The sequence below is a fragment of the Cicer arietinum genome, chromosome 5, assembly GCF_000331145.2.
Source record: "Cicer arietinum cultivar CDC Frontier isolate Library 1 chromosome 5, Cicar.CDCFrontier_v2.0, whole genome shotgun sequence".
NCBI lineage: Eukaryota > Viridiplantae > Streptophyta > Magnoliopsida > Fabales > Fabaceae > Cicer > Cicer arietinum.
Genome location: NC_021164.2, coordinates 50,850,584 through 50,922,672, shown reverse-complemented (window position 1 = coordinate 50,922,672; position 72,089 = coordinate 50,850,584). Strand labels below are relative to the sequence as shown.

The following is a 72,089-nucleotide window of genomic DNA, read 5'->3' as shown; positions in this document are numbered from 1 at the left end:
CTCAAATTTCGCAAAGAAGAAGCAGTTCTAAAGTCTCATATCATGTTGCTTGATTATTACTGAATTCTTTGTAAAGAATCAAATCTCAAACAAGAGTTGAGATATTTCAAATTCTGTCAAAAAACAATCTTATTGTAAAAACTCAAACTATAAGAGTTTCTTTATAGTTTGTTTAGATTGTATTGAATCCTATCAAAGTTAGATAGGTGTTGTTGTTACTTTCTGGGTGGAAAGTAATAGAGATTGAAGCAGATCAAAGGTGATCTAGACTAGGTGCTGTAAAATCAAGAAGGTTCTTTGTTTTAAACACTTAGTGGAAAATCTCACAGTGTGAGGACTGGACGTAACCCAAGTTGGGTGAACCTGGATATATCTTTGTGTGGTATTCTCTATTCTATCTCTTTATATGTTAAACTTAATTTATTAACTAAGATAAAACACAAACTGATTTTCTGTTTTAAACTAATCAAGGAACGTTCTATGTTTTTTATAAAAACCAAGAACGTTCTCCGTTTTTTTGTTTTTCATAACCAAGATCAATCTTGAGTTATTTTCTTAAGTTTTTAACAGGAATTTTTAAAAGGTACATTTATAATTCAAACCCCCCTTCCTTGTAAATCTACATTGTTACTTCAACAGGTTGTGGGGAAGTTGAAATAGTCGATCATATGTTCTTTGTGTGTCATCTTTTTAGATTTGTGTGGTATGGTATTTTGAATTGGTTATGACTATTTGGTGTATTTCATAAGGATGCAATCAACCACGCTAACCAATTTGATGGCTTTTTTTCATGTGGCAGTGTAACGCGTCAAATAATTAATTTAGTTTGGTTTGCGGTGACGTAGGCAATTTGAAAATCAAGAAATGAGGAGACTTTTCTTTCGCATGTTTTGAATGCAAATCTTATAATAGAGCAGACCAAACTTTTAGCATAGAGGTAGATCAAACTGCATGTAAAAGAATTTTGTTATAGGTATAACCAACGGTGCTGTCAACCCTTAGAGTGCATTGATATCGCTTGTGGTTAATTGTTTTACTTTTTGTTTGAGTAGTTTAGTTAGTACTTCTGCTTTGTTTTGGTCATACAGTAAAAACATTGTAAAATTTATTTTGTTCTTGCTCTAAGCACTTCCTGTGCTTAGAACGTTTCTTGAATATATTTATTTTTGGCTTGTTAAAAAAAAAGTTGTTATTTTTCTTATTAAATTATTATTATTATTATTATTATTATTATTATTATTATTATTATTATTATTATAATTGGCGTATTAGTTATTAAATGAGGGATTTACAACAAGAAAATAACAAAGAAAAAGAGAGAGAGATAAAGATAACTATGAAATTTGGACTATGGAAGATACTAATAAATTGTTGCACCTTTTGGTGGATGCTATAAATGACGGATTACGTGATGTCAATGGGTCACTTAGCAAACAAAATGTAGCGGATTAAACTTCCTTCTCTCAATGTCAATATCAAAGTTTCTAAAACTTATAATAGTTACTCAAGCCGAATGAAGTAGTTTAGGAATCAATATAACAAGAAGTCAACACTCATGAGAAATAGCACTGGTTTGGATGAAACTCTACTTTTAAGACTTTCACAAAGTATGGAATGATTATTTGAAGGAGAGTTGGTCATAATTTTTTAAATATAGTAATAGTTACACTTTTAATACATCATCATAATTGCAATATATTAACAATGAATAATTTATTATTTGTTAGTCTCACTCAAATCACATCAAACTTCAAGAAAAAAGTATGGTTAATTATGAGAAATTGAAGATTGTTATTGGAGGTAGAATATCTGGTGGAAATACTTCTATTGCATTAGACTATGATGATGCAAATGCAAGAAAATAGAGTATTTGGGATATAAGACTTTTCATATGATCCTAATATTGATGCATTCATAGCACCAACCCAATACAAACCAATCTACCAGCCCCCATCACCAAACCATCCTAGTCCGATATCACATTCCCCTTTAGTTTCAGAGGTTCCTACAAAAAAACATAATCGTCATAAACAAAGTAGATCTGAGTATGGAAGGAGTTCTAGTGCATGTGCTACAAGCAATCAAGGATTTTTTTTGGAAAATGAACAAATTGATTACGAAAGAAATAGGGGAAGAACAAATGGATGAAGATAAAATGAAGAAGAAATTTATGAAGTGATGTATGTAAATGTGATAGAAATTTAGGCTTTAATGCGAGTGGTAAATAAGTTTTTGAATATGATGAGTGGTGAATATATTGAACGTCAATAACGTCCATTGACTCGACGTCGAATTACTAGCATGGGATATAACTATATACATAAACATTGAATGATGATCCAACAATCTTTCGATAAGTTTATAGAATGTACCCTGATGTATTCCGCAAGTTATGCATAATCATTAGAGAAAAAAACACATTTGGTGGTTACAACATTCATTTGTGTTTGAAGAAATGCTTGCATCATTCCTACAAATTGTTGGCCAAAATGCTCGATATTGTGTGATTCGTAATACATTTGACCGATCACCATTTGTTGCAAGTGAAATGGACTTAAAGTGGCCCAAAGTAATTAAGTAATTTTTAAATAATAATTGTTGTTTTTAAATTTTATATGATTTTTTTAAAATTATATTCTAATTTTATATGTATATTATTTGTAAATAGGTAACTAATTTTTGGTGGATTCTGGACTTCCTAATAAGCTTAAAATTTTAATTTTAGTTTGAGGTGTGAGATATAGTCTACAAAAGTTTGCAGGTCATGGTAATGATCCACAAAATGAAAAAGAATTACTCAATCTACGACGTGGATCTTTTTATTATTATTATTATTATTATTATTATAATTGGCGTATTAGTTATTAAATGAGGGATTTACAACAAGAAAATAACAAAGAAAAAGAGAGAGAGATAAAGATAACTATGAAATTTGGACTATGGAAGATACTAATAAATTGTTGCACCTTTTGGTGGATGCTATAAATGACGGATTACGTGATGTCAATGGGTCACTTAGCAAACAAAATGTAGCGGATTAAACTTCCTTCTCTCAATGTCAATATCAAAGTTTCTAAAACTTATAATAGTTACTCAAGCCGAATGAAGTAGTTTAGGAATCAATATAACAAGAAGTCAACACTCATGAGAAATAGCACTGGTTTGGATGAAACTCTACTTTTAAGACTTTCACAAAGTATGGAATGATTATTTGAAGGAGAGTTGGTCATAATTTTTTAAATATAGTAATAGTTACACTTTTAATACATCATCATAATTGCAATATATTAACAATGAATAATTTATTATTTGTTAGTCTCACTCAAATCACATCAAACTTCAAGAAAAAAGTATGGTTAATTATGAGAAATTGAAGATTGTTATTGGAGGTAGAATATCTGGTGGAAATACTTCTATTGCATTAGACTATGATGATGCAAATGCAAGAAAATAGAGTATTTGGGATATAAGACTTTTCATATGATCCTAATATTGATGCATTCATAGCACCAACCCAATACAAACCAATCTACCAGCCCCCATCACCAAACCATCCTAGTCCGATATCACATTCCCCTTTAGTTTCAGAGGTTCCTACAAAAAAACATAATCGTCATAAACAAAGTAGATCTGAGTATGGAAGGAGTTCTAGTGCATGTGCTACAAGCAATCAAGGATTTTTTTTGGAAAATGAACAAATTGATTACGAAAGAAATAGGGGAAGAACAAATGGATGAAGATAAAATGAAGAAGAAATTTATGAAGTGATGTATGTAAATGTGATAGAAATTTAGGCTTTAATGCGAGTGGTAAATAAGTTTTTGAATATGATGAGTGGTGAATATATTGAACGTCAATAACGTCCATTGACTCGACGTCGAATTACTAGCATGGGATATAACTATATACATAAACATTGAATGATGATCCAACAATCTTTCGATAAGTTTATAGAATGTACCCTGATGTATTCCGCAAGTTATGCATAATCATTAGAGAAAAAAACACATTTGGTGGTTACAACATTCATTTGTGTTTGAAGAAATGCTTGCATCATTCCTACAAATTGTTGGCCAAAATGCTCGATATTGTGTGATTCGTAATACATTTGACCGATCACCATTTGTTGCAAGTGAAATGGACTTAAAGTGGCCCAAAGTAATTAAGTAATTTTTAAATAATAATTGTTGTTTTTAAATTTTATATGATTTTTTTAAAATTATATTCTAATTTTATATGTATATTATTTGTAAATAGGTAACTAATTTTTGGTGGATTCTGGACTTCCTAATAAGCTTAAAATTTTAATTTTAGTTTGAGGTGTGAGATATAGTCTACAAAAGTTTGCAGGTCATGGTAATGATCCACAAAATGAAAAAGAATTACTCAATCTACGACGTGGATCTTTAAGAAATATTATCGAGAGAATATTTAGTATATTTAAATTGTTGTTCACAATCTTTTAAGTCAACGCCTCCATTTTTATTTAAGACACATACATAATTTATATTGGCATGTGCAACACTTCATAACTTTATTTACAAAGAATGTCGTTCAAATGAATTTTCAATTGAGTTTGTAGATGTAATTTCATCTCTTACAAAAATCATAATTATGAATTTAATGTTCAACTCCAAAAGCAAGAATACAAATATGCTAACTTATGTAGGAATACTATAGCTCCAGATAATGTAGCTAAATGCTACTTATGAAGATATTAAACTAAACTATTTCGTTGGTCAAAGATTTTAAAAACTTTATCACTTTGATTTTTATTTATTCAAACTTTATAATATATTTATTATACTTTTTCATTTAATATTATAAATTTATAAAATATTTAAAAATCATGTGTTACAAATCTAGTAAAGAGTCTTTTAAAATTTTGATCGTAAATAATTTTTAAAATCTTATAATGAATCTTTTAAAATCTATGTATTCCTACAAAATATTTTAAAAATGTTAAGATTTTTTTCTCTCAAAATAGTATTTTAAAATCTCAGTCCAATACACCTTTAACAAGGTGACGTGAGTTATTGCGGGTGATTTTAGGGGTTTCTCCTTCTAAATTTAATTTCTTTGTAATTTCTCATTTTTTTGGGTTTCCCCATATTTTCTACCCAAAAAAGGTTTTGTCTATATGATTAACTTTAGTAGAAAAATGCTAATTTTTACAGTGATAAATATTTGTAGCATAATGAAATGTAGATGAAGTATTTCATTTTAAACTGCATTCATTAATTAATAAATCAAGGTTTTCCAATTTTACACAAAGTCATGAAATAATTATTATTCAAAAAGCTTACTTCAAGTACATCTTTTATTTATTTCTTGATTCCAATAATACAATAGAGTTCATGATACATAACAACAACATAGAATCATGTTAATTACTTTAAAACAAGCTCCACTTTGAGTATATCCTTTTGCTGCACAATCTGCTAGACAATTTGAAGTGCAATCTGATACACAACAATATGGTGGAGGTCCTGGACCACCAATGAAACATGTTTTTTTGTCAGTCTCTAATGTTGGAGTCTCCAAACTATTATTGATTCCTGAGCCAATACAAAATTAAAATTTTTATGAACATGTAAATATTCAATTTATGTAAGTATATTGTTTATAAAAAATTAATGAAACTCATGATATAATTAATTTTTCCACCTACCTGAAACCAAGACCAAAGAAATGCATAAAACACTCAAAATTAGAAAAGAATGACAAATCTGAAAAGTCATTTTGTTGGAAATCACCTAATATTTTCTTTCTTGTAAGAAGTAAGGCTAACATCAAATTTTCATTATATTTATAGACTTTGAAAAGTGTGATGTGATTAAATGTCAATATTTGTATTCTATAAAATATTATTAACATTCATTTTCATTAATAAAATTAATATAAATGTGGACTATATATTAATTGTTTGGAGCGGATTTTTTTAAAGGTTTAATTAAGAAATATTGATATCAGATCAAATTATTAAGTAACAATGTCTTTAAATTTTAAGAATTGCTGTAATAGATATTTATATTATAATTTTATCATTGATATAAAGGATGTAATTTTATCATTGGTGTAAAGGATGTGTTTGTAAAGTTATTTTATTTTAATATTTCTTATATTTATCGTGAAGTCAATCAAATAATAAATATTTTTATTAAATTTAATCTCTTTCAATACAGAACTGTATTTTCTATATTATCCTTGATTTTTTTTCTCTCACAGTGTTGACCTATAGGAGTTTAATATCATTTCTATTAGGTGCTTTTAGCTTTGTTTTTTTTTTTTGTTTTTTTTTTTTATGATTTGATCTTGAGCTCGACTCTTCTATTTTTTTATAAAAAAATCGATACAAGTCAAGCAACAGTTAGACTGATTATAATATTATATTATCAATATTGAAAGCATTTGTGGTAACAAAATGAATTTGAAAGCATCCTGGTAGGAATGCATCTCATAATAATTTAACATTTAATGCCAATGAGAATTGAGTCAAAGTTAATTTAAAATATAAACTATATTAATTTCTGTTAAATATAAACTTTATATCGAGTGTTAAAACTTATAAAAACATTAAAATTTAAAAGTATAGTTTAATACATAAAACAAATATAGATATATTTTATTTTAATTTTTATATAAGTATATTGAATGCAAATGTCTGAAACTTTATATTTACATATAAATATAGTTTAAAAATGTTCATCAATAAATGGAAGTATAATTAAATTAATAAATTTATAAATTTACAACAAATAAATATACTTAAAAAAATTTATATGGTTGTAGTTCAAATGTGTGATTAGTAAATATATGGGTGTGTCTAATTCAATCTCTAAAAAAAATAATATAAAGATAAGAGTTTGATATCCTAATTTTAAGTGATAAAGTTTAAATTCCATAAAAGACGGTGATAAATGGCCATTATAGTCAAATATATTTATTAGTCTAACAGTTGTGAATTGTGATTGATTAACATTGTAAAAATTTTTTATATATATAAATTAAATTTCCAGTTAATAATAATTTCTTCTTCTTCAATATTTTTTTTAAATTACACTTGTTGATCAATGGATCTTATGTTTCTTTTAGTGGTCAGTGGATATTAAGTTACAATATCAAAATAAATATTTTTTATTTATGGATTTAATTTAATCAATTTTAATTATTGAAAAATTTCTGTTATACATTCTATTAAATATAAAACTTCACTAATGATTGTATCATTGACTACAATTTGAGTAAAATACTAATATAATTATCGATTGCCCTATATATTAATAAAAATGCATTTTTTTTTTTGTAACAAAATACCTAACAAATTTAAAATATAATGTAAAATTAGTTAGTCAATATTAACACTACTATTATAAAAATTATCATAAAAATAATTAAATTATAATGTATTATACATTATGAAATTGTACTACAATGAATTTTAAATAATAAGCTCTACCATCTCATATATGGAAATTTCTGACAAACAAATTTCGTCTGAAATTATATTAAACTTTCGTACAAACTAGGGATAGATTAAAACTTTTATAATGATTATATTAATTATTTACTACAATTTGAGAAAAATATTAAGAATATAATTCAATTGCCCTAAATATTAATCAAAATTCATATAAAATTTAAAATATAACGATATTTATTAAAGTTAGCTAGTCAATACTAACTGCTATTTACATTTTAAAAATTATCATAAAAATAATTAAATGATAATGTATTATATATTTTGAAAGTACTACAAATGAATTTTATAGAATAAGCACTACCAGAAAATTGACAATCCCAAATGAAAATTTACGATAGAACAAATTTCATCTAAAATTATATTAAACTTTTGTACAAGTTAAGGATAGAGTGCCGATAAAATTAAAATATTATGTCCAAATTAATCTCTATTAATTTGAGAGTGGTTTCAAACAAAACATATAATGTTATTCAATGAACTATTTTACCAATCAACTTACTTCATATAATAAGGGTAGTCTTTTAGACGGATAATTTTTTACCTCATGGTTGATTTTTTTTTTTTTTTGCCTAATTAACTTGAGTTCAAACATAGTGTTTCATTCTTAAATTCTCTAATGATGATAGAATTGAGAACCTTAAGTTAGACCTATACCTTTGATCACAAATTTCTAATTCAAAATGATTTTCAAGTTGCATGCAGCTAGTGTTTAGGCTATTTATATTTTTGTTTATCAGAAACAATGACACACTTAAAATTCATTTATCAACTTTAAAACAATGAATAATAATAATCTAAACAAAACCGAATAATATTGAAAAGACTTCTTTTTTTTTTCAAAGATGACGTATTCACATTGAAATTTGAAAAGCATGTGACGTTTGTTGTTTGATAGTATCTATTTTGGTATTAAAAATATTCTTTTTTTATCAAGAATAAGACAATATTATGTTATTTTCCTATACTTGTAATGTTTTTAAGAACAAGAATTGGGATATTAACAAGTATAGATATGTCTAAATAAGGAGTTTTCTATTTGTCATCTTCATTTATACCTCTCATTTCCCAACACAATTAAAAATAGTATTTTACTTTTTTTATTTTATATAAAAATCTGAAAGAAAAAAGAAATTCTCTCACTTTTTATTCATACTTTCGAAACTTTGGTAAAATCTCAGCATTTTCAAAATTTTCAAAATATCTGAAATAAACAAGTTTTTTTTTAACTTCTTTTTTAATTTGAATTCCAATTTTTCAAAAAAATTGAAAACTTTTGAACAATATGAAACTTTCGAAATAATTTTTTTCCATACATTTCGAAAGTTTCGATCAAATTGAAACTTCTGAAATAGAAATTTCAGACTTTTAAAAAGTTTCAATCAATTCAAAGTTTCAAAACTCACTATTTAATATTTCTTTCAAATTAAATGAAACTTTTGAAAACCTAATTTTTAAACCTTTGAAATTTTTTAAACTTACATTTTTAAAACAATAAAAAAATTTAAAAATTTCTAATTTTTTAATTATTAATACGATAATTAATATGTCAATTTAATTTACGGTGCCTAGAACTAGATTCGCGAACGGATAAATTTTTGTACTATGGTCGGCAACATAGGTTATAGATGCGATAGAGTACGTTCCACCCACTATATCATATAGACAAATGAATGAGGCTAATTGTAACATTATAAGTTAATTGTCTAAAAAATAATTTGAGCATTAGCATAATTCGACAAAATAGATGGTTAATACAAATTCCGACACAAAGTCATGAAAATGTATTAATATACATACTAATCCTTCAAAAGAAAATGCAAAAAGAAAGGATGGATGGACTCACGCGCATACACACGCACACGCATGCACACACATATCTACACACATGCACGCCCACACGCACGCACACGCACACACAAACACACACACCATCTATCAATTACAACATCATCTATTAATAAATATCAAAGACTACCACACATTCAACCTTACATAATCTTGTGATAACATACATTATTAAGTCAATTATATCATTATCATACTAATCATATAATATAAAATGAAAATCAAGGAAACATGATTAAAATAGATTTTTTCTAAAACAACTCAAAATTTATGTTACAACAACACAAAATTGAGTTTAACTACAAAGTCAACTGACAGAAACTTATAAGTATCGTAATTGAGTAAACGAGCACTTTTTGGAAAGCTTATGATGTCTAGTTTATAGATAAAATTTTATTTTTTCCAAATTAAGCCTCCAATTTTTGCAATGTATCAAAACAATACACAATGTCATAAAAATAGGACAGTAACTTTCATCTAACTTGTAACTAATTTTTAAACATTAATATTCAATAAATTATCATTAAGTTTGTACTCAAATTCAAGGTAATTGAGTGTAGTTTCTAGAAAACTAATAATCATTCAAACTAAGGTCTATAGAAAAGTTTATGACAAAAACATCACACATATGTCCTTCGAATTTTAAAGGAGTAATGGAATTTGGTTTAGTAACGAGAACTAGGTCTATAGATAGTCATATCTTTTTCTCTAGAGGTATGGATAATACATCTTCTGGGAAGACATCTAAAAATTCATTCACAACTGAAATTGTAGCGACATCAGGTTTAGGTTCTGAATCTGAAGATGATATTAGTTGAAAACCTTGACCCCCACTACATAGACATTGCAAGAGGTGAGACACACTGGGAAGTAGAATGAAATCAATTTCATTTTTACTCAAAATAGCAGGAAGAAAATACAAAAAAATTTCTTCACAATCTACAAGTACACGATTAGCTGAAAGTCAATCCATTCCTAAGATGGCGTCCATTCCTTTAAAAGGTAGAGAAAACAAATCAACTGGGTAGACTCCATCAGATACAACAAGATAACAACTTTTACAAACATAAGAGGTTTCAAAACTACTCTCAATCGTCGTGGAGACAACCTTGGGAGGTGTAAGCTCAATTAATTTGAGACCTAAGCATAAAAAATAAAAATAAAAAACTAAGTTGAAATAAAGGAATGAGAAACACATGTGTAAAACAATACTTTTAAAGGTTCATTATTTAGAAAACACCCAATAGCAACCAAGTCATCATTTTCCCTTAGCCTTCTTAGCATCAAGACAATAGACTCTTCTAGTGGGTGGACCGTTTGAGTTGGCTACCTGTTTCATTTTCCTTTGTGAACAATCTTGACCCACGTGCTATGATATCTTACACCAAAAGCAAATGTTCTTACCATATAAACATTCTCTTGGGTGTGATCTTCCACACTTAAGACATTCTCTTAAACCCATCGCTCGAGGTACGACCGAGTTTTGGGGTTACTTCCCTTTATTGGGGGGCATCTTAACCTTTAACTATTTATTACTCCTTGGCGCATCCCTCATTTCTTGCCACTTAAGTTGTTTGTTCTCCTTCAAACCTTGTAAACTTTCTTCTACAATGTAGCTTTTATGAATCAATGTGACATAAAAAGTTATCTCTAATTGGGCCAAATTGCTCTTAATTTCTGGATTCAAACCCCACTCCAATTGGTTTATCTTTCATCGATCATTTGGAGCGTACTCTATTTGGGCACAAAACCTTGCCAGTTCCTCGAACTTTGCCAGATAATCAGCAACCGATATGTCTTCTTGTTGAAGGGGTGTAAATTCAAACTCCTTTTGTTTTCTTATACTCATGGGAACATATTTATCCAGAAATACAGTACAAAAATTGTCTCAATTCATCGGTGTACTCGCACTTATCATATATGCCTTTGCACCCTTCCACCAGTTCTCAACTTCTCCTTGTAGCATATGAGTAGCAAAATCTACTTTATCTTCTTCAGTACATCGCACCACAAGAAAAAATTTAGGGGTTTCAACTTGTGAAAGTCATAAAATAATTTGTTTGCGGCCACTGGTGGAGGTGGTGGTTAAGTAGGTCCGACGACTTGCATAAGATGATTCGTCATGTTGGTTGTAACAGTTTGTTGTTGTTGCATCATTTGTTCCCAATGTTCATCATTAGTTCGCCCTCTATGAGGCCTACTAGATGGTCTTGGATTTGGTTCCATATAGTTTTGCATATCAAACACAAAATATTAAGTTGGTCAGACTTTATATTCAATAAATTGATAATTGGAAAATATGTAGTCTCAAAAAAAAAAAAAAAAAACTAATCCTAACTACCCACAGTATGGTTGGTTCGACTTAGCTCTAATACAAAAAATATAACATTATAAGTTAATTGTCTAGAATATAACTTAAGCGTTAGCATAATTCGACAAAAGAGATGATTAATACAAATCCCGACACAAAATCATGAAAAGGTATTAATATACATATTAATCCTTCAAAAGCAAAAGCAAAAAAGAAAGAATGGCATACATAACACATCCATGGTTCAAAATAATTTCCTATAAATTTTAACCAACTATAGCATAAACTGTTATGCTTCGTTCCTCCAGCTCTTGATCTAAGTCTTTTTCCTTATAAAACATTTAAATAACGTGGAATGAGATTATATCTCAGTAGGTTCCAAGAGATGAAACCAAATCAATTAACATTATAATTCAACGATATATTTATCATATGAGTTTCTCTTCTTTTATAGTTACTCTCGAGTTACCTCTTTTATGTATAACTTTGACTCTTTCTAAATACTTAAGCCATTAGACGTGAGTAATCTAATGAATTAAACTCTACCTAACAAGCATGTCATAAATACTACATTAGTTTTATCAATGTCATCTTCTTGTTAGTAACTTCATTTTGGTAAGATTAGTGACATAATTACGTTCGTAAACGGTGCCCCACTTACCCTCGCTTCAATCGTATATAAGCAGATAATTCATCTAGCTAGAATGAATCATATACTTCTCACCTTATTCAAATATCTAGTAAATATATATGAAATTTTATTTTTTTTATCAAATTATGCCTCCAATTCTTGAAATTTATCAAAATAATACACAATATCATAAAAACAGGACAATAACTCTAGTCTAACTTGTAACTCATTTTTAAGCATCAATATTCAATCAAATATCAAAAAGTTTGTAATCAAATTAAAGGTAATTGAGTCTAGTTTCCCGAAAACCAACAATCGTTCAACACTAAGATCTAGTGAAAACGTTATAACTAAAACATCACACATATGTCCTGCGAATTTTAAGTTAACAATACTCATTCAATCACACTAATTTTCTAATAAATTTTTGCAAACACTAATGGTACAGATTATGAATAAGTCAAGCAATCAATACATCAAAACAACATCAAAATGTCAATTCATTCAACCTAATTTGTCACAATAGTAAAATTTAAGGTGTTTAATTTCAAACACATCCAAAGAGCATATTTTCATGTCATGAAGGAAACTCAATTCTGCAATAATTTATTCTCAATTTCAGTCATAGAAATTCACATTTTCGCCCTTACCTGCCATCTACTTATACATTTTTTTCTTTTTTCCTGGATTAATATTGAACTTAATAAAATGAGAAAAAAAAATTTTCAACTTCTTCTGAATTGAGAGTACATATTTCTTACTTACCCCTAAAATATATTTCGAATATTTATATGTGTCTGTTATTGTTTGTACTTTTCTTCTATAAATTAAATTGATAAAATTGAATATATATTATCGATATAACTACTATATCAATAATCATTTGACAATTGAGACATAAAACTTCATATTGATTTTTAAAAAATTCACTTAAATTAAATAAATTTGCGTAGCGCGCGGATTAGCATCTAGTTATTTAATGTTTAAGAGGGATGTTACGCTAACCGTCAGCATCGTCGTAGACGTGGTTTTAGGTCTCATGACCTTGGCGAGGAAGTTCAAGAGTTTGAACAGATGGATTATGAGGATGTTGAGGAACAGAACGTGGAAGAGTATGTTCAACAGTTCGGATTCACTGGATTATAATATGTATTATATATAGTACATTTTTGTAATAAAATTTAGTACATTATTTCATTGTTATGTTTTTTAATTACCCATAGGATTATGATCCATCGAATGTGATCACACATGGCTTGAAATCGAAGAAGTTTGCTAAAAAGTACGTGTATCAGATATTGTAGAACATTGGACTTAAGAATCTGGATTGGTACATCTATCTTTAGCTTATTTGACGATGGTCGACGATGGTCTCATATATGCCTTTGTAGAAATGTGGCATAGAGAGACCAGCTTGTTTCATATGTCATTTGGAGAGATGACAATCACACTGGACGATGTCACGACTCTTCTTCACATTCTTCCTCATAGTAAGTTCTTCAATGCACCAATTAAAATGAACACTAATAATGATGTGATTGTTACACATGAGCAACCTTGGTGGAAGCAATTGTTGAGATAAATTTTAACAAATATGCATAATATAGACTGCAGTGGTTGCGTGATTTATATAAACGTCTCATTCAAACTAACACGTTTGAGTATGCTGGAAGAACACACCTCTTGCACTTAGTTGGCAACACTATTTTCGCTGAGTCGCACTCGTGTGTAGACGAAATATACTAATTTGTTCAGTGATTTACAACGTTGTCGGGATTGTGCATAAGGTACCACTGCAATGATTGTGCTATATGACAACTAGAGAGATAGAGTTGTTCATGACACTAGGCAGTTGGGATGAAATATGGTCATATTATAGGTATATAACTCACTTGATATCTGTAGTGTAACTTTGGGTTTTGAAACTTTTGAAATAACTTATTTTGAAAATTTGAAAGTTCTGAAAATAAGCATTTTGAATTTTTTGTTAAAATGAAATTTTTCGAAAATTTCAAATTAAATTTCAAAAATAAACTCACTTTGTATTTTGAAAGTTTGATAATCAACTAACGTTTTAAAAAATTTAAAAATAATTGTTTTAAACTTTTAAATTTGTGAGATGTGGAAGTAAAAAGTGACAAGAAAAAAAAATCAACTTTTGATATATAATAAAAAAAGATAAAATAGTGTGTTGGAGGATAGGAAGTATTGGTGGAGGTAGCAAATAGAAAAATCCTAAATAAGTACAACGGTACAAAATACACACTACACTTAAAAATAATGGATAGTTGAAAAATAAATGATGGGTTGATTCAGTAACTTCAGAGTTACCATCACAAAATATGAAGAGTTGATACTTACCCCTCTTGCTAAAAGATTATCCTTTGTTGGCAACCTCTTACGAAAGAGCCGCCACGCCAGGACAAAAATCTTTAGAGGTAGTAGTTTGTTGCAAATTTGTTTGGAGATACATGTAAGATTTTTTATAAATAAAAGAGAGTACATAAATATGGATATTTTACATTAAAGTGCAAAGAAAGATGTTGTATTTCAATAATTTCACATAAATTTTGATAATATTTTATAACAAACTTTAAACATTTTAATTCTGTAATATCTTAACATGGTAATCAATTTTGCTAATTTCTTTTATCCATTAATTTCTGTTATTACCTTGCTCTATAACAATTCTGTACTTGTTTGTATTTCAAGTAAAGCTGAGGAAAAGTTGGGGTACTTCATAATATTAAGAGTTAAGGACTATACCTATAAAAAAAGTTTTACATAGTCATCTTTGCATATCTCACCATATAAATATTTGTTTAATTTAATTGAATGACCGCCTAAAACATTTTTGTACTATGTGTTATGTGTTAGTGTATAGTCCTTAAACTCATACAAAAATTTCTATTCACTAATTAATATTTGGAAAAAGAATAAATAAATTTACAGTTATCTGGCCAAGCTTTGTTTAAATTATTGTCCAATCATTTTCCAGAGATTGATGTGTCTCAGCGGGTAATATGTTTCCTGCTTTGGGAGGCTTCTTTGAGAATAAAGATGACTTGCCATCGAAGAAACTTGAAAAAGATTGTCGAATCGCCTTTTCTTCATCGTTGGTCTGATCTTTCCCCCCAGACCTTGGCAACAGTTTATCTTTGTCACCAAAGATATGGCTAATTCGCTTGAACCGGCTCTTTGTTTCATTGGTGGTTACAGTTGATTCTTTTGTGTGCTTCATCATCCTCAGTGCCTCGTCTGGATTCAGCAACATTGTCTCCACGGTTTCATATACCTACATTAAAACATAACCATCAATTTTTTTTCTAGGATAGAAATTACTAATGCAGATAAAAAGGAATAACTAGCAATGAATCCAAGCACTAGATTGAGAAATTAAAAAGTCTTGGCTTGAATTGTTTAAAATAAAAAGTGACAAGTTTCACAATATTGATTAGTCCTTAGAGTTTCCCTTTATATAGTTAATAACTCTTCAAATAGATGGATGAAGTAGCATTGGAGTTTACTTCACTGATTACATTTTGACAATTTTCTTAAGGTGAGAAACCAAGAATCAATACTAGAGATGCCACAAGAGTATTTCGGTCCTGTTTGGATAAACTTAATTAAGCGTGCCATTTATGCTATAAGCACTTAATATATAAGTGTGTATAAACTACTTCTACAACAAAAGATAAAATATAGTCAAACTGTTTTCATATAAATATAAGCTATAAGTTGTTTTCATAAATTATCTGAGAGCTTATGGAGATAACCTGAAAACAACTTATGGACATATTATAAATTTTTCCATAAATTTTTCCAAAGAGCCGCAGTGTTTATACCAGTAAATAAGGTCAAATAAGTCACTTTTAATATGGCCTTATCGAGCAACTATATAACTACATGATATAAATTAGTCACTATAGTTTACTAGTACCAAGTAGACCAACCTGAACAAGTTCATCAACTTTCTCAATGAATTTGATGCCTTCACAAGTTGTAACTACATACTCCTTGAAGTCATTGAACAACTTTGCGAAGTCATCGTTACCAGACAGCAAAGGTTCGGCAATTATAAATCCTAAACCAAGCTGTACAATTCAGACAAAAATTATGATTAGAAATGCATGAAAATAGCACAATATAGATCAATAGTTTATAAAATTCACTACCAGCTAGTAGCTACCATTGAAATCAAGTCAAATAATTCAAGAAAGCACAAAGCGGAACTTATATCAAGAAACTAAAAACAATTGCAAGATCATAATCATGATTCATCATTTAATCATTTGACTAATATACTATATTATATATTTTCTTGAAGTGTAAATATTTACAAGTTAAGAAAAATTATGATTATAACAAAAATTAATAAAACAAAAGCACTAATGGTTTGATCTTCATAGTACTTGAATGAGCAAAACCATCTAACTACATGTGGCAAAAGAAGAAATTCTTATTTTAATCAACAACTATGTTCTATTAAATGTTTGTCCAAATTTCTTGGACAGGAAAAAAGGGTAACAATATCAGCAACATTTAACATTGTATTAATCAATGACCAGAGTAAATTTCAAAATAAATAATATGCTTCCTGTGTCGAAATATACTCTAAATGTTCGATTAGCGAGATGTGGAGATGATATGACAGATGAAAATTGCTTGTCATTTAAGCATAACAAAACCAACTTATATGAGATACAAAGAAAACTTACAAGTGAAACAAACAGCTGTCCAAAAAGCTCCACTGGCTGGATATCCTCAAATGCATCAAGGATGCCCTCCCTAAGATAAATGTAAAATGCAAAGTGAGAATTTTTTAAGGGAAAATCAAAATCCATAACAAAAATGGTTATATAGACTTACACTGCTAAATCCTCATCAAAGAGAGGTGCCTGTTTCACAGCAGGTACTGGCTTAGATGTTTCCCACAATTCACGCCACAAATTACCTACCATCAACATGCAACGATATTAAGAGAAGTTATGTTATGATATTAGAAAAACGTGGTTGAAATAAAAATCATTCATGTGCTTTCTTTTAGGTATGGCTCATAGTGATAAGTGTACAGTTCGCTCAAGCTGGACAATAGTATTCAAACAGAAATTGTACACTGTAAACCCTAAGTTTAAAGTTATAATAGAAAGCTATGCAGCTGATACGTAGTCGGAGACACCAGCACAATTGGTTAGTCTCCGTGATCAAACATCATGTGGTTTCTCTGTTTGCAATTTCGCATCTATTTTCTTTTTAACCGGGGTTGTTGTTCTAACATTTTCGGTCAATAACCTAAGCTTTTAAGATAGTTCATGACTTAACATCAAAGACTCTACGACAATGTAGTTTAAAGTTCAATCCTTGTTGTCCCATCTTTCAAATAAAAGTAAAATTCCAGCACAAGGTAGGGTGGTCCAATGTGCATTGTCCATGTTTTAATCCAAAAGGATTCTTCTATGATAGGGTGTGTTAGAAGTACAAACCATTTATATGCTGTCAATTCACAGTTTAAATTTTTGGGATAGTTGGTTAACGACAGAAAATAATGCCAAAATAAATCCTAATATTACCGTATGCAGACAGTCAATCAACATCGACATTGACCACTGAATGTGTTGGAGAAAGTAACAAATAATCACAAGTAAGACAGTTGGTGTACCTTCTTTTCGCATCCTTTGACTTAGATGACCTCTGGTAGAAAATGACTCGCAACTACCATCAGAAGAACAACTATCGTCAGTACTTGACTCACTTTCGGTCCAATCTGGAGGAGAGTACCATCTCACGAAGTCTTCCAAAATACAACCAGGATTTGCAGCCTAAAACATGATCATAAACAAAATTAACTCAGATAGAAACATTACTACATTAGACACATTCCAAAAGCATTACAATATCAGTAAAAAAGTTCTCGTGAACTGAGAGTCTGACCTTGAAAGCCTGCATATCAGACAGGAGTTGAGAGCAACCAGCACCAACACTGATCATAAAGGTAAAGGAAATTGTCAATAAATAGTAACTATAACCTATTGGATCATAGATGCAAACATGCAGCGAAACAAAGCGAACATTGGCATATTGGATACATGAGATACAGATAGATTATGATCAAAATATCCCAAACGAAAATTAGTAAACAGATTCTGTTGATCAGTTAGTCCATCAGCTTGAAATCTATAAATTATAGGGTAAAAGAGGAAAATATCAAAGTATACATCTACATATTGAAACTTAAGGATTGTTCATTTTTACAACATGAAAAATGAAGCCAGCATTAAAGAAAGATGACCATATGGTATGATCATCTCACTTTATGTCTACTATTGATCACAGCAATCTTCTTTAATAAAAGAAACATCTTCAAAAGGAGAAAGTGTATTAGTACAACTTAGCCAATTAGGAACCATTCAATTACTTCGAAGACAAGAGGAAGAAAACACAAGTATACGTCAGCATGACAAGCTTTTCAATCTTTCTTAAGGTTAAATAAGATCTTGTTTGAACAACAATTTTGGTTTAAAAGAAAGCATATCCGAAAAACACGAACAAAGAACACACGAGATTTGATTACAGAGTTCGGTCAATTGTGCATGTGTCTGCGTCTCTAACTGCATAGCAGTTGCAATACCTTTCTATTATTCAAGTTTAGGATTACAGATTACCACTTATATTTAACTACTAAGAGTGACCTTCTAGCTTATCAATAGACTATGAGCCATAACCAATAGATCTGTATAGGAAGGGGCAAACCCTGATATATAAACAACCATATAATACCAAAAAAGTACTCCATCACAAAAGTTGAAAAAAATTTAGTTTTCTCAACATTAACCAGTTTCTAAAACAAATGAATTGCCTAGTCCTTCTTTCCAAACTAGTGAAAGTTATTGCTGGATATATTTTTAGTGGTTTCCTAACATATCTTTTGCTACATGTACCGCAACATAATAATCATTCATACCAACATATGATTATCATCACTTTTCAATTAAAGGGAAGTACAAACTCATAATTCATTTCAAACTACACATAATTTTGGTATTCACATTAAAGAAAAGCATGACAAAAACACAAGAATGTCATTTAAACAAGAGCCTACTAAACAGGTCTATTAGGTTTACAATAGTCTATGTAATCGAATTACATATTAACAAGTTTGAAATAATCAGAAAATTTTCCTAATTCTGCATGGATCAATAAAAGAGAAAATGATAAAACTCAGTTTAATCGAAAGACACACAAAACACATCATATCTGAGTTAAGTTTACAGACCTCCCTGTCCGCAGTACAAACTCCTCTGTCTCTTTGATCAGATCTTCTGTAAGCAACGGTCCTTCCTATATGAAATGGACATTAATATTAAGTATTGGAACAAGTTTACGCTGTGATTGTATAGTTACTATATATATATATCATATATGTCAAACCTGTGTGATAGGAGAGTATGCAGGCTCCCCGGTTTCCAACATCATATTTCCAGATGGGCAATGAGCACCAAGTCGAAGAACAAGCTCTCCTGTAATTAATCGAGCATATAATAAAGCACTTGCAGAAGTTCCGTCACTACAGTTTGTTGATTCAAATAATGTATTTGAATTTGCTTCCATCATCATCATAGAGTCCAGAGATTCAGTGGCAATGATATGGCGCCTTTTCCGAGAGATGCAACAATTAATTACTTGAAAATGTTGATAGAGAAGACATGACTTAAGATCTGGAATGTCATCTGAGGGAACTCCAGGTAAATATTTTTCTTCAGACCAAAGTTTTCTCAGCTGTTTAATCAAGTCGAATAACATATATATTATAGAAACTTGAAAACAAACGAGAGTAAATCAAATAAAAAATTCCAGATTCTAAACAAAATGATTGTATAATAATAATTATCAAAACTAGAAATTTTATATTGAGCTAAACATACTTCAGCAACAACCCTGCACCAAAAAAATGCCATTTCTCGAAGGGTCTTGAAGTTTCCGATTACTTCAGCTAGCTTAACAACAAGGCTTTCAAGAGGAGCACCGTGAATATCTCTTATGAAAGATGTTATGTCAATTTCCTCTGGATTGGAGTTGATCTTCCTTCTAAGGAACTCTCCATCTGCAAATATCAGTGTTATCAAACCTGGATTGCGGAAAATAATAGTTTGTTTAAATTCTGCTATGCTACAAGGCTATAGCACCACTATTAGACAATACTTTATACTAACATGTCAAGGAACAATAGTGATTTGTTCAAATTTACGCTAAAGTCTATAGCGCCGCTATAGTTCTCTATTTGAAAGAATCAAGCACCTAAAAATGTATAAACATAAAATGGTTCTCTGGTGCAATTATATCATAAGCAAGCAACCTAAAATTCACATACCTGGATCAAAAAGAGAACTAATCAAATACAAAACTTTCTCATTGCTACTAAATTCAGAAGTAAGTTTATCCTCCTTCTCGCGTAACACTAAAGCCTTCACTGCAGAGAGACTTAAGCCTGTCCTTTCAGTGGAAGGTGAAGAACCTCTTGATGAAGCAACAAAATCTTTCATTGAATTTGTTTTCCTTCCAGCCCTAGTCAAAAGGCCCAAAATTTTGAGAGAATAGTCGTATAGTTATTTGTTAGATGTTACGCTAAAAACCTTTCTGAATAACAAGAACAAGACTCTTAAACATTGCTTTAAAAATTATGACAAGATTATTTCAACACTACTATTCTTAGTAAAAAAATGCATTGAATAATTGAGAGTGTGAATTAGGCCTTTTAAGCTGCAAGAATTTGGCTAACAATATCTTAGTATATACTTAGAAATAGAGTTCAACAACAAAGAATCTTTCAGCAGTTAATGGAATTGGAAGGAAAATGGTGAGAATAACTTACTCAACAGCTATAGCCAATTGCTTCAGGACATAAGATGGAGGAATCGGCGTTTTAGCCGCAGAAGTCAAGCCTTCAACCGAGGGAATAGCTTCTGGAGCCTAGATTGAATTTTTTCATCAAACATCGTTAAAGCAAACCATTTGTATATTTGAATCAGAAAATCATTCAAACAATATCAATATTATGTTCAATATCTTCTTACCTTGGCATCAAGATCATTTTTCACATGACCGATGCATAAATTTTCATCATAAATTGGAATAGCAGCCATGCTTCCATCTCCAACTTTACCCGTATCTTCAGTTTCTCTTCTTCCTTTCCGTATGTTGTTAATTCGATCTTTCCAATCCTGTTTTATTCCTATATGTCGAGGTCTCCACTTTATATGCTTCAGTTCATTGAGAAACTGTACAATTCCATCAAATTCACAAATATCAACTGTGTATGTAACTACAACAACTCATCAGAGAAAAAAGTGTCACCTAATAAAAAATTTGCACACAACACAAACAAAGAAGTGAACTTGTACTTATCATCTTTAGGCTACAAGGTATTTTGGACTATAACTTTCTCAATAAGCTAAGGATATGTTTGGATTTCCATTAGTTTGCCCCAAAAGAATTCAGTAGATACTTAGGATTCAAACATAGATTTGCAAATCCTCAACCGTAGACCAAACATACATACACTAATCCAAACACATAACTCAATCTAAATTTTCATTTCCAAATTAGAACTTCAATTAAACCAAACAAATATAGTTACATTTGGTAATTTAATATCATTTGCTTTTTTTTAATGCACACACACACACAATGGATTTGGATTAGGAGCGTCCAAAGCACCATAGAGTCACTACAGTTAGAAGATCATGGTCGACGGACCAAGATCAGACATTTTATATTCCAACTTTACCAAAACACATTTTAAAAAGTATCGTCAAATAGTGGCTATTGTGATGCTAAATAGCATAGCAGAATTTGAACAAATCATCATTGATGTGCGATACACTATTTAGTACAGAGTTTTGTCAAACAGAGACTCTAGAGGCGTTATAGAACCATAGTGTAGCGGGATTTTTACAAATTGCTATTTTCTCCGATCAGCGACTGACAATATTAATTTTAAATAAAACTCAAAATACAGACCATCAGATCTTGATCTAAAAACCATGATCTTTCGACTGTGGTGACTACACGTCGACCATACCCAATCCAAATCCCACACACAATACCCAAAACTGAATATTTTAGTTCAAAATTCCCATCCTACAAATGCAACAATCCAAATACTAAAATTTCATTTCAACTCTATATTTTTTGTCAAAACGCAATTTACCCAAAATTCATAGACAACAAGTAAATGTAAAATCTTCTTCATACCTTTGACTCATTCTCATTCCTAGGAAATTCATCTCCCTGATGTCTTTGCCTTCCATAATCATCACCCAATTGCTTATCAGAATCTTCACCAATTAAAAAAACAAAACCAGAGTCAATACTCATTCCTCAAAAACAAAGGAACTTCATTTCTTCACAATGAAGCACGTGCAATAAAGAAAAAACGAGAAAGTAACAGAAAAATATAAGAAAGAAACAATTTACCTCGATCGGATTTGAAGTCCATGAGAACCCTCTCAGCTTTGACAGCAGCAGAATGGAAAGCGGTTTTCGCTTTGGAAACAATGGAAGTAGCAACATGAGCCTCCATTAACCTGCGCCGAGAGTGCGCACGTTAAGAATAATAAGTTTGGAATAGCAGAAGAAGAGACATGAACGAAAAATGAAGAGAGTGTATATTTGTAGAAAGAAAGAAACAGAACAAGTCCTTGTTCAACACAACACGAAAATAGATAAAAATGAAGAAATTGAAGAAAAAAAAGGATAATAATAATAATAAGACTAAGTACAAGAAGGTGGTGATGAAGACTAAGACTAAGTAGATGCTGATGCTGAGTCTTGTGGAGTATGGTAGTAATGGAAAAAATAAATATCAACAAAAGATAGATATATCACAAAAAATATGTTTAGATGTTTCTCTAATGAATTTAATTTATATTTATATACCACATGAAAATAGTTGATACAATCATCCGATTATATTATTAGAAATATTTAATTTTTACTAAAATTATTTTTAAAATTATTGATAAAGTATACTAATTAAATTTTCTTTTAATGATGATGTATTTTATATGTTAATAAACTAAAAATTATTTTTTATTATTTTGACTATTGTTGTTATAAAAAAGTTAGAATATTTTCTTAATGTGAAGATATGAAAAATGTTATGTAAAAGGATATTTAATTAATTTTTAATGAACCCTGTCAAAAAAATTTAATTTTTAATGAACACTTTATGTTACTTTTTAAGTATATATATTAAAGACACCGATTTGACTTGGATTTTTTGTTTAAGATAAAGTAATTTTTTTTGTATATATTTGATTGGTTAATTTTGGAAAACCATGGTTTTGGAGAGGTTTCATTTGTTGTATTTATTTTGAGTAATATTGGGTTTAATTCAGATTTATTTCAATTCAAGTCATTAAATTTAATATTGGTATATTAATTATGGTTAGTCAAAAAAAAGAAATATAATATATTCCCTCCCTCCCAAATTATAAGAAAACATTAGACTAAATAAACTTTTTTATATATATATTTTGGAATAGAAAAAATATAAATTACACAAGATTTTTGTACAATATGACTTCTTTTGTCTCATAATAATAATAATCGTACTTGACCATTTTATACATATTAATAAAATATGATAGCTCAAATTAAATGACTTTTTCTTGAGTATACAATAATTTAGTATAATACTTTCATAATTTCTTTAATTTTAATAAAAATATTGAATGAAATTATTGTGAATTTTACTATATACTACCAGTGAATTAATTATATATAAAAGAAAAACTAGTGAATTTTACAGTATTAAAGCAGCAAAATAAATATCATCTGCAAATTATTTTTTATTTTGTTTAATTTTGATGTAATAAAAATAATAATTGACTCTTCAAAATTTTATAGTTCATTAATATTTGTGTCAAAGAAATAATAATAATAATAATAATAATTATTATTATTATTATTATTATTATTATTATTATTATTATTATTAGTATTATTAGTATTATTATTATTATTATAATAATCATCATCGAAAAGTTTTTTAGAAAAATAAATTAAATAATATATTAGGAATGATAGCATCAAATACAATATAATTAATTAATACACTCTCTAATATCTCACAGTTAACATATAAGATAATTTTACATATATTAAAAAAATATTAAAATAAAAATATATAGGAAAATATTTTTATTAAATTATGCTTATCAAATATTGGTGTGTTTATAATATTATTATGAATGAAAAATAGAAAATATTGAATTGAGAGTCATGCATATAGTATGAATTAAATTAGACTGTGCAATTGAAAAAAGTAATTGATACCAATTGAAAAATGTCAATCATTTGTGACAATTTTTGTTGCTTCTATTTGAAAATTAGGTTTTATAAATAGATCAATTATTGTTTCACAAAAATTATAACATTAATCTTTTTATGCAACTTAAGAAAATATTGTAGATAAAAAAAAATAAAAAAATAAAAGATTACTCTATCTAATAAAGTATAGCAAAAAATTATATGTAACTAACCATTTATATATGTTCATTATCATAATAATTTATATAAAATAAATAATAATTTGATGGTAATACACATAATAATTTTAATAGATGATATATTTGAAAATCGACAATGAAAATAATATTGAATATTAAAAATAATACTCTTTTTAAGATATTCCTTTATATAAATGTGACATTTATTAAGGAACGGATGTATATTTTTTAGTATCAAACTTATAATTTATTTATATTCGAAACAAATGGAAATAACACTTTTAGTTTGGAGATTTTTTAGTTTCAAATTTATAATTTATTTATATTTGAAACAAAAGGAAATAACATTTTTAGTTTGAAGATTTTGCACCTTAACGTTTTGACACATACAATATATACTAGCGTCAAGACGGATGGATACCTTATACTAACGTATTGGTTTTTCTATTTTTATTGATAAAAATAGTAGAACTTACAAATTTTTTATTTAATTATTTAAAAAAATTAAGTCATTTGTTGATAAGGAATAATAAAATTAAAAAAATAAAATAAAATAAAAGATAAAAAAAATGTTACACTAATACTTAGTAATATCTTTTTATATTAAAGTATAAATATTTGAAAATTTTGATTATTTAATTAAATTGTAAATAAAATAATTTATATAAAGGGCAAAATAAAAAGCAAAAAAATCACACTAAATTTTGTATATCCAATTTATACATGTATTATATAGATATGATTTTTTTTTTTAAAGTAATCCAATTTTAAAACAAATACCAATATATATCTACTCTCAAAATTAAATACGAGGATATTCTTCTTTTACATATTACTAAGAGTAGGGGTGTTCACGTGATGGTTTTAGTTGGTTTTAGTCAAATTCAATATTTGAATCAATCAAATTTATTTGAGTTGAGCTGAACTCTTAATCCGTGAATTTTACATTAAATCCGAGTCTAACCAATTTGATTAATAGCGGCTTGAGTTGAGTTCGTTGGTCATAAATAAATATAATTATTTTTAAAAAATATAATTAAATTTAAAAACTAAAACATCTCAAAAATTATAAAATTGTATCTAACATACAATTCTATACTTAAAATACATCAAAAAAACACAACAAAATATTTAAATTAATTAAATTCACAACAAAATCTCAAATAAAATTCAATAACTAAATTATAATTATACATCAATAATAGAAAAATAAAAATAAAAATGTCTATGTCATGTTAATTAGGAGTGTACAAAGGACGATTAGTAGCGGGTTTAATAAATACAAGATGAAGTAAAGATGAGACTAGATTGGTCCCAAGACAAGTCGCCAAATAGTCATCCTTAAAAGAAGTTTAGAAAAATAATAATAATAAACATAAAATAACCCATAATAAGTCACATATGATTACCATTTGTCAATTCATTCAAGAGTAGTAACTCATAAATAACATTGTTTTACAAACTATAAGTTACGGATTTAATTGATAATTATTTTAGAGAGAGTGAATCAATAATGGCATAAAATAATTATTTGTTTAAAAAAAATATTGAAATAGGACGAGTGACTCGAACCCAATCCTTTTTCTATATTTTTATATCCATCTTGTCCTTATTTTTTTTTGGATCGGGCCAGACTCAACCAATTGCTTATGGACCAATACGAACTAAGTCTGGTATACCTCTAATGTCAATTAGTTGAATTCGTATATTCAAAATGTCAAATCCATTATCCAAACCAAACATCATTCTATTTAAAAGGATTGGTTCAGACCAAACAATATTTACGAGTATAACGTATTGTATGAAATAGTCTATAACACTTTTTCTTTTTTTTTTTTTAATGTCTATTTTAGTTTTAAAAATTGTTTTGTAAGTATTGATTCTATCCAATTATAATCAATAAACTTTCTTCTCAATCTAAATGGTTTTCCATTTCTTGTCCAATTATATATTTCTTATCCAATGATCCTCTTGTCTTTACGTAAGAGGCCCAAGAGATTTTGCTCATTGAGTGATAAAATGAAATTAACCTTCAAAGAAAAAATGGAAAATGACCTTAATACTACTAAGTCAATATTTTAGTGGTTATAATAGAGCGTTCACTAGTGCAAGAGGAACTACCTTTAGATGGAAATGTCTCGATTGGGTCAAAGTGGACAAGTTAGGCAAGGCAGTCGAATATGTATATATATATATTTGATATTGTTGATATGGAACTTTAACTTGTATATAATAAAAAAAAAAGTAATTGTCTTTTAATTGTTGATGTTAGGTTGTATGTCATATTCTAAGTTTGAATTCAGGATAATGCGGTTGTGTGTAGAGATTTCTAGTAGTATTTATCATTTTGTTTACGAACAAAAATAAGATAAAATAAAAACATAATTCTCTATTCATGTATGATTATTATTGTTCTATTATTGTCAAAATTGGTATACAACACATCCGCCCTGTTTATCATGATTCGTAATAAAACAAAATTTTACATACACTTTTAATAACTATTTGTAGAAGACAAATTAAATCAATCAAACATTTAATATAATGTTATGGTTAAATTGATCAATCCGATAAATCTCTTAAAATTCAAAATTATATGATATTCTAATCATCTTATTTTAACGTATAATACCTTATTTAAAAATATATAAATATTTAGTATTAGAACATATATCCAAGAAGGTCTAAATTATTTTAAGTTTAGTATATATAATCATAAAATATAATATAAAATGGGCTAAATATACTCTACAGTGATACAAATTATACGAATATAACAAATTAGTCTTTTATCTTTAAAAAAAAAAAATTAAATCAGTCGTTCAATTTTTTTTTGTTAAGTTAGTCCTTTATGTTTATAAATGTTTACACAATCCTAATTTTAAACTAATTAAATTGAAACTCAAAATTCTCTAAAAAACTTCAATCAAACTCATGTGATTCTTAAGAGTTTTGATTGTCATAATCATAAGAATATAAACCATCAATCTATTGGAGTCAAGTGTGAGTGGTTAAATTTCACATCGACTATTAATGAGCAAAATGTTGGATATAAGAGAGTGATCAATATACCTAATGTCTTAAGTTTTTTTGGATAAGATGTAGTGTTAAAGTCTTTTAGGGATCCTGAAACATTTGATCCGTTGCTGCTCTCGACGCTCATCTGGTCTCCCCAACACAATCATTTTAAAAACATAACTTAACTAGAGAGAATTCAAGTGAGAGACATTTTAAGATTCTTGAAATTAAACGCGAAATTCTCATAATTACATTAAAATTATTATGTTGTTCTGGATGATAATGAAATTAAAATATAAGTGAAAAATCTCTAATTAAAAATAACTAAAAATAAATTTAGGACTAATGGTTTAACATTGTAATTTCTATAAATATAAAGGACTAATTTAATATTTTTGTATAACTTAAATGACTACTAAATGTATTTCGCTTATATTGAATTGATTTAATTTATTTTTTACGAAGAGTTATTGAATACGTAAATATGTTAAATTTAACGTTTGGAGTCAACTTATCTTGACTCACGTATATAACTATCTGACATGGTGGCGTTAAACTTAAGTACAAAATTAATCAATGGAATGCTCTCATAAAATAGGAAGGAATATTCTTTTTATGTAAATAAAAAATTAATTAATACTTTGGAGTAACATTTTATTTTAATAGATATATGTTAGTACATTTGAAATTTAGTTTAATTGTAATATGCATTGTGGTTGTGAAAAAGTATTTAACATATATACATTTCACTAAATAGATAATTGTAGAGATATTTTAAAAATTAATGTAGCAAAATAACATAATAGTAGAATACAATTAAACACATGTATATGTTTTTTTTTTTTTTTTTTTACATTTGCAATATACACTAATTAAATCTTTCTAGAGATATACTTTGTTATAAAAAGCATATCTATATAAATGTTCAAGTTATTCAAAAATTAATTAATATCATTGTTAAGATAATAGTAGTATTACACAATTTGACACCTAGATTAATAATTGTGCATGATGTAAGTGAAAATTATTGATATTTTGCTACGCATATTACTGCTGACACCGTTCAAATAAAATAAGTTTTAACATTCTAAAAAGATATCATGAATTTACAACTAAGTACGACTTTATTGAAAATGAATAACTTTTTAATTGTTTACTAAATACTCGATCATAGATCTAGTCTATACACAAAAGCCACATAAGGGCTTGTGACTCCTATGTCTAGGACACAAGAATTGAACTCCTACAAAACTACTTACACATTAGATCATATGAAAAGTGTTATACAAGTGAGAATCATACACCAAACACAAATAACAAGACACAAATAGAAGACTTTCATGCAACATTTAACATGGATTTATTATCCAAGACAAGTCATTATCATTATAGATAAATATTATAAATAAGTTTACCAAAACATATCATCATCATCATTAGCAAGACACTATCACACATCATCATCATCATTAGCAAGGCACTATCACCACATAACATTTCAACTATTCACGAAGCATATAGACTCTATTAATGGCACATAAACAATAAAAAATGTCATGTACATTCATCCTAGACATACCGACTCATACTAGATTCAACTAACTTTGAATTAATACGGGTAGAAAAACTACTCTATACCTTATAAATTAAAGAGTTTAATCATAATAATTCAATATCTAACAAAAGTATCTTAATTGTATCCCACTTTTATGTTTTATTACAGTTCATCCAAACTACATTATGAAAGTTAAATTTCAAAAAGTAAAATTACTCTTAATATCATTTAAATTATTTTATTGTACTGAATTATTTCTTATAGTTTTTTTCAAATAAGTCCTTTAACTTTCATAATATTAATGACATTGATCTTATACTTTTCATTAAAAAAAATGACAAATACTAATAAATGCCCCAAACACATTTCTTAGTGATTCAAATATAAAAATTTATTTTTGAAATTATATGAAAACTTGTATATTTAATTTTTTTTAAGTTTAAATTTTATTTTTACCCTTATAAAATTTTCTCTTTTCATTCCTCAACGTACTTGTTAGGATAAAAAAAACTACAGATGTACAAATAAATTTTTTTTTTGAAAGAATGGTACAAATAACTTAAAAAACCCTAAGAGCAATTTTACAATTTCAGAATTACAAAGTTGGCCAATAGTAATAGAGCTAACATCAATCTAGTAACAAAAAAAATTCAATAATATACCATATTACATTATTTAATGAGTTTTTATTTTTACAGATATTGTTTAATTAGAATTATTATTATTAAAAAAAATGACAATACTTGAAATTAGGATACAATTAATAGATTAATGGAAATTTAATTCTTCAAAATAATACTTCTCCTAAATCCTAGTAATAGTGAAGAAATCCCCTAGTATAGGTAATACTTGTACTTTGTGAAGTAAATGGGAAGGTCAAGGGAAATTAAACCATAGAAGTCAAAGAAACAATGTGCCAAATATCCAATGGTTTGACACGTGTCAATTTCTGATAGGTTACTGTGTCGTGGTTCATCAACGAGTTTCTGGTAAACCAACTGAACCAATTCTGATCGAGCGTCTTCTATTTCTTTCTATTGTGTTTCAAGTTTCAATATTTTTTTTGGTTCCGAAATGGTTCACGTGTTTTTGAAAGGGAACAAGAAAAATCTACACGAAGAGGAATGAAGAAGATGTTTGTTTGGTATCATCGATTTGTGCTGTTCTTGCTGCTCACAAGGGTTTCTTCAACTTCATCACTTTCATACACTGATAATGTAATTTTATAGTTTTGAATTAAAAAAAGCTTTTTTAATGAATTTTTTTGCATGTTTTTTAAATTATTGAAACTACCCATTTTTCTTTTGGTTAGAAATTTGATGAATTTAATCATGGGTATGTGTTGTTTGGTTTGTGTGAATTTTGATAACAATAGGATGGAAATTTAGCTTTTATTAGAATTTTTTGTTGATAAATCAATAGGTTGCTGTGTGATTTTTGTACTTTATAATTGGAAAATTGTGGATTGCAAGATGTGTTTTCGTTTTTGTTATTTAGCTAACTAAGTTCACTTTGTATCAATGAACTTTTTGGTTTGCATGACATAGGATTAACATAGAATGGAATTGTAGTTGTGTAATTACTTGGTTTTTTATCTGCAGCAATCAATATTAATGGCGTATTTGAGAGTCTAACACGTGTCCAACTCCGACATGATACTGTCACTTGTAATCAATCACTACTATTCTCAAATTATTACTGGTGTCGGTGTTGTTTTTGGTATCCGTGTTTGTGTCGGTGCTTCATTGGAGACCTATTTTTTTTTTAAATTATTGTGTTTTTTTTCTTTGTTCCAATTTTCTGCATTTGTCCCCCAATTTTCATGAGTGTAAAACTAAACCTTCAATTGTTTCTTTGTTACAGGGTCATATAGATACAAATACTGGAAGGTGAGTCATTTTTAATGTCTGATTGGAAGAATTTTGGACTGTAAGAATAGCATTATTAGTTTGTATTTCAGTGTTAACCACTTCTTGTCTTTTGTGATCCTTTTATCAGTAATGGAGAAGAAATATTAAATAATTTATGTGTATATGCTTTGTTCATTTTTATCATTCTTTTTATAATGAAACGCTGACACACACAAGGATACTGACACTCACATGTAAACTCCTTTAATAATTTAAGAAACTGAAACTGATTGAGTGTAACTACAGGCATTGACAAGGACAAGCCTTTGATCTGTAGTGTCGCTGCTACATCTTTTACATTTTCTTGGTCTATATGTTTGTGCCTTTCTTGCTTCTTGTTTATCAGAATCGGTATGGCTAATAGATAATGTCAATGTTCAGAGCACTGAATCAGGATCAGGGTGATGATCATCAAATACATTGCTCTAGAGAAAGAAGTAGAGCAGCTTGGAAGATCATTCAAGAGGTATTCAAATACGCCAAACAATAAAATGGCTCACATAATGCTACTCTATGACCTACTTGCATCAATATAGCATAACTGATAAATGTGCATTCTCTTGATATGCGATTCTTGCCGCAGTATTTGACGCCATTTGTAGAGAAAGAAAAATATAATATCTCAAGAACGTGCCGGCTTCACCCTGACAATGACATATACAGAGATCAGGAACAACATAAATCTCATATAGATATAAATGAATGGCAGTGTGGATACTGTAAGAAAACTTTCTACGAAGAGAAACATCTTGATCAGCATTTTGACAACAGACACTCCAATTTACTTAATTTGGTATGATTTTGATGTTCAATAGACTCAACACAATTTATATTTTTTTCAATCGATGAATAAATAACTAGAGGAAAAAACTAGTTAGCACCTTGTAAATGTTGTTAAACCTTCTGAAAATTTTGGTAGTTTTCTCTGTTCGGTTTGTCATGTTGCAGCATTAATAACTGAAATGAGATAATTGTCTCAATCCAGAATGAAAGCCGGTGCTTAGCGGATGTATGTGGGGCACTGCACTGTGACCATGAAATGAATTCTGGTTCAAAAAAATCAAAGTGCAATCCTGCTGCTGCAGCAAGAAATAAACATCTTTGTGAGGTGTGCTTTTGTTTTGTTTGTCTATTCATTTGTGTTAACCCAAATTTATGTTCTGATTTCCCTATTTTTTGTATAGGCCATAGCCGACAGTTGTTTTCCAGTTAACGAGGGCCCTGCGGCGAGCCGGCTTCATGGTATTATTATGATAGTTTCTTCCTTCTTGTGAAACTTGTATATACACATGGAAGTTTGTGATACTGCATTCTAACATAACATTTTTGACAGAATTATTCTTGCACCAATTCTGTGATGCTCACAGCTGCACTGGAAGTGGGAAGCCTTTCTCCAGAGGGCGCAGGGTAATTTGTAATCTAAAACTTTTTTTCCTATCATTTTTTGTTGGTATTTGCTGATAGTTGTCCATATAGACATGTTATCTTGTTTGAACTATGTTTGATTTTCAGAAATCATTATTTGTGGTATAGGATACAGAAGTTCTGAAGAAAGTACTTTAAGTGTTGTCAAATAGTGACTATAAAGTGCAATAGATAACAGAATTTGAACATACCCCTATTGTCCAACAATATACGATTTAATGCAAAATGTTGGTAAATAGCGGATATAGCAATGTAGCATAGTGAAATTCGGACAAACCACCATTTTCTGCCATCTGTGATTTAATAAAATTGCCTATTTTGAAAATTGTTCAGTTAATGGAAATGTAAATTTTACAAAATCGCGCCTTCTTTTCATAAGGAAACTTAAAATATAGATCTCACTGAAAAAGACTCAGTGAAGCTTTATGGCGGAAGTTTATCGGTCGAATACAATTTGTGTGAAGTCATTTGCACTTGTCTGCTACTGCTACGGCTTGCTGAGCTGTAACGATGCAACTAAGAGAAATACTCATTAACTGGTTTCTTGTTGTGTGCAGAAAAAGACGAATGTGATCTACATCGTTGCCTCGATTTTTCTTGTGATGCTGCTGCTACTTTACTATCTCTACATTTATTTATATCAGAGGTATTTATTTCAAAACTTCTCTGTAATAACCACCATACTTTAGTAACCATTGTAATGGCTCCAACAAGGTTTGGACTTTTGTATTTCAGAGGATTGAAAAGGGAAACTCAAATGCTGAGGCGTATATCTCAAACCGGCCGAAAAAAGAAACCATCTTAATCGATATTCACTTTAGAAGCTCTCAACATGATTTTTCAGAAAGTAAAGGTGTACCTAATGGATTCAACTAGAACTGTACTGCATTTGAAAATCCAGTTTACACCTTTTCTGCTATTTGGAAGTCAAAGTTGGAGGAAGAAAGTGGTCCACGGCTTCAAAATCATGTCTATCTGTTTTGCGAATTGTAAGCCGAACTCTTTGTAAACTTAGACTTTGTGAACACAAAAGGAAATGCATGATTGGATCCGCCTTGGTTGGCTATTTTCATTTGATTGTGCATGGCATCACCAACAAGGGAAAAAAATGTGGATTGTATTTCTTAATTTTGTTTACCAAGTTGATTAGAAATCATTTGTTAACATTTTCACATCCTACCTGTATGTTTACATCACACATTCAGTTATTTGCTTTAAGTAAATTCTGAGAATATCCTTGCTAGATTTTTACATGTCTGCATAATTAGATAGAGGAACACAATCACTTTTTGTCTATTATCTTAAAAAATAGATTACCAAAACTGAATGTATCTCTGAACTAACTCAAAACTTTGAATAAACAACCACTTGTGTCCTTGAATATGTCAAGCACGGTCACTATAATCTCTGAATGTTTTCAAAATTACAAAAACATCCTCGAGAGTGTAATTTGTTAGTTAGTTTCGTTTTCAAATGTGTTTTTTTAGTTAATTTGATCATCAAATCTATCTTCTGTTTATTAGTTTGATTTATAAAATTATTAACAAAAACACTTAGAGATGTTTTTGAAGTTTCGATACATTTAAGAATTATAATGATACTGCCTCACACATTTAAGGACTAAAATATTCTTTGCTCTCAATTTATGAGCTTATAGTTACTCTACATCTATGCCAATTACTTTTGCACTGGTTTTGGCTTTAGGGATTGTGATGTAAAGAACACCATCTCTAACTTGTGCCTTAATCTTCTCAAACTCGATATTTTCGGGAAGTGAAATCCTATGATTATACCTACCATAGCTATTTGCAGGCCAATCTTCATGTTCTGGACTTAATTCTTCATTGCCATTTGCTTGACCTTCATGATGGTGCTCTCTTGCTACTTTTTCTGCCTTCACTACCAACATGTTCTCTTCAATCCATACCTTAACATCATTTTTGTTCATACCAGGCATGTTGAATCTCATTTTGTAATCTTTCTTTCCTTCTTTTATTTCCCAAGGAATTTTCCCCCTATTGTGTTCACTATCTTCCACAACTATCCAAGGTGAAGTGTCACTGTAAACCAAAGGATCTTCCACAATCCTATCCATTGTGTCCATCATTTGTTGCACTGTCCTAGCTACTGGAAACCGGTTCAACAATACTGTAAAAAGAAAAGTATCATTTATCAGTGCCACTGAAATCAATGTTTGATGAAGTAATAAAAAGAATATTTAAATAATTTTTTTTATTAATATTTAAACAATTTTTATATCCCTGTATTATATCCATATTTTTTGTTTGTAGTACTTATATTTTTTTAATTGAATGGTTCCAGTAATTTTTTATTTGTTTTCGTCTATATTATTTTGTTTTAGTCTCTGAAAATATTTATTTCTTTGTTTTAATTCATGTAATATTTGATTTATGTGGACTTAGCCACTTTAATATAGGCACTCAAATGAAAAAAAAAAAAAAAAAAAGAGCATATCATAAAGACTAAAATGAAAAAAATATATTACATTGATTAATCCAAATTAGTGACGACTAAAATGAAAATAATATATAGCGCATACTATTAACAAAAATACGTAAATAATAGTCTTTAAATGTATCAAAATTATAAAAATATATTTATATATATCTTATGTAAATTATTTTGATAATCAAATATATTTAGTTGGTCAATTTAATTTAAAACAAAAATAAAAATATAGTATATAAATAAATATATTTAAGCCTAAAAAGAATTGAATAATAATTATTTGTCAATTATTACCTCTAGGTGAAGCTTGTGACACCTTCATCTTTGGTTGCAATTGCTGCTGCTTTACTCTCTGCAAGCTTGCTTCATCTCCAGCCATAGCCTTTACGTTGTTGCAAAAAGTTCGATTCCTTGTTCTTGACAATGTTGTCAATTTGACATTGGAAAATTTGTTTATTCTGTTAGATAAAGTGGGGGCATAGAACTTCATATTTGGTATAATTGTTGTCATTTTTTTGCCTTTTGGCAAAGATGCTAGTAGAGTGTTACTGTTGTATAATGGTAAAGACACAAAAGTAGACGTTTGTATTGAAATTTATAGGATGCAATGGACATTTCTAGACTAAAGATGCTTGAGAAAATTTCATCACGTGATATTGTGATTGTGACTTGGGGTGTTCTAGACTTCTCCATACAGTTCTTTCCCACCTTCCACCATGAGTTCGGATGTACATATTTAAAATAATTACTAATTTTAGTTTTTTTAAGTATACTCTAATTAAGTTAACAATAAAGATGACTTCAGTTGATAAAACGTTAATTCATATTCTATAAAAATGTGAGTTTCATTCTTGTTGTCAGCGTGAGAACAATATAGATTTTTTTTTTTTTTTAAATAAAGGCATGTTCCATGATTTTTCACCAATACATTCTTTTTTTTTTAATTTAAACCAAAATATCCTACTTTGTAATTTATATATCAAAATGCTCTATTATTTTGGACTAGTTGGAGATCGTGGCCTGAGGAAGCGACCAGCTGAAGCAACTTTTTTTTTTTCCTCAGTAGGAGGTCGCTGGCTGGAGATGCGACCTCCCAAAAGGTTTGTTAAATTTTTGTTAATTCGTTTTAGGTTTTATTTAATTGTTAATATTTTAATAAATAATTATATTAAATAATACATTAATAAATAATAATAACAATAATAATAATAATTAATTATTATTATTGTTATTATTATTAAAAATTGTTATAATTAAAAATAATTAAAATTAAAATAGTAAATTAATATTATAACTATTAAAAGTAATTAAAATTAAAAACAGTAAATTATATTATAAATTTAAAATAAAATACATTAATAAGAAAAATTACATTAATAACATGAAGCAAAATACATTAAATTAACTAAAAAAATACATCTTATTAATGTCCACCTAAATGACCTTCAGTTCCACATCTAGGATAACTCGTCTAGCCCTTTGAACGAGTTGAGGTTCTTCTGGTTCATCCTGATCATCATCCTAAACGTTAGTTGTAGGTGGATTAGAACCACTACCAGCTCCTTCTATATAAGTTTGAGTCGGATTGATATACATGGAGTCAAACACAACATAAGCCGACTTAGGAGTTGTGCACTGAGTTCCAAACAAATTATAGAAAAGCCCACTTTCTATCGGATGACCGGGGGTTGGTATTTCTGGAACCAGAATGTAGTACTGAGTCGTTGGTGGATATGGAACTTCTGTAGTAGGGACATGTAGATGAGATGATGATAGAGACGGTTGTGTCATGTTTTGTTGTTGTGGGCTTGATTGGGAGGTCGACGGAACAGAAGGATATGACGGTGGTTGCAAATGGGGATCACAGAGATATTGTTGGACCGATATAAATAATTTGGTGTGCTGTCTAAACCAAATCATATATTATTTGTTGTGGCATAAAAGACCTTCTACGATCTTACCTTGCAACATGTAATTATGACGCTCGTTCCAATGTTGAATTTCTTCCCTCCAAACCCGGTTCCAGTTATCATCAACCCCTTGCCTCATGTCGACCTCATGGTACGCTCTCATGTCCTCAGGTGGTTTTGGTATTTTTTGAGGGAAGCCGAACTGAAGTGTGACCCTATCTGTATGATGTTTTTCAACAATATGATAACAATGCAGATAAGTACATGCAGTCCAAGTGACCATCTCTTCCTCTGAAACTTCATGTTGGAACATGAGATAAGGTCTCCAATAGAACTGATATTTAAAAAAACAAGCTAAAGTAATTATATCAAGTATTAAAAACAAAATATTTAAAAAGTTCAAATAAATGTGAATGAATATATTACTTCGTCAACCATCATGTGATAAATTGTTTTTCAGTATCCTTCTATGTCGTTATGAGAAACTTTACAGAAATTTAAACCACCAGAATTAAATCTGCCAAATATATTAAAAATAAAAATTATAATAAAATTAGTAAAATGGTAAGTAGTTGGTTTTAAATACGTCACTCCGCAACCCAACATTTGTATAATTTCAGATAGACACGAATCAATTAAGAGTGCTTATAATAATCTGAATAATGGGTGGCAAGATCCTCCGTCAAAGCATATGTTTTGTGTCCGAACAATGCTTTGAAGAATAAAGTTATTTCTATGAGTAATAATTTCATTATTAATTTTTATAATTAGTGTAATTTTTAATAATTTCATTCCTAAATTATATAATTAGTGTAATAATGGTTTGTCTACTATTTCAATACATGTTTACTCGATTAATGAGCCTACGTATCGATACTACCACAGAGAAATCGACATAGTAAACCCGGAGGCTTTGAAATGGTTAGACAATATATCTCGACAAGATTGGATTCAAGCATTCGATGGAGGTAGCCGTTGGGGTCAAACGACAACCAACCTTGTAGAGTCGATTAATAGAGTATTAAAAGGCACACGCAACCTTCTCATCACTGTTTTGGTCCAATCAACTTATTTTAAAACAGGGACATTGTTTCCAACCATGGAAAAATGACACGCGTCAATTTTAGCTTCTGGTCAGGTATACATAGAAACTTGCATAAATGTTATGAAATTGGAAATAAGTAAATCCAATAGTCATAGAGTGGAGATAGTTTTGATCGGAGCAACCATACTTTCATGGTCCACGAGACAGTAGTTCCAAGGGAAGGGCGACCAATTAGTCACTTCAATGTAAACCTTCCTAACAAGTGGTGCGATTGTGGAAAATATCAAGGTAAACGTATGCCTTGTTCACATGTCATAGCAGAATGTTCTAGCATAAAATATGATTATTTGAGCCTTATACCTGATGTGTACAAGGAGGAAACGGTACTAAAAGTCTACGACGAAGCCTTCCCACCCATACCAAACAAAGGATATTGGCTACAATATGAAGGTATTAAGTTGTGTTACAATCCACTAATGTAGAGAGTCAAGAAATGTCGTCCAAAAAGCAAACGCATTAGAACTGAAATGGACAATACAGGAGTACCAAAAAAATATGGATTACGTTGGGTACCTAGTCATACTAGGAAACATTGTTATTAATAACAATTTATAACAATTTATTAATATATTATTAACAATAATAATAATTAATAATAATAATTATTGTTATTATTATTTATTAATATATTATTATTATTATTTATTAATATATTATTATTATTAATTATTAATATATTATTTAATATAATTATTTATTAATTTAATCATTTATTAAATTATTAACAATTAAATAAAACATAGAACAAATTAACAAAAATTTAACAAACCCTTTGGGAGGTCGCATCCCCGGCCAGCAACCTCCTACTGGGGGAAAAGAAAAGTTGCTTCAGCTGGTCACACCCCTAGACCACGACCTTCAACTAGCCCAAAAAAGTAGGGCATTTTGGTATATAAATTACAAAATAAGGTATTTTGGTTTAAAAGTTAAAAAAAAGGGATATATTAGTAAAAAAATTCATGTTCCATTGGTTTTTTTTTTATTCAATAATTAATAGATAAATTATTATTTTAGTTTTTTAAAGTGTATAACATTGTCATTTTAATATTTAATTTATCAAAATAATTTAATTTAATTATTAAATAATTTAAATAATTTTTAAAAGATACAATTTACAACTACAATTTTTTTTAAAAGATATAATTTTTTTATTTAAAAATAGTCGATATTTATTAACTAAACTCATTAAGATTTCGAGTATTCAAGTCCTAATTAGATTTACCCATAGCCAATTGACGGTGGCAGCTGTATAATTAAAAGCTAACTTATCTTGTACCAACCAAAAAGAAAACATACTTATCGTATTTATTTTTTGAGTCATAGGATAATAAATAAATTTTGAATATAAAATCCTATAATTTATTTGGTTTCCAATTTCATGTTTTCATTTTTTTTAAATATTTTCATTTTTGGAAATTTCAAGATTTTGAAAGTACATTTGTTTTAATTTTCAAAAAATAAAAATATTTGAAATACATTTTATTTGACCAACTTTTAACTATTATTTAATAAAATATATTTTATAAATATTTTTTTTTTGAAATACACTTTATTTGACCGAATTTTAATAAAAGAATAGTAAAAGTTATAATAACAACTATCACATATATACTAAATGATATTAATTTTTATTGTATTATTTATTCATAAATATTATCACCATATAAAAATGGTACAGTAAATATAATAAAATATATTGTATACTAAACATGACAACCTTCATTTTTAATGGAAAAAAAATAATCTCATCAAGTAGTTCACAAAGCACAAACAAGATTATGGCTCATTAAATTAATTGCTAGTTTACAGCGTATAAAATTTTTAATTTTCATTAATTTATAGCATTTTTGAAGACGTTATTTCAAATAATATTTGAATTCATATAAAATATAGAATTATACCAGATGTCCAATAACTTGATTAATTTAAAGTTTCAAACAAGTTAATTATTATTTTTTTGTCAAATTAATCTTTTTAAATTTCAAGTGAATCTCTATGATTAAAAGATTAACTTCTATCAATTTACAACTCAATATCATTTCTTTGCGAGTAAAACACTCTTCACTAAAAATGCTCTAGGTGATATGTTGCTTATGATAGATAAATAAAATTTTAAGTATAGACAAATAAAATTGTAAATATGGACAAATAATGTCTTTATTTTTCTTTTAATGTACAATCAACTTACTTTATTTTTACTTTCTTGAAAAGAAACTTAATTTATTTGTTTGCCTATGAATTGTTACTTCAATATAAGAGTTTGAACTTATAATATTTAAAGATGAAGTTTAAATTTTTTTAAATACAATTATAAAATAGTCATTATTATTACATTAATTATTTTTGGCCCCATAAACATTACAAAATTAATGCATAGATATTTCTGACATTCTAGTTTAGTCAGCATTTTGCTATAATATACTATTATTTTTTTTTAATTTTAACGACTTTAAATATATTATTATCAACGCATTCTACTAATTTTAAAAAATTATTAATTTTAAAAAATTAATATAACTTTTTTACTGAAAAAAACTTATTTATTTTTTATTCGTATAGTTTTTTTACTATTCTTTTTTATTTGTATAGTTGATATTAATTTTGTCACTCAATTTTTTTCCTTCTTTTTGACTGAAGTTTTGTTACTCAGGTTGATACTAATTTAGTCAACATATTTGTTATATATTTTATTTATTAAAATTATTATCACTTATCTATTATTCACTTTTCTTTCGATTTTAAACTTTTTTATTTAACGTTACTCATGATACCCTTTTATTATTTATTTATAGTAGTAAAAAGAAATAAGACCGTATAATTAAATAAATTGTTACTGTTGAAAATAAATTGTTATAGTAGTAAAAAAATTGTTATAGTAGTAAAAAGGGTATCAAATAAACAGAGCGGAAGTAAAAAGAAAATCAATGTTGTTAAAATTACAAATCATGCCACTACGTTTTTAATTGAAAACAATTTTTTTTTTTAATTATTCATTTTTTCTTGAAATATTTTCAAAGAAAATGTTTTTAAAATTTGAAATAAAAATATTTTTTCTACAATTTTTTGTTTTCAATAAAAATGATAATAGAAGACACTGCAAATAAATATACCATTAATTTTTATAATTCCAAACTTTGAGTTACACAATTTTTAATTTTTTTTTCTACATTTAAATTTCAAATAAATTCCAAAAACACTTTAGCATTTTTTTTATTTTTTTTTGCATGTATAAAGTAATAATTTATAAATATATGATGAAAAAAATAATCATAAAAAGATATTATTGAATTTTTAAAGGCTACACCTGTATTTATTATAAGTATAGAATAGATGATTTCTTCTAATACATTTTTTGAATATGTGAATAAGATTTTTAAAAATAAAAATGAAAGTGAGAAATACACAATTATCAAAAGTATAAATTTAATCTTCAATAAAACTCTCAATAATTTTACTAAGTAAATGTAACATAATTATATAATTTTTTATTGAATTTTTTTTTACATCTTTTCCAATAAATATCAATTTTTTTAATTGCTAAAATACATTTGTTTTAAAAAAATAAATTTAAATTAACAGTACATGTTTGAATTGGTCCTAAAAATACAATTGACAAATTTATCTCAAAAAAGTTTTAATGAATAAACAACTATTTTAGTCGTTGTTATGTTAGTATTTGAATTTATCAAAGTTAAAAATTATTCTCACATGTGTTTGTCGTTAATCAATTTCATTCTTAAATATATCTTTCATTAGTTAGTTTGATTATCTATTATATATTCTGTCAATAAGTTCAATCCATGAAATTTACAACATAAAATTCACTCACACTCAATAATATTAATATAGTATTAATGCATTTATATACTATAGTAACACAAGTCCACATATTTAAGGGCTACAATGATTGTTAACTTTTGTTCTTATATTAATTCAACCTTCTATAATGTAAAATGATAATATAAAGATCATACTATTGTCTAAATATATATTAGAATAGAAAGGGTAATTTAAATTGTCCTTAAATCCTAGTTCAACTAATAAATACTAAGATTGTTAAACTGCACATTATGTCTTGAATTTGAGTTCAAATTTCGTAGTTGTGTATAAATTTCTAATAGTAATTATAATACCTCTATAAAAAAAAAGTAATTTTATATCTATTTTAAATGGTGTGCGATAAACTTATTTCATGAATCATTCTTGACATAGTTACTCTACTTGATAACTTCATATGGACATTGAATATCAATAGTCATTTTGTCAAATTAAAAGTTCTTATCAAATATATTAATTTTATAAAATTTCAAAACTATTTTATATCTCAACAAATAACTTCTAAAATTACTAGTAAATATTGACTATTAGATTACTTAACATCTAATTTATATAAACCTTAGTGTGTATGAACATTAATATAATATGACAATATTCTTTATTGGAGTAAGTTGATACACATTTCAAATGTTGAGATATTGAAAGAATATCTAGAATCTTTGGTAAGTGGATCCTTATCTAAAATCTTTGGTAAGTGGATCCTTAACCATGAAGCATACTTGGTAAGTGGATCATTTTCTTGTTCCGGTCAATATCGTTCCGTTCTGTTCTTGCTCTATTCAACATTGTTATGTTCATGTTTTGCTGTTTTCGTTCTTTTTGTAACTTTACTTTGTTTCTTTTTCTTTGTTCTCTATTTTGTTGATTGTGATTACTATTAGAATTTAATTTTGATGTTGGACTTTGGTTATTAAGTATGATTACCCCCTTTAATTTTGTGTGTTTTGCTATTTTTTTTAGTATTTTTGTATACTTTTTGTATTTTATGTTTAATACTTTAATTTATATATTATTTTTCAACCTTCGCAACAGTGGTCATCCCACTATCCGCGATCCTGCTATCCAATATATAATAATTAAAATAAAACCTGATCCAAAATGAATTCAAGAGCTTTAAAGAAAAAAAAACACAGAACTGCCTTAGTACATGATGAGATGGTCTTTTGCTCATACCAGGCTAACGAAGAAACACAGTTAACAAAAAGAATGCAAAACACTATTCTATTTTTCCTTCTCTTATAAGTTCTAAGTGTAGACTTATTATATTGATGCCAATTATTCAAATTTCATTCAACACAATCTACAATATTACAATTTTTCAGTTTCAACAAATGAAGTTACCAGAGGGTCAGTTTGTTAAGTGACAACATCCAACACATCTGCATCATTTTCTTCCTCGTGGATCTCGACTAAGCCCGTATTTCTTCAGTGTTTTAATGTAATTTCTCATAAGGGTAAACTTGTTGCTTCCTAGATGATTGAAATAATCCCAGGAATAAATACCGGTTTTATGCAAGTCATCAAAATTGAGCCTGGACCATTCAATCCAACAATCAGGTTTTAGTTGAGAGAGAGAGTATTAGATTTAGGCAAAGAATTGTATTTCTAATGTCTGAAATTTGCAGTACCTTACCCCATAATTTCCTACTGGTTCTGCAGACATAATTCCCACATGGCGTCTTCCAGATATCACCTAGATCATCAATAAAAGAAGTATGATTAGGAAGGAATCAACTAAATTCAAATCAAATTTCACAAAATGAGTAATTAGGAAGTATTATGATAGCAACCAAACTGATATAAGGAAACTGAGATATAGATGCACTATTTTCAGAGGTGAAAATCTTCTGAAATGTAACAGTAATTACACCAGAAGCTGTAGGAAAAGGAAGACTATGGCTAAAACCCACGTCGTTACAAGATGGAAAAAATGTAAAGACAATTAATGAAAAAAATCATAACACCATTGATTGAGAGAGATCCAATCTGCTCAACCTAAACCCAGCAGAAGCCACTGCAAAATTTTCTCATGCCCTTCATGCTCCTCCCCCATGAACTTATAGTGGAGAATGGATAAGCTAATTAATTAAATTTGAAGTGTTTAGTAAAATTAGCGGTTGAACTAACTGTTCAATATAAAATGACATAAAAATAAACTTTTAATGATTATTTAAATTTTTCAATTAAGAATCTAAGAAAATGATGGTAAATATGACATGCTATAAGACCAAACGCTACTTAAAGTAGCATATCATAAAACACTATAAGATCATGAAAAAACGCTATAAGCTCGCAAGAGAAGATCGTCACTAAACAATTCTACTTTGATCATACAGTTTATATGCTATAAGTTAGCGATTTGGCCTTGCCAAACAAAGATCGACGTGGGTTGCAGAACCATAGTTATCTAGTAGTTCTCCAGACATGATTCCCACATGGCATCTCCCAGATATCACCAATTTCAATCGGGTCATTAACAAAGGAAGTATCACTACAAACTAGAAAGGAATCAACTGAATTCAAAACAAAATTTCATAGAGTAAGTGATTACGAAGTATAATCATACTAAATCTAATATGGAGTACTTATCTTGTAAATCAAAATTCCACAAATTACTTTTAAATGGTGAAGTTACCTTTTCACCTCCAATTGATCTGATTTTTCCATCAACTGCAGGGCTATTTATTCTGAGAAATTCAGCAGACAACTTGAATACACTACCATTAGCAAATTCCACTTCTACCTGAAACAATCATGTTCAAGGATGTAACATAAACAATAGATGTAATCATTTCAATCAACTCTAATTTCCAACTTAAAACCAATTAAAATTTCAACCAAGGTTTCTATAAGAATGTTGGTTTTGACACTTGCCTTATTGACACAATTTATATTGATTTGATATTTCCATTAAAAGAGGGAAGAAGCTTACATATTTTGGGGCTTGAAGAGAGAATCTGGTTAGGCGTGCAGTTGGTTCTGCCACTGTGTTGAATCTACGAATGGCTGCCATCATAGCTTTGGTTATTCTTGTGACCACAGCCGCCAGCGCAGCAAAAGTAGGGTGATTCTGGAAAGAGGATTTGTTAGTATAGTCATAAATATTAGAAGGAAATTAATATCTATCCTTGGAATAGTAATGTAAGAGGACAAGAGATGCAATGGGAAAGGGAGGAACCGGCCTGATTTTTATGTTTGGTTCAACGAAAAAATTGGTATAAAAATATATTTTCTCACATTTGGATAAAAGTTAAAAAACAAGCAAAGAAAGAAAATATAAAATGAATTTAAAGGATATGCACAGTGTAAACTAGTTTTACAATAACATCCAACAAAATTTCACTATTTCACAACATCACCTCACTTTTGTAGCTGCATATGACATAGAAAAATAGAAGGCCCGCATTGGATGCTAATGTATCACTAAATCACACTGCAGTGTATGCCCATTAAACTCAAAAATACCATAAACCCAACAAAAATTTATGTTCTATGTACTGAGAAAATAAACTCTCCCTCACTCTACCAGTAGCCAAACATAAGGCTCGATATATATATAATATATGAATGGCTATTATTACTATTAGGCACTAACAGGGGACAAAAAAAGTCAACTAGTGGTGATCATTGGTAAGGAACATACATATATGCAAAATAAGAGTAAAAATGACTTCATATAATGAATGACAAACTGAAAGACGAACCAGTATTCCTTTCCAAAGAGCATGGATAAAGTAGCAAAGATGGCAAAGTCAGGAGTAATCATAAAATCTCAATTTGATATTATATGCAGTAAGCCAAATGTCATGTCCCATGAAATGAAAGCGATTAACAACATTATGGGATTAAAATGCAAGATAAGCAATTTGTGAAAGCATTGTTCAAATAGAAAGGACAGATAGAACACTACTATGCATAAGGATAACAAGATACACTTTAAGGGATGTAACCATTTGCAGCAGAGAAATTCTTGTCCTAAAGGGCAATACATTAAAGGCATGCCACAACACTTCCTATACAAGACCTATGCTTCATGGATTAGATTAGAAAAATCATATTGCACAAAGGTACATGTCAAATCAGCATTACAATTCACAAACCTCTTTAGATCAAATCAGCATACAAATTGGCCTTTGTGCCATTGATACCATACATAAGCAATATCAACAATGCAATTGATCTCTGATTTTTCATACAGTTGCCAATTATGGTCATAATAGATATCAAGCACCAAGCACACTCATATGCTACCTAGAAAACTCAAAAAAAAAAAAAAAATTGGGTCTGGAGCATCATTAGAACCATCCACCTAAAGCTAACAATCACTTCCCCTGAAACAATAACAACATGGGCATTTTATCAAGCAGGAGATAGGCAACTTAAAAACCCATTTCTTCAACCTTTATTATTCATTAATAAGAATTAAAAAAAAAAATGAAAATTTGATTATTTTAAGGAGCTTTTAAAAAGTCTGAAATTACAAATACTTTTTCTAAAATAAAAATTGAATTTTATATTTGAAATTAAAGAAACATACACTTCACATAAATCACAAGATTTACACAATCATAAAATAATGTTTCTGAAAGACAAAAATGGATTACCGAACACAGTGATGTCCCAAAACTTGCTAAGCTTTCCTGCTACTAGTTTTGATGCTCTTTTTCTAAGGGATTATGTGTTTTCAATTCGTAACAAGGTGATCACGCTCCTCCGGACATGTGAGTGTTCATAGAAGATAAAATACAGATCATTAGTCAACATATAGTTTTACATCCGGTTCGGACCGACCAGTTGGATCTGTTGAACCGGGGTAAAACCGGATCAAACCATTAATTAATTAATTAAAAGAATAAAGAATAAAATAAAAAACTCTGATAGATTCTTAGACCGGGAGAGCCCTAGTCGAGCTTCAGCCGCCCATCTCCTCTTCCGTCTCATCCTCACGGCCCAGAGCCGCAGATTCCTTCGCTCAAAAGGAGAAGGAGAAAGAAGCACCGTCGCACACTACCACCACCAGGTACGTTCTTGCTTCATTCTTCTTTTTCACATTATTATTATTATTATTATTATTGTCTGTTCTGCAATTTGTTTTTTTGTCTTCTCTTGTTGTTACTCTGCTACAACTACATTACATACAAATACAATCCAACCCATTAATATATATTATTTTTTATATCTTAAGAAATGTAGTTAATAATGTTCAATTGGGTTCATTGACTATTTCGTCTCCTTATTTTTGTTGTTCTAATTTGAACTTTGAACTCATGTATGTCATTCATTGGAACTTATTTATGTGTCATGTTAGTGTTTGTCTTTTTGGTATTGCATATCGACCTTGTGGAATTAGTTTGTTATTATGAATTTTTTAAGGCATGGTATGAAATTTTTAATTGAACTTACAACTTACAAGTATGAAATTTCTATGTGATGAATATTATAGAGTTTTTTAGTAGTTATTGGTCATGCTGTTTAATAAGTGACCTATTGGTTCAACCACTGACCCAGTACTTTGACCTAGTTGATCACCCATCTCTTCAAATAGAGTTAATGTTGTAAAAGTTATTATGCCTCGTGTATGTCTAACTGTTTTGATATATGGATAGGTAACTTCAGCAGCTATCATATTTTTGTTGTATTTGTAATGTTGGTGGAACATGTCAGAAGACTAACTTTAATTCCAACCATAAACCTCTCCATCTTAGAGACAAAGTTACATCATTGCCAATGGCTGAACCAATTCAAGCAGATTCTGTCACAAATGATCCTCACTGGCTTCATCACAGACACCTACGCCGCAAGCAGGCTCATCAACTTCGCTACTCACTCCAATTTTGTTCCTTTCCATTATTCCCTCCGAATATTCAACCGCCTCCACAACCCCAATACCTTCATTTGGAACACCGTCATGCGCGCTCACTTAGAACTTCACAATTCGCCCGATCAAGCTCTCAATCTTTACAAGCTCTTTCTGGTTCAAAACTCTTCACCTGATCACTACACATACCCAATTCTCCTTCGATCCTGCACTGCCCGGGTATCGGAACTCGAAGGAAACGAGATTCATGACCATGTTGTCAAGTTTGGTTTTGATTCTGATGTTTATGTTAGGAACACATTGATTAACTTGTATGCTGTTTGTGGGAACATGGTGAGTGCACGTCGTGTGTTTGAGGAAAGTCTTGTGTTGGATTTGGTTTCCTGGAATACCCTTTTGGCTGGTTATGTTAATATTGGTGATGTTGGGGAGGCGGAATGTGTGTATGACCGGATGCTGGAGAGGAACACGATCGCTTCCAATTCCATGATTGTGCTATTTGGACGAAAAGGCTGTGTTGCAAAGGCACGAAGGCTATTTGATCAGATTGAAGGAAAGGATATGGTTTCTTGGAGCGCAATGATTTCTTGTTATGAACAGAATGGAATGTCTGAGGAGGCATTGATTTTGTTTGTGGATATGAATGCTAATGGGGTTATGGTGGATGAGGTGGTTATGGTTAGTGCTATCTCTGCTAGTACAAGCCTCTCGGTTGTCGGGATGGGGAGGTCAGTGCATGGTTTGGCAGCAAAAGTTGGGATTCAAGATTATGTTAGCCTTCAGAATGCATTGATACATTTGTACTCAAGCTGCGGGGAGATATTGGATGCTCAGAAACTTTTCAATAGTGGTGTCCTGTTGGATCTGGTATCTTGGAACTCAATGATTTCTGGGTACTTGATGTGCGGTTTAGTTGAGGATGCTAAGACATTGTTTGATTCCATGGTTGAGAAGGATGTTGTGTCTTGGAGTGCTATGATATCGGGTTATGCTCAACATGGATGTTTCTCAGAGGCTGTAGCTTTGTTTCAAGAAATGCAGCTTCTCGGAATAAGGCCGGATGAGACTGCTTTAGTGAGTGTCATCTCAGCCTGCACCCAAATGGCTGCTTTGGACTTGGGAAAATGGATCCATGCATATATAAGTAAAAATAAATTGCGTGTTAATGTCATTTTGGGCACGACACTTATAGATATGTATATGAAATGTGGATGTGTCGAAAATGCATTAGAGGTTTTTCATGCAATGGAGGAAAAGGGGGTTTCTACCTGGAATGCTCTCATTCTTGGGTTGGCAATGAATGGTTTGGTAGAGAAATCACTTGACATGTTTGCAGATATGAAAAAAACCAAGACGCTTCCTAATGAGATAACATTTATGGGAGTTCTTGGGGCCTGTCGACACATGGGCCTAGTGGATGAGGGGCGCCACTACTTTAGTTCAATGACGCAAGAACACAAGATAGAACCAAACGTTAAGCATTATGGATGCATGGTTGATCTTTTAGGACGCTCAGGTTTGCTTAAAGAAGCAGAGGAACTGATTGAGAGTATGCCGATGGCACCTGATGTCGCTACTTGGGGTGCTTTGCTTGGGGCTTGTCGAAAGCACCATAACAATGAAATGGGAGAGAGGTTGGGAAGGAAACTCATCCAGCTAAAGCCTGACCACGATGGTTTCCACGTTTTATTGTCAAATATATATGCTTCAAAAGGAAATTGGGGAGATGTTCTTGAAATCAGGGGAATTATGGCACAGCATGGGGTGGTGAAGATGCCTGGTTGTAGCATGCTCGAAGCAAATGGAATAGTTCATGAATTCCTTGCGGGAGATAAGACACACCCTCAAATAAATGACATCGAGCATATGTTAGATGTAATGGCTGCAAAATTAAAGATTGAGGGCTATGCACCAATCACAAGTGAGGTTTCTCTAGACATAGATGAAGAAGAGAAGGAAACTGCCCTTTTCAGCCACAGTGAGAAGCTTGCTGTTGCCTTTGGGCTAATTACTATTGCCCCACCAGCTCCTATCAGAATAATGAAGAATTTGCGCATATGCAATGATTGCCATACTGTAGTGAAGCTAATCTCCAAAGCATTTGATCGTGAAATTGTAATAAGGGATCGTCATCGCTTTCATCACTTTAAGCATGGTTCTTGTTCCTGCATGGATTTTTGGTAGCAAAACTGTTTGTGCAATTAAAATGAATGTGTATAGGAAAACACACTGAACTCATAATCTTAACAATATTCTGGACTCAAATATGTAAGCGTGTAGCATTGAAGATTTTTCCAGATTTGGTCTGTCTCAATGATGTTGAATCAAATGATTTTTGTATGCTGCAAGTTGTTCCCAAAAGCTCTTGTTGGTAAGAGATTAGGGCAACAGAGCACGGGATACTTCACAAGATATCGATCCAATTTCTCTAATGCTGATAACAAAATCTTTTCAAGTCCTGGACTTTGAGGAGATCAATATCTAAAGAAATCTATTACATTGGTTGCAGGTATCTTTATATTTTTAGCCTCTTTACATATATAAAGTGGCCGAGTCTGAGGTAACAACTTTCCCACAAAATATGGTATTTTTGGAGTACAAATGTTAAATAATTTTGGTCTAGTTCTGTAAATAAAGTAATTAATAAAATAGTTAATGTTATGGTATGATTAGTTGGCTAGGTATTTGGGTGTTAATAAGGAGAATGCATGCACAGTACACTGCACAAACTGTGAAATATTAATTAAATGTGAGATATTATTTTTAATTTTTATTGTGACATTTAGTATTAAGGGAATGTGTTAATAGTGGCTTAGATCATTACACCTTAACTAAGGATCAAATTGTAATTACCAGTACCAGCCACTTCAGCGTACATAGCCACTGCTTTATTTTTATTGGGTTATCATCAATTACCTCAGTAGACTTACACTAATCACTTCAATTTTTCAATTGCTGAAAATTACAGAAACCGAAGAGTCGTTGCATATCTAGATGAAATGAGCAAGAAACCAGTTTTATGAATTGGTCTTCTGATATGCCATTGATAGAGTCTGATCCTTTCCCCTGTTTTTGGCAACAAGACAGGTTCGGCCTCTCCTTTTCAAATTATTTTCTCTGTTTTTCTCTTTTTCAATGTTTTTCTTTGCTTTTTCCTTTCTGATTTGGATACTGATCTTCTTCGTCTTTCTCTTTTTGTTTTTTGGTGTTTAGCAAAGTTTTAAAGAATAAGAGTGTGCTGTCAAGAAAACATAAAGATGCCACAGTTGTTATTTTAAGCTTTTTCTCTTTTTCTTCTTCAATTGGCTTTTAGCAGAGTTTAAATTAGTAAAGGGAGTGTGTGCTTCCTGTTAATCGGCGAACTAGGTTTTGTGCTTCTTAACTCTAATTAACAGCTTAAAATTGATACTTAAGTGTCCCATTTTTTAAAAAAGTTGTACTAATGGATGGACTACTTAGCAAAGAAATTCATAAGGAAAGCACATGATTTATATATGGTAGCCGCTGATAAAGCTCTTGTTTGGCCGTGCAAAGAAATTCGCTGAATTGGAATTTGTTTCAAAAAATATTCCATCATATCAAAGCTAAGGCCATTTGCCTATGTATGGTTTCTGATTTCAATAGGAAAACAATCCCATTCTCAATGAAGTTGGTTCTCATGGATACTGAGGCCTGCTTTATTGTTTTCCTGTTCACTGTATTTTTCAATATATTTCAATATGCTTTCTATTTCATTATGGTTTTTAAAATTCTACATATTTTGAAATCTGTTTTGATGAACTATATATTATGGTAGTTAAGTTTGCTTTATTGTTTTCCTGTTCAATGTATTTCATGATTGTTGAACTATGTTTTGATGAACTAAGTCTTTGTGTAACATGGAGCTAGGATCCATGCTTCCATAAGGGTTCTCTTTATTCATTTGAGCTTGTGAGTCTTGCTGCTGGTGGATGTAATTACAGGAAAACCCACCACAACTGCAAGCTTAATTTTCAGTTTCCAGTTATTTTTGTGTCTTTGGATATTGCCACTGGGCCTAGGCATGTCTATGAATTTGTTCCTATCTCATAACATTGTTTGTGCACACTTTATGAAAAAAAGTGTAAGTAACATTTATAGTCTATTGCCTTTCTGGCTTGAAGTTGAGTAGAGAGAATGATCTTGATTGGAAGGAGTTTGCTCCTAGGATTGAAGATTACAATCATTTTCTGTCCAAGCTTATTGCTGGAGGGATTGGTCAGATTGTTAAGGGTATCTTCATTTGCAGCAATGCTTACACCAACAAGGTTTTGTTTTACTGTCAAGTCATTTTCTATTTTCTATTTTCTTATTTTAAAATTTGTATTAATTTTACTTATTAATCAGGAGTTATTTTCAATAAAAATGTTAAAAGAGTCTGTAGTTTTGGAAATAATAAAAATGTCAAAAGAGTTATTTTAATTATTTCTAGAATGCATTATCCCTAGCTAATATTCCATCTTTTGTCCATCATAATGGTTGACTTCAAGTGTCTCAGTTTTTACTAGCAAGTTAATTTCAACCAAAATTTTAGAAAATAAAAACAAAAATGTTTTCACAAAGTAAACAATTACTAGTTTTTCGTTTTTTCTTTTCACATCTTGTTTTAAGAAGCATGAAGAACATTTTAATCTCCTGAGGCTACAAAGTGCATGTTGAGAATAATATGCCTAAATATCTTTAGAAGATTTTATTTAGATTTAAATATATTTAAGATTTAGAATAAGATATCATTAGGATATATAATTTATATTTCTGTTTTGAATATGTTTAAGATTTGTACTTTATTTTATGGATATGATAAGTTTTTAAACTACAATTTTGCTCTATATATAGATCAATGAATAAAATTTAGAACATGAGATTTTACACAAAAAGAGGAGTCTTCTTCGTACAAAATATATCACATATAATCCTGTTTCCGCAAATACAAATAACCAAAACACGCCATGGGTGCATGCAACATCATCTTGACTTTTCTCTTTCTCTTCTGATGATGCAGACAAAGTTCTGGATCCAGCTGAAAAACAAAATCTTTCTGCCACTTCCAAAGTTGCATCCAAAATGAGTTCTAACAGGTAAAGGCTTGACTCAATCCGAACAACTGATTCTACTATTTCCTTCAAGCTTCCCGAATTCAAATTTTCTTTTAGTCCTCAACTAGCATCAGTTCCCAAATATAGAGCTGTCTCTTATTATAAATATCATATTATGGCCAAAAACAAGGGTCAATAAGGTTCCAGCAATGTTACCTGAAAAATAATTTGAGACACCTAAATTTGACAACTTTTTATATGGTAAACGTAATTCGTACATGTGGTTAATGAGTATATCAAGATCAGATACCTCATTAATTATTAACTAAATTTTATAAACTACAACTTTGAACATTATGGACCATAATTTTAGGTGTTTCAAATACATATAGATTTAAATCCCTGAAAATTGTGGTTAATGAAATTCAGTAGATTATTAATGAGTTGCAACACCTGATGTATCTATTCCCCAAATTTAACACTTCATTAACCACATTTCACGTGTGCGAACTGCATAAACCATATAAAATGTTGTCCAATTTAGGTGTTACAGATTAATGTTCTAATAACCTTCAAAATAATATCTTCAATAGAATAGACTTAGTTGTTGCTAACAAATGTTTCTTGTGCACTGATAAAAATTATGCCTTGTTTTTCAATATATTATTATTATTTACATTTAAATTCATCCATCAAATTTGGCCAACAGGTTTGGGGGAAATGCAGGGGAAGCTACTAAGCATGTGTTTGCACCTGCAGGACATGCCGCTAATAACACTGCGTGGAATGTCTTTAAGATACAAAAGATCATCAATCCAACTTCTTCAACAACCAGTGGCGTACTGAAAATTTCTGTCAAAAATACAAGTTTTAAATATTAAAATTCCAATCAAGTTTCTTTATACTAGTTTGTGAAAAAATTGTGGTGCAATTAATTATTACTTGATGTTTAGATTATTCATTTCTGTTAGAATATTAGAAAATATCTTATAAGATCTTTTATATTATATTAGAGTATCTTGAGTTATTTCTTAGGATCAATTTATAATCATAGAGATATCTTAGAATATCTCTCATTATTATTATGATTTATTCCTTATTTACGATTGAGTCTATGTTTCTCTATAAATAAAGATTAATATTGAGTCTTTTGTAATCAATTTAGCATAAAGCTATTATCAATAAAATTCAAACTCTTATTATTTTCTCTTCTCATTTTCTCTAAAATCCCACAACTTCAATATGGTATCAGAGCCTATTTCGATCCTCCTTGAACGATCTCGCATCTATTCCGCTGTCGAGTTCCCAACAGTTTGGGAATATATAATCACAGTTTCTCTTTTCCAATTTGATCATTCCTTTTCCGTTCAGCTCGCTATTGCCGCTGTCACTGTCACTGTTTCCAGCGACTCTTCCGCAAACGACCACTCCATCAACTTCGCCCCTTTCAGATCGGCCCACACCTCAAAGTGCACTGCAGAAAGCCATCGCACGCGCCTTAGTGTCCACCGCACGTCAGATCCACGCGTCGCCTCTCTTCACTGCGCGTCTGGCAGCCGTTTTAGACGTGACCTTTTTTGTTGAACTTGCCTCGACCTCACGTTCCAGATTTGCCCTTACTTTCCAATTTTGATCAACGAAAATATGTGTTAATGTTCAAACAACCATTATCTTTCCTGTTTTGGACGCATTTTCTCACTCCGTTGATCGATCATGGTTTCATTTCATTAGAGTCGCGCTGCTTCCTCTTTGGTGTTTGTTATGCAATTTAGTTCTTACTAATAGATTATAACAGTGGCTTCTATTCCCACCGACGATCATTGCGGTGGTGTCCCTTTTCCCACAGATGAATCATATTAGTGATGACTTCTTTTTCCATTGATGGTCATTCTAACAATGTCTTTTATTTTCATGTCACACTTTAGCATGACAATTTGTCCCAGATGTACTGACCTTGCCTTTCTCTCCTTAAAGCACACCTCTCCAATATTATCGGTTTGAAGCTTCCAAATGCAGTTTTTAGAAGAATAGACCTTGCTTTGTTCAATTGCTTGCCATCAATTTCTCTCAAGCTGATCATCATATAAGCTATTTGGTTAGGCTATATTTTTAGCAATTATCTTCGACTTCACCTGCATCCCTGAGTTGTTTTTCCATCATTTTTATTATTTTGCAGAGCAAAACATTATTTTCTTGTAACAAGCTAAAACTTAGTAAGCTTTAGCTTGAGGGGGAGTGTTAGAATATTAGAAAATATCTTATAAGATCTTTTATATTATATTAGAGTATCTTGAGTTATTTCATAGGATCAATTTATAATCATAGAAATATCTTAGAATATCTCTCATTATTATTATGATTTATTCCTTATTTAGGATTGAGTCTATGTTTTTCTATAAATAGAGATTAATATTGAGTCTTTTGTAATCAATTTAGCATAAAACTATTATCAATAATATTCAAACCCTTATTATTTTCTCTTCTCATTTTCTCTAAAATCCCACAACTTCAACAATTTCAATTTCAAGCTTTCACCTTTTAAGAATCACTAAGGCCTAAGCTTTGTCTTCAGAAGGATGTAACATAAGGTGAATTCAATTTTAAAAACAATAAAATGGAAATGAATTGATGCTTACAAATTTTACTTACTTTATGGCCAAAATTAGATTATCTTGACAATTTTCTATAAAGATTAAACAAAAAGAAATGTGCACACGCAAAAACAAATCATTTACCATTTGAAGTACTATAATGCATTTTATGCAACCAGAAATTTCAATTGAATATTTTATCTTTAGTTTTTTGTTTTAATGTGATCTTTTCAATTTAAAATATGTTAGAAAAGGCCTATATTAGTATAAGTTTGTAAAATAAAGAGCCATTTTGGAACTTTTAGCACTACATAATGAGACAAATGTGTTTGGCTGAGGTTTATGATTCAACACATACAAGAGACTTGTGGTTTGGTCTTTTGAGAGAATAAACCTTTATGAAGATAATCCTAAGTCATTCATGAACTTAGAAGAGTGGCCCTATAGCCTTCCACAAATTCACTAGTATGATAATCTTGTGGATATTTTCACATGATGAGTGCTAGCAACACACTCCTTCATATTGGTTAAAATTCATGTGGGACCCACCAAATTATGTGGGTCCCATTTAAATTTAGCGAGACTCACATGAATTTCAACCAATATGAGATATTGTTGGAAAATGTGTTAAATTATTCTTTTCACAAAGGCACTACCAAATAAAACATTTGAACATCAAGTAGTTCCAGGAATACTCTATTTGACACACTCTTTTATTGGATACTTTTTTTCGTTTATTATAATTTTCTCCTAATTGGTTTTTCTACTAAGATTTTAATGAGACATAGTCTCAATGGACACCCAACGGCGAATGTTATGAATATAAGTTTTAGTGGATGTCCATTTATTAGTCTTCCACATTTCTATAACTCGCATTAGGTAATGTGTAAAACCCTTACCATGTGTTTGAAATATGGTAATAAATTCACACATTTTAATAAAATCATAGGCAATCAGTTAAAACATTGTAAGTATAATCACTTAAATAACTTATAACTATATAAGATACATTGTTTACAAGTACTTTTAAATGTACCAAGTAAGTTAAAATTACAACTTTAGCAAATAATAAGGTCCAAAGTATTATCCTCTGATACATCCGAATTATACATCATATTAATCGAAAATAAAATCTAAATAACATGATCATCCTATGATTGCTGGAGTCTAGCCATCAACCCCTCTTATCTTCTATAATACATAAGAAAATAGAGGGTGAGATAATAATCTCAACGAGTTCTAAAAAGAGGAGGGGTAGTTCAAAAATTCTTTTTATAAAAAAAATAACATAAATAAAAAATGAATATGAAGATTCTACTAAAACTTTAACTTTAAAACATGTAAAATAACATTTTCTTATTTTCGTTTAAGTATGGAAACATGACATAAATCCTCTTTTTCTTTTAAGTATGGAAATATAATATATCCTCTTTCTTTTCCTTAGAGTACGAAAAAGTTTCTCAATTATTTTGATGTGGGTCACCAAGATTATTGAGACCTCTTTGTAAAATTGGTCTGGCCTGACCCTAAACCGATGTCCTGATTCATTCTTCCTTTACCCATGATATCATGCCTGAAACAATCCTCAAATGTCCCACCGTGTACTTAGACCATCCGTGCCATGATTTGATGAATGCAATGCATATGTAATACCATGTATGCAATGCACATTTCATCAACATATCTAATACACCCACTTAATCAAACTCAATATGTTAATACATATCTGGAAGATAATTAACTTCAATCATTCCTCAAAGAAAGTCTTAGTTAAGTAATCGTTTGGTTGGAAGCAGTCACTTAGTTAGGCAGTCTGATCAAGGAGTTTGGACCAGAGACAATATGACCAGAGGCAAACTTTGACCAGAGGCAGCGTGATCAGAGGAACTTAGGTTAGAGGCAGCATGACCAAAAACAGGTTCTGACCAGAGGTAGTGTAATTAGATGAACTTGGATTAGAGGTAGCATGGCTAGAAGAAAATTCTGACTAGAGGCAAAGTGATCAGAGGCAAAATTGCCTAAGAACAAAAAGAGAATCAGAGGCAAAACTGCCTAGAAACATAAAAGAGAAATCAGAGGTAAAACTGCCCCTAAACAGAGAGGAGAAATGAGAGGTAAAACTGCCTATAAAAAGAAAAGAGAAATGAGAGGCAAAATAAAAGAAGAATCAGAGGCAGAACAACATACAATGAAATTCTGGGAACCCATTAACACCATATTTCACCCATCACAATTTACTTTATTCCTTAAATTCTTAACACATCATGAACATCACATATTCTTAACACATCATAAACTTCACATATACAGAATGCATGATTTCAGATGCACTTAAATGCAGTTTCACAAAACATTTCTTACATGCTAAAATTTATAGTTCTTTCACTCTCAGATTTTAAGAAAACCCAGAACTAAACCCTAAAAATTGAATGTTATAGTTAATAAATTTTCATTTTATTAATTATTTAAATAAGTGGACTGTTACTAATTTTGAGTTGCGAGACATGAAAAACATCATGCAAACCTGACAAACAGGGTGGTAAGGCTAGTCTATAGATTGAGGAACCTATCCTCTACATGATCTGGAAGGGTCCAACAAAACGAGGGATGAGCTTTTTGACCTTTAACACTATTCCAAAACCAACAATAGGGGTAACTCTAACGAATACATAATCACCTTCATCAAACTCCAAGGGTCTTCTTCTATGATCAACATAACTCTTTTGTCTACTCTAGGCTATTCTTATTTTGTCACAAATGACTTTGATTTTCTCATTAGTTTCTTGAATAACCTCAGGTCGTAGAATTCCCTTTTCTCCTACTTTTGACCGATATAGAGGAGTTCTACACTTGCACCCATACAATGCCTCATACAGAGCCATGCCTATACTAGCACTATAACTATTGTTATAAGCAAACTCTATCAGAGGCAAGTGTATGTCCCAACTTCCACCATCCTCTAAGACACAAGCCCTCAACATGTCTTCCAAAGTATGAACGGTCCTTTCAATTTGGCCATCAGTTTGGGGATGGTAGGCAGTGCTAAGATGCAAACGGGTTCCTAAAGACTTTTGGAAGGCTTTCCAAAATATGAAAGTGAATTTGGGGTCCCTATCTGATACTACACTGTAAGGTACTCCATGTAGTATCACTACCTTTTTTTATGAACAACTTTATGATGACTCTTCATCATATGCATATTTTCCCACTGTTTTAGTCTTATTTATCCTCAATCGTCAGTTAAATTAAGGATTTATTTGATACATTTTGTTGATTTTTGTTCTTTGAGTTAATAAAATGTTTTTTGTTTTTATTTCGTTGATTAAGTAGGAATTTGTCGTAATTTTTATTTCGACTCATTAAAGTTATAAAACGGGCTTAATCGATTTGCCAATCGATTATCGCAAGTCTTGTTTTTCTTGAATCTTGAAACTATACAAACCAATCGATTTCCCAATCGATTCTTTTAAAAACACTTTTCAGTAAATTATGTGCAGACTTATATGAATCGATTGCATAATCGATGTCAGGTGTTTTGTTCCAATAATAAAGTCACACCAATCGATTACTTAATCGATTTACTAAGTTACATAATCGATTCACAAATACACATAATCGATTTGGCCACAAACTGAGAGTTCCCTGTGATTTCAAATATTTGTGTCAATCGATTTGCCAATCGATTGTGTTTAAAACAGGAACTTAGCTAATTTCATGTTAATCGAAGTGTCAATCGATTTGGTAGTATTTTTCTGAAAAGTTCTTACCAGTTGTTTAGTTCAATCGATTTCCCAATCGATTGATACCAAACTTAACATGATTGAAATTCTCACAATAGATTGTCCAATCGATTGTGTTTGTCACATATCATGTTACTTTTGAAATATTATTTAAGCAATCAATTTTTCAATCGATTAGCTTAGTAAATGGATTGTCCCTGTGACTTTCCCAATCGATTTGTTTCAATCAGTTTTTACTTTGTGATGTGCACAATCTATGTTCCAATCGATTAGCCTGTAAATCAGGTTGCCACTGACTTGCACAATTTTTATTTCTGATTGTGCCAGTCGATTGCCTAATCGATTGTGTAGGTCAATGGACCACTTAATAACCAAGTCTTTCCTTAGCCAGAATCCCTCCAATACAACCTTTTTGTATTATCCTTCCCTTCTATTTTGGGGATCATACAATTATACATAATATAGGGTTTAGAATATTGTCTTTAATTAAATACATTTAGATCACATGATGAAAGCTCAACAGTTACTTTGTAATTTAGATTGAAATAATTTTAAATCGTGATAATAAACTCATAATTCACAATATCATACAACCATAAATGTTTATCGCTTGATTGAAATTATTTCTAATCGTAGGATCAAGAATTTAAAACATATTTTTCATCATAATTATTCAATTAAATTAGACAATTAAATTCACATAATTGAAATTTAAGTCATTAATGACATAAAATAGTTAGAAAATCAAGCCCTTAGTACAAAAAGAAGTAGAGAGTTTAAAATTAATAAAATAAAACAATCATACGATGAACAAGTAAAAATCATAAAGATTATAAAATGTAACAACTTAAATAAAATATAAAAGACAATGCCAATAAAAGCATGCAAGTAGTTATAGAGATTTTAAGTTTGAAAAATTTAAATAACACAATTAAACCAAATATTTAAAACATATATTTAATAGCAAAATCATGGAGGTTATACAATTGATGACACATAATAGAAATTTAAGTAAAATTTAATAATTAGAAAACCAAGCAATTAACATATTTAATGACACTTAATAAGAATTTAAGTAATTCTTAAAAATTCAAATTCAAAAAGGTTACACAATTAATAACTTAATAAAAGTTTAAGTAATTAATAGAATTCGATTTCAAGAAGGTTACATCATCAATGACACATAATAGAAATTTGAATAATTAGTAAAATTCAAATAATTAGAAAATTATACGATTAACATGAATAACATATCACAAGAAAAAACATGCGACATACATGAAGCGTCCCATCCCACCAATGTCCGAGAATTAGTGCTCTAATACCACATTGTAACGCCCTGGATTTTGATCCAAGACATTACTTAAAAATATTTATTTTCTTTCAAAAACGACATTAAATTTTTTTTTAAAGTAGTCCATCACATGATCAATAAAATTTGTCTAGTAAATAGTTTGATTTAATTTTAAGAAATAACACAATGTAATTTATGGGATATTATTATTTTTATAAAGGCAATTCACTAATTGTAGAAAATGTTCACTTAAAAATGGAATAATTCAAGTTTTTCCTAGCAGAAGGACCCCGCTTCCGCATTTTTATTTAAAATCGACGATGAAAAATAAATCAACTTAAAAATTGTATCACAACGCTCTTATCACTACAAGTATTATTATCATTTTATTAAGGTACCCCTTTTTCCCACGCGCGTGCGCCAAGCAAACGTCATTCATGCAACTCTTCGATATCGTTAATACCTAAATGTTGGTGTAAGGGATCAGTTCATCCCACGGCAAAATTAGACCAAATAATAAGTTGACAACTATAAAATATAAATATAAAATATTTTTGTAATAAAAGATTTAGAGAAATTGATTTTTATAATTCATAAGGTGTATCAAAAATTATAAAATATATCTAAACAACAAGTAGTAACTCACCTTAGAACAAATAATTATATAGAAATAACAATGGCAATAAAATGTATGCAAATTATGCATGTCCTAAACATACATGATCCGGATATAGTCAGCCACTAAGGCGTCCACAAAGATGCATATGGTATGTCATGACAATGATAATGATGTTTGAAATGTACAAATCACTAGCCACTTAGGCAACCACAAAGAAAAATCATAACACAAATAACCAGCCACTTAGGCAACCACAAAGAAAACTATTCATTAATGCATTCAATAATCAATTTCCTTATATTGTTAAAATGAAAAATATAAAATTCTCATCAATTTCCTCAAGACACATATATTGTTCATAAAAGTCAAGTTTTAAAATTTTAAATATTCAAGAGTCAAAAATTTAAAATTAAATACATCATAATAAACATGTTAATAATCATATCATTTTACAAATTATAACTTTATAATTAAGTACTCTAAAACATGTATGGCATTGAACGTTTTCACAACAAACATATTGATGAAGATATGATAATAAAAATATAACTCTATAATTAATTTCATCAAAATAGAAACAATCAAAACATGATAGTTAATTTCTTTACGACGGAAATAAAATCGACATTTTTCTTTTAAGACATCCAGACATCATATCAATATCTTACGAATTGCTAATTTAATATCTAGCCTAACTCTGCATGGGGAAAAAGCCCTTACCTTGGACGCTTTCCTTCCACGTACCACTATATAGCCCTCGAAAATCTCACCAAGATGAATAAAAGTTTATAGCTTCGATCAGAATGCGAGGAAATGTAAGGATGGTTGTTTGAGTGGCTTAGAAATTATTTGAGATAGATGTAGTGTTGGTAATGGCGTGTGAGTGATTATGACTTATTTTTCTCTACTGCAAGTTAATCGTGTATGTGACTAATAAATGAGGCATAAGGTTGATCAGAGAGAATGAATAATTCTCTTCATTGGGTTTAATTGCACACATGAATAAGGAATTAAATTGAAATAATGTCATTCAATGACCAACCGTTAAGAATTAATTGGCATTCATGTATTTATTCTTGCTAGTTACACATTTGAATGGACACAATATAAACTAAATATTATAAAATATAGTTATAAAAATAGTAGTGTGGGTGATTCAATTTTGACTTAGTCAAAATTGGCTTGGTCATTGTTCACTCTAAGACAAATATTTCTACGAATTTTACTTAGTCAATAATAAAAATCCAAATAATAAATTATTTAATATGAAAATACTTTATCAAATAATTAAACATCCAAAGAATAATTATCTTACAATCGTCACACTAAATTAATAAAAGGATAAACAAAACTAACGATTTTAAATTAATTAATTAAAAAAAAGGGTGTTACATTTTTAAACTACCCCTCCCTTTATTTTGTGAACTCGCTGAGATTTTATCTCACCCCTTTATTTTGATATTAGGAAATGGAGGAAACTAAGATACGTGTTGAGCATCAGAGGATTCGTCCCCTCCCTTTATTTTGTGAACTCGCTGAGATTTTATCTCACCCCTTTATTTTGATATTAGGAAATGGAGGAAACTAAGATACATGTTAAGCATCAGAGGACTTATTAGTTTTAAATTCTGATGTATTGAATTATATGAGGTAATAAAAATTGGTTTAAGATTTAAATTAGTTCAAGTTGTAATATAAACTTATGAATCTACCAACATAAGTTGTAAACTATATTTTGAATGTAGTTTTTAGTTGTATTTTATTATTCTAATTATTATTTTATTATATTTGCCTCTGTTTTATTAAGGTGTATGGATTCAATTTCCATATTCTAAATAATTGGTATTGGATCTTACATTTTGATATCAAAGCCAGATCAATTTAAATAGTTTTCCTTTACTTGACATTCTAATTTAAATAGTTTTGTGTATGGTATGCATAATTATGATTGAAGGATCTAGGAGGCGATGGAGACCAAGAAGGATCTTTACCCCTAAAGATAGTATGACTCCATCACCTACTGCTAAACTCTAGGAAAGGGTGATGGAAGTTATTTGAATGCAAGCCACAATAAAACAATCACAAGAAAATACAATGCAATGCATGAGCATAAACTCTACTTCACAATTTGGTATAATTCTAACTCTGAAGTACTTGGTTAGGAGGCTTGATACTATGCCACCACGCAAGTGGACGGATAATTCAAATAGGTCATGTCCTCATAGATACCTTCAACTCAACCCGAAACACATATATGCGACAGTCAAGGTAAACTTGTATTGCATGGTAGCTCCCAACATTCAATGACTACCTCAAAGTCATCTAGGAATTCCCTACCCGAATACCTCAAAGGCCTAAAACTCTTGCCTTAAGACTCAATAGTAGACCGCCACGATCAGGCTCATTCTGTTGTACTTCCCTGAAATCACTAGGCTTGTCAAGCCCTACGTATATGATAACATAATAATCTTCACTTCAAAAATTCTAATCAACTTCAAAAATTCCCAACATCTATTTCCTCCTCTTGTTGGTCTAGACTACTCCATTAAGAGCATTATCTTTAGCACAAGTTAGAATCACCACTATTTCATCAACTATAGGATGACATCAACATACTCATCCCAATTTGATAACATCTCAATCGTCACTCACCATCATCATTATTTATTAGTATATCACACAATACATTTTTCAAGGTTTATCATCACATCACAAATTTATAACATCATTATCATCAATTATACATCATCATCATCACAAAAACTTATACCATTTAATGCATTCATCTTTTATTATCACATCACATAACCTTATATCATAAATGCATCCATCTTTTATTATCACATCACATAAACTCGTCTAATTAAACATATGCACAAAATTCATTCGATATCCAATATCAAAATAATATCAATACCACACATTCAACGAAATTAAATATATCAAGACCTTATAAATGTTTCTATTCCACATTTTAATCTCACAATTTCTATATTTTCACATTAATTAATTTATCACTCAAAGGGCTACTGAAGTACGTAGCGAGTAGGATGAATCGTTGGGAAATACGGTTTTCCCGTTCATCTCACAATATATTATACTCATGAATTCAAACGTTTTCTCACCCCACACCTTATTTCAATGCTTTCACATGTTAATCCAAGTCCACCAGAGAGATACCTCCATTCATCGGGGTAACTAGTATCTCCTACTCGTGTAGTCAACTACTTGAGGTAGCCATAATTGTAGTCATTCAAATTCAAACATGGATAACAAAAAATATCTTTAATTTGGTTCAGGAGTGCGAAGACAGCGCCACAACTACTACTCCTTACTTCAAATTCAAAATTCACTTAATTACACATTCGCAATAGTTTATTTGTAATTTACAACTAGTTACAACAATAAAAAAAATAACACTTAAATTAATATAAATCAACAATCAAAATTAAGAAATATAGAATTATCTCACTTTTAAACACTCTCAACTACTCTAAACATTATACACAAATTCCCAACACTTAGAAAATCTGAAACACAAACACTTTCATATTCACATAATCATATATACATCCCAAGAATTAAACCAACTATTTGACACAATGATTCTATGTTTATTTCACAAATCAAACACTAATTTTAAACACATAACATCTTTTTACAACAGTCCAACCATTACAAAGTTATGATAAAAAAAAATTTCGGAGTTAATCCTTATCACTTAACACAAACTGAAATAATAATTTTTCAATTAGACGATAAGGTAAGTAACTATCTATACTAGAAATTAGTATAATAATTAGCAAACAAAAATAAATCAAGTAGTGCATAAACAATTTTAGTGGTTAAACAATATTCTAAATATTAATTTTAAAAACTTAAATTATTTTAAAAGTATCATTAATCTTTAACATCCTAAAATAATTTTTTTTTCTTTGGAATTCAAAGCGTTTTCTTAGGTTACTTCTTAGTAAATCATACAATTTCTTAATAAATCATATTCTATATATATATTTTAAAAATCAACACAACTCCAACACAATTTAATTCTCTAAAATAAGTCAACAATAATTCAAAAAAAAATTATTTTCTCTTTACAAAATAATAACTCCTTCACAATTTGTTTTCTAAAAATACTAGCTTTAGAGTTCTATCAACTTGAATATTCAAAATTGCTTTTGCTAATAACATGAATTTCATACCATTTCAAATTCACGACGAGCGTTCTAAATTAATTTCGAAAGCACTATCACAACTTTAATCATCTAGATACAACCATCAACACTTCCAAATGATATAAGACTAAAAGTTATCCCTTAAATTCGATCTTTCTTCAAAGTTAGCATCTCAAATTAAATTTTTTTTTTTATCACCGAACATGAAAATCAATATTTCAACTTTTATTAGACTCAAGTTATGTGCTCTTTATATTAAAAAAAAAAACAGAATTTTAACATTTTATAAATATTTTTGAAAACAAAATTTTTAATTGACGACAATATCTACAACATTAATATCTTAAAATCAATAACAATAGTAATGATAATAGTCACCAAAATTATTTTTTTTACACAAACCAACTTAAAATCAAAAATAAGAATTTTTTTAATCAAAATTAAAACTATAAACATAAGAGATATATTTTCTATTAAACTCAAGGTTTAGTAAGAAACATCTTTTATTTTTAATTGGGTTTCAACAAAAATAATAATAATTTCTAACTAGTAAAAGTCAATACTTGAAGCCTAAAACATATAGCTCCTACGGAAATCAAAGTTTCAATCAATTAGCTATTAGTGCAATCATTTTCAGCAAATTCATATCAAGACTAAATATTTTAAACTGATTAAAGTTAAAACTGAACTTTAAAACAACAATGCCAAAAAAATAAAACTCATACTTTAAACTCTAGATATACTAAATGGATTCAGAGGAAAACTAAAATCACTAATAAAATATATGAATTAATCAAGTTTACTAATAGAAACAACTTCCTAAAATTTGAGAAAAATCAAATTCTCCACACAAACACAAATAGGTAAATTATATCAATTTAATAATTAGGATTACCTCGATAACATTAATAAATTAAAACATATAGCTGGCTAATAATAAATATTTATTTTCAATAATTCACATGAAACAAGAGAGCAGAAAATAATAGTTAGGCGCACAAGCCTCAAGTCCACTAAATAAGTAATTAACGTAATCAAGTCAACAATTCAAATTAACTTAAAATTTAAGAAATACTCTTATGGTTTATTTAGTCTTTTAGGAGGTGAGTTCCAAAATCGTGTTGATAGTATAGTATAATATAAAAAGATTGTATCATAACACATAATCTCATTATAATATAACATCAAAGTCACTTAAATAAAATCATTATCTCATTATAATATACATCAAATCATCTAAGAGAAACTATTATCACTTTTGAAACACATTAATCACAATAAAACAATCATAAGAAAATTCAATATTATGCATGAGCTTAGACTCTACTTCACAATTTGGTATCACTCTAAATAACTCTGAAGTACCTAGTTAAGAGGCTTGATACTATGCCCCCACGCAAGTGGACGGATAATTTAAATTTGTCATGACCTTATAGATCCCCTAACCTCAACCCGAGACATATATATAAAATTTGCAGCGGATAAATAAAAATATGTTTCCAAAAAAATAAAAACTTTTATTTTTTTTTAATTTAGGATATCACGTTTCTCAAAGTACACATGGAACAATTCAAACTTTATTACTCAAATAAAACAATTTAATCACAATGAACTTTATTTAACTATAAACTCTTATTTTAATTCCAAAAACTTACTAGTACTAAGGTTTTCATATAAAAATTCATTTGTAATTACATAACTAAAATATAAATTACAACTCTTAATTTCCGGTATCACCTATCAAAGCGGGTTTTTTCTCAAACTTGAACTTTAAGACTCATTAACCTGTAATAACTGCGATTTTGCAAACGCAGAGCCAAGCCAGTCAAACACAAACAACAAAGGAGGTGAATTTTGAAATCATGTTAAAAGCATAATATAAGTAAGAAGAACACACAAACAATCATAATACATTATATCATAACACAAACATTCTTCAAGGAAAAACATCACATTATAAAGTTAAAATCACTCAAGTAAAATCAATGTATTTCACTATAGAATCAAATTATCTAAGATAATTTATTATCACACATGATACCTATTAATCACAACAAAACAATCACAAGAAAATGCAATACAATGCATGAGCTTATATTCTACTTCACAATGTGGTACCATTCTAACTCGGAAGTACTTGGTTAGGAGGCTTGATATTATGACACCATCTTGGTGGACGGACAATTCAAATTGGTCATGTCCTCAAAGATCCCCTTAACTCAACCTGAGACACATATACGCCACAGTCGAGGTAAACGTGTTTTGCATGGTAGCTCCCGACATTTGGAGTGCTACCTCCAAGTCACCTAGGAATTTCTCACCCGAATACCTCCAGGGTCTAATAATCTTGCCTTAAGGCTCAATGGCAGACCGTCACGATCAGTCTCATTCAGTTGTACTTCCCCAGAATCACTAGGCTTATTAGACCCTATCTATATGATGACAAAATAATCTCCACTTCACAAATTCTCAATATTTATTTTCTCCCCTCGTTAGCTTAGACTACCCCATTAAGAGCATCATCTTTAGGAATCATCACTATCTCATCAACCATGGGGTACCTCAATATTCTCATCACAATTTGATAACATCATTAATCATCAATCAAACATCATCATCATAATCACATAAACATATCTCATACAATACATCCATCTTTTATTATCACATCACATAAATTCATCTAATCAAACATATGCACATAATTTCATTCAACATCCAACATCACAACAATATCAAATACCACATAATTATTCAAAATTAAATGAATCAACATCTTATAAACATTTCTATTTAACATTTTAATCTCACAATCCCTATATTTTCACATTAATTAATTTATCTCCCAAAAGACTACTGTTGTATGTGGCGATCCCCGGATGAATTGTTGGGAAATACGGTTTTCCCGTTCATCTCACAATATATTATACTTGTGAATTTAAACGATATCTCACCCCTTACCTTGATTTAAGATTTTTCCCAACAATGACGATCTGCTTATTTAATGTGTCGCATCTTCGTCAACCACTGCCTCTAATAGTTTACAAAAAAAATAAAACAACACAATAACCAAATACAAATTAATCATTTGATACGATAGTTAAGTAAATTGTTTATTATCTTTAAAAAAAATTATAATTATCTATTGCTAAATACATATAGTTTGTATAGTTTTGATATCACAGTAGTGTAGTAATATATCATATGCATTTTAAACAACAAGGCTATTAGATGTACAATAAAAATAGATTTTTTATTGTTAATATATAAATTGTAAATCTTATTGTATGCATATATATAAATATAGTATATGCTATCTTCACATTAAAATAGGAAAATTATAAGATAATATTTTTCTTTTATATGATAGAAAATATATTTGCACTATTTATATAAAGGAGAGTTTAAACGCATGGCACTTAGAATTTCCTAACAAAATTATATTATATAAGATTTTAATATCAATAAATTTAGATATTCAGTTGAATTGACCAAATTAATTCTAGTACAATGTAACAATTCTACTACTTGTAAAGACATAGGGAACAATTATGCTACTTTAGAGGCGGTTTACAATTTCGTTCAAAACACATCGTTCTTAAGATCAAAATTTCATTTTATAAATAGTTGATATTCAAATAGAAGAAAAAAAATCATTAATGTTAATCATGATTGTAAAAAGAAAAATCAACTAAAACAGAAAAGACGATAAATTATATGATTGGAAAACAAAATCCAAATAACAATGGCATAGATAGTGGTTGTTCGCAAATAATTTAAAAATGGCAAGAAACTAATCGGAGAAGATGAAAAATCCTGTAAAAAGAGAATATATGCTTGATAATTTAATCCGATAGTAGTAGCCGACAAAATCACGACCGAGAGACAACGATCGGTGTACGTGTTATGATTATGATTGGCTTGTTAGAGAAATTGGAAAGGAAGGTGTATGGAGCTATGATTATAATTGGCTTGTTGGAGAAATTGGAAAGGAAGGTTTGGTGCGACTATATATATATATATATATATATATGAATATTTGCCAACTAGATTAGTTAGGGTAACAATGCCTCAGAGTCTGATAAAAAGGTATTGCTAAAGAGTAGTGTTTTTAGTTTCTTTTACTTATTTGTTTATTATTACTATATTTATTTGATTTTAAGGAAGAATAAACAAAAATATTTTTATTACTAATGGTTTAGATAAATTGTAAGGTAACACGAAAAATTATTAAATATCAAACACAGATATAATAATAATAATAATAATAATAATAATAATAATAATAATAATAATAATAATAAATTGGGTGTTACAATATCAACACTTTATATTAATTACTAAATCATAATAAATATATATAAATTCACAATATCATAATAATTATATAAAAGTAAAGGAAATCAAACACAATATCACTATTATTCCAAAATAATTATTTGTAAAATAAATAAGTAAAAATAGAAAATAGTTATAAATAATTGAAATATAACTATGTGCACACTAAACATTAATCAAATGAATTGTAAAATATCACATTAATTGCGTACACGCATGTACGCGTAAAATCGTCAAAAAATCTTATTCTTTAAAATATTATACTAAAATATTATTTTGAAAAATATATAAAATAAAATATTTGTTATTTAGATTACTTATTTAGTCCAATATGTATAAAACTAGCACATAATCTAAAGCACCCATATAACGAAAACTAATCACGAAATTTATCAACAGGTATTTTAAAATAATTTTAACACCAAATTAATTATTTAAAATAATATTTTATTAATAAAATAGTTTATTATAAAATTTGGGGTGTTACATGTTTGCTTGGTAGCTCCCCACATTTGGATGGCTACTTCCAAGTCACCTAGAAATTCACCACCAAAATACTCTCAAGGTCTAACAATCTTGTCTTAAGGATCAATAGTAGACCGCTATGACCAGACTCATTTAGTTGTACTTTTCAAAAATAACTAGGTTTGTCACACTCTACCTATATGATAACAAAATAATCTTCACTTCAAAAATTCTCAACATCTATTTTCTCCCCTTGTTGGCCTAGACTACTCCATGAAGAGCACCATATTTAGCACAAGTTGGAATCATCACTATTTCATTCACTATGAGATTATTTCAAAATTCTCATCACAAATTTATAACTTCACTATCATCAATCATACATCATCATCACATAAACATATCACAAATTTATAGCATCTCTGTCATCAATGATACATCATTATCATCACATAAATTTATTACAAATTTAAAACATAGCTATTATCAATCATACATCACCATTAACACATAAACATATCACAAATTTATAATATAACTATCATAAATCATACATCATTATCATCACATAAACTTATATCATACAACAAATCCATATTTTATTATCACCTCACGTAAACTCATCTAATAAAATATATACACCAAATTCATTCGACATTTAATATCACAATAATATCAAATACCACACATTCAACGAAATTAAATAAATTAACACCTTATAAATATTTCTATTTCATATTTTAATCTCTCAACTTCCATATTTGCACATTAATTAATTTATCACTTCAAGAGTCACCGACGTACGTAGCAAGTCTCGGATGAATCATTGAAAAATACAAATTTTATGTTCATCTCACAATATATTATACTCATGAATTCAAATGATCTCTTACCCATTACCTTATTTTGACACTTTCACATGCGAATACGAGTCCATAAGCAAAATGGCTTTGTTCTTTAACTTTTTGTCCCTCAATCAATCTAACTCGATAGTTTATGGGTAAATGTCAAAAATAAATTATGAGAACACACTCTAAAATGATCAATTTTGAAATTGAGTCAAGTAAATTTATCCTAAATCAAGAAATAATCAGTGCTTAATATAACCATTGTTCGCACGGATATTTTGGAGTTGATTTCACTTATATCGAATTTACAGTGAAGAAAAACGGTGAAAAATAACGAATTTCATAAACAGAGAAGTCGGATATTTGAGAGAGAAATTTGGATGCTTAAAAATTTGAGAAAGAGGGTTATATTAACTGAATTAATGAAGGAAAGAGCATACTGAAATTTGGACAGAGAAAGTTTTCAAGAACAGATATATCAATCACCGATAATCCCTTTTTGTTTCCTCTTCCTTAGACAACACATACATGAGCCAAGCCCATTGGTCCCCTTATTTATTTTATTTTTTATTAACACAATTAGGAATTAAATTCCTTCACACATGAGCCAAGCCCATTGGTCCCCTTAGTTATTTTATGTTTTTCTATTATTATTTTTATGGCTAAATATCACCCGTGGTCCCTTAACTTAATTTCAGTTAACGTTTTAGTCATTTATCTTTTTTTTCCCCGATTTGGTCTTTTATTTTAATTTTAAGTGACAATATGATATTATATGTTTTAAAATGTCAATAATATTATCCTAATTTTTTGCAAAAATTCAAAAAAAAGTTATAAAAAATTTCAAACAAAACTCATAAAAAATTTCAAACAAAACTCATAAAACTAATTATCATCCTCAATATAATGTAATTTCATCAAATTCATAACTTAAATCTTTAAATAGACTCATATTTTCATCTCCAACAACATCAAATAAAGAGTGACTAATATGAGTTTATTTGAATATTTGAGTTACGTATTTGATTAAATTTATTTTATATTACAAAATATAATTAATTTTATGGATTTTGTTTAAAAATTTTGATGAATTTTTGTAAAAAAAAAAAGGATAACATTGTTGACGTTTTAAAACATAA

General features: G+C 29.3%; 5 protein-coding genes and 1 long non-coding RNA gene across 16 annotated transcripts; 2 read left to right on the top strand and 4 right to left on the bottom strand.

Annotated features, from left to right (window-relative positions):
* Positions 1 to 5,306: 5,306 nt before the first annotated feature.
* Positions 5,307 to 5,803, bottom strand: LOC105852138 (uncharacterized). Its single transcript, XR_001143900.3, has 2 exons — positions 5,672 to 5,803; positions 5,307 to 5,558 (listed from the first exon to the last, which is right to left on the bottom strand). It is a non-coding gene; the product is annotated as an uncharacterized lncRNA (long non-coding RNA).
* A 9,213-nt stretch (positions 5,804 to 15,016) lies between these two features.
* Positions 15,017 to 23,173, bottom strand: LOC101494482 (uncharacterized). Of its 2 annotated transcripts, XM_012715767.3 has the most exons (15): positions 23,049 to 23,173; positions 22,744 to 22,853; positions 22,522 to 22,604; positions 21,342 to 21,545; positions 21,140 to 21,237; positions 20,639 to 20,832; positions 20,193 to 20,371; positions 19,699 to 20,046; positions 19,544 to 19,608; positions 18,202 to 18,250; positions 17,930 to 18,089; positions 17,140 to 17,224; positions 16,989 to 17,058; positions 16,224 to 16,364; positions 15,017 to 15,565 (listed from the first exon to the last, which is right to left on the bottom strand). In XM_012715767.3, exons 2-15 carry the CDS (start codon positions 22,847 to 22,849, stop codon positions 15,242 to 15,244), a joined length of 2,106 nt encoding a protein of 701 aa, XP_012571221.1. In that variant the 5' UTR covers positions 22,850 to 22,853; positions 23,049 to 23,173; the 3' UTR covers positions 15,017 to 15,241. The 2 variants fall into 2 exon arrangements, with proteins under 2 accessions (XP_012571221.1, XP_027190945.1); XM_027335144.2 differs by lacking the exon at positions 23,049 to 23,173 and having other exon boundaries at positions 22,744 to 23,032.
* A 7,184-nt stretch (positions 23,174 to 30,357) lies between these two features.
* On the top strand, positions 30,358 to 33,932 carry LOC101494173 (uncharacterized). The gene is made up of 9 exons (XM_027335031.2): positions 30,358 to 30,569; positions 31,216 to 31,241; positions 31,644 to 31,728; positions 31,846 to 32,055; positions 32,248 to 32,370; positions 32,447 to 32,504; positions 32,596 to 32,669; positions 33,245 to 33,333; positions 33,423 to 33,932. Exons 1-9 carry the CDS (start codon positions 30,477 to 30,479, stop codon positions 33,490 to 33,492), a joined length of 828 nt encoding a protein of 275 aa, XP_027190832.1. The 5' UTR covers positions 30,358 to 30,476; the 3' UTR covers positions 33,493 to 33,932.
* A 315-nt stretch (positions 33,933 to 34,247) lies between these two features.
* On the bottom strand, positions 34,248 to 35,735 carry LOC101493847 (small heat shock protein, chloroplastic-like). Its single transcript, XM_004500038.4, has 2 exons — positions 35,451 to 35,735; positions 34,248 to 34,835 (listed from the first exon to the last, which is right to left on the bottom strand). The coding sequence occupies exons 1-2, from the start codon at positions 35,665 to 35,667 to the stop codon at positions 34,345 to 34,347; spliced, it is 708 nt and encodes a 235-aa protein (XP_004500095.1). The 5' UTR covers positions 35,668 to 35,735; the 3' UTR covers positions 34,248 to 34,344.
* A 7,362-nt stretch (positions 35,736 to 43,097) lies between these two features.
* Positions 43,098 to 46,754, bottom strand: LOC101492988 (uncharacterized). Of its 2 annotated transcripts, XM_073369157.1 has the most exons (6): positions 46,613 to 46,751; positions 46,109 to 46,339; positions 44,941 to 45,078; positions 44,644 to 44,751; positions 43,637 to 43,701; positions 43,098 to 43,540 (listed from the first exon to the last, which is right to left on the bottom strand). In XM_073369157.1, the coding sequence occupies exons 3-6, from the start codon at positions 45,022 to 45,024 to the stop codon at positions 43,393 to 43,395; spliced, it is 405 nt and encodes a 134-aa protein (XP_073225258.1). In that variant the 5' UTR covers positions 45,025 to 45,078; positions 46,109 to 46,339; positions 46,613 to 46,751; the 3' UTR covers positions 43,098 to 43,392. The 2 variants fall into 2 exon arrangements, with proteins under 2 accessions (XP_073225258.1, XP_004500092.1); XM_004500035.3 differs by lacking the exon at positions 46,109 to 46,339 and having other exon boundaries at positions 46,613 to 46,754.
* Positions 46,755 to 46,887: 133 nt separating this feature from the next.
* LOC101493320 (pentatricopeptide repeat-containing protein At3g62890-like) lies at positions 46,888 to 53,892 on the top strand. Of its 9 annotated transcripts, none has more exons than XM_073369156.1 (6): positions 46,888 to 47,028; positions 47,714 to 50,335; positions 50,795 to 50,913; positions 51,969 to 52,112; positions 52,847 to 52,922; positions 53,590 to 53,892. In XM_073369156.1, exon 2 carries the CDS (start codon positions 47,770 to 47,772, stop codon positions 50,008 to 50,010), a length of 2,241 nt encoding a protein of 746 aa, XP_073225257.1. In that variant the 5' UTR covers positions 46,888 to 47,028; positions 47,714 to 47,769; the 3' UTR covers positions 50,011 to 50,335; positions 50,795 to 50,913; positions 51,969 to 52,112; positions 52,847 to 52,922; positions 53,590 to 53,892. The 9 variants fall into 9 exon arrangements, with proteins under 9 accessions (XP_073225257.1, XP_073225255.1, XP_073225254.1 ...); XM_073369154.1 differs by having other exon boundaries at positions 46,890 to 47,028; positions 47,615 to 50,335; positions 52,013 to 52,112; XM_073369153.1 differs by having other exon boundaries at positions 46,890 to 47,028; positions 47,615 to 50,335; positions 51,977 to 52,112.
* The last annotated feature ends 18,197 nt before the right edge of the window (positions 53,893 to 72,089 follow it).

Coding starts and splice junctions, on each gene's coding strand:
- LOC101494482 (XM_012715767.3), bottom strand. CDS start 22,849: ATGGAGGCTCATGTTGCTACTTCCATTGTTTCCAAAGCGAAAACCGCT. Junction 19,609..19,698: donor CATACTCTCCTATCACACAG/GTTTGACATATA, acceptor CATTTCATATAG/GAAGGACCGTTGCTTACAGA. Junction 17,059..17,139: donor TTTGATGAGGATTTAGCAGT/GTAAGTCTATAT, acceptor CATTTATCTTAG/GGAGGGCATCCTTGATGCAT.
- LOC101494173 (XM_027335031.2), top strand. CDS start 30,477: ATGAAGAAGATGTTTGTTTGGTATCATCGATTTGTGCTGTTCTTGCTG. Junction 30,570..31,215: donor CACTTTCATACACTGATAAT/GTAATTTTATAG, acceptor TCTTTGTTACAG/GGTCATATAGATACAAATAC. Junction 31,242..31,643: donor ATAGATACAAATACTGGAAG/GTGAGTCATTTT, acceptor GTCAATGTTCAG/AGCACTGAATCAGGATCAGG.
- LOC101493847 (XM_004500038.4), bottom strand. CDS start 35,667: ATGACAACAATTATACCAAATATGAAGTTCTATGCCCCCACTTTATCT. Junction 34,836..35,450: donor GTCACAAGCTTCACCTAGAG/GTAATAATTGAC, acceptor TTCTTTTTACAG/TATTGTTGAACCGGTTTCCA.
- LOC101492988 (XM_004500035.3), bottom strand. CDS start 45,024: ATGATGGCAGCCATTCGTAGATTCAACACAGTGGCAGAACCAACTGCA. Junction 44,752..44,940: donor CTCTTCAAGCCCCAAAATAT/GTAAGCTTCTTC, acceptor TGATTGTTTCAG/GTAGAAGTGGAATTTGCTAA. Junction 43,541..43,636: donor GTAGGAAATTATGGGGTAAG/GTACTGCAAATT, acceptor TGAATGGTCCAG/GCTCAATTTTGATGACTTGC.
- LOC101493320 (XM_073369154.1), top strand. CDS start 47,653: ATGTTGGTGGAACATGTCAGAAGACTAACTTTAATTCCAACCATAAAC.